The following is a 72089-nucleotide window of genomic DNA, read 5'->3' as shown; positions in this document are numbered from 1 at the left end:
ATCAACATCCTTTTTGTTATTGCCAACTATGTAAATATCCTCCTCATCCTCCTGGTGCAATTCCACAGAAGCATCCTCGATTTCTACGTCAGCATCTTGACTTGTGCTGCTCATCTCCACATTTGCAGAGGGCACACAAGTACTGTATTAGAAAGGTCAGGCTCACACATGGCAACCATGGACACACTTGGACTCTCCTTGGGTATCTGTGACTTTTCGGAGACAATTTTTTTTTTACCTCTTCTACAAGCAGAAGGGCTTAAATCATCACAACTAGAACCACCAGTCATAATTAAAGGCCAAGGCCTTATCCTTTCCTTGCCACTTCGTGTAGTGAATGGCATATTGCCACATTTTTGTTACTCTAAAGCTGACTTAGCTTTAGATTTTTTTTTCTTTAACAGGGTAAAAGTTGTTTTTTTTACATGACCTGACTTGGGAAAAGTGTTTCAGGTTTCCAGTGCTTGTTCTTCTCGCTTATAGATATTAAATACACAATACAAAGTTTTAACTAGATGGTATCATTGCCCGAAAATCCTTCATAAATTATTCCCCTCAGTGTCACCTCTTTGCTGGCAATGTCACCAGGAGCAAAGTACATTGATTCATATATGGTGGAATTGCTCTCTTATTGCCCTGCTTTGGTTGAAAATGATAGCCTTGGCTTCGGAAATAGTAGGATATTCAGTACCCCAGGGCCCTGATTTTTGGTTACTTTCTCATTCTAATATCCTGAGATTATTGTACAAAAAAATAAATTTTCAACCTTATTAACAATGCTGCTAGGGCATCACAGGTCCCCCCTTTAGTGTTGGTATGTGTTATGAATTCCAGTGACCACTGTAAGCCATCTAGAACTCGGCTATGAGGTTTTCCACCACTAACAACCGGCCATTGTTCCCTTAGAGATTTATTGCTCATTGGTAATTAGGCGGCCACCTGGACTTACTGCTTGGAGTAGTAGCAGCTTACAGGGGTGTCGGCTGGAATCCTGTGATGAGGGAAAGAGTTTTGAACAGGAAAAATCAAATGGTGTAGTTTAGAGAGGTGCAGCTTGTGTGCCGATGGTGCTGCCAATGTGCCGATGATGTGGCAAATGTGCCAATGGTGCAGCAAGAGCCAATGGTAGAAAGCTGATTATGAGTGCTGCTGCTTTGAGAGCCAATGTTGCAGCAAATGTGATAATGGTGCGGCTTATGCGTCGATGGTGCAGCAAAAGCTGTTGGTAGACAGTTATTAGTAGATGCTGTGGATTTGGGACCCGATGGTGCAGAAAATGTGCCAATGATGCGGCAAATGTGCCTATGGTGCGGCTTGTGTGCTGATGGTGCAGCTCGTGTGTACCAATGGTGCAGCAATAGCCAATGGTAGACAGTTAACAGTAGATGCTGTGGCTTTGGGAGGCGATGGTCAATCAATTGTGCCGATGGTGCGGCAATAGTTGATGGTAGACAGTTGGTAGTAGATGCTGTGGCTTTGAGAGTGGATGGAAGCATGGTTGTATTGAAGCAGCTAGGAAGCCATAGGAGAAACTGGAGAACCGGGGACAGCCCGAAGGCTGCTGGTGCCAATGGTGTGGCAAAAGCCAATGTTAGAGAGTAGGTATGTGCTGTGGCTTTGAGAGCCGATGGCAGCACGGTGGTATAGGTGCAGCTAGGAAGCCATAAGGAAGCTGTAGAGATAGAGACAGCATGGAAGCCACTATGGGAAAACCAGAATCTTCACCACGAAGAGGAAACAGGATGCTGACCATGCAGCTGAGCCGAGGGAACCCACAGATAAGCTATAGTCGGTGAGGCGGCAAAAGTACACTGTGTTGAAATAAGAATTCCATCCAATCATTCTATGCCATGGATAGCATGTCACTTCCTGAGGCATGCCAATCACCTAGCAACTGACGGTGCTGGAACAATAGCATCAGTAAGAGGTAAATTGCTACCAGAAAACAAGTTGTGACTGCAACTAGTAACGGTACCCCCCTCCCTTGACGCAGGGTTGAAGAACCCTTAGAACCTGGTTTGTCTGGGAATACTTGGAAAAAATATATCTTTAACCTGGGAGCATGCAGAGCAGTTTTAGGAACCCAGGAGCATTCCTGTGGAACATAGCCCTTCTAGTAGACCAAGAACTGCAGACGACCCCTGGAAATTCTAGAGTTCAAGATATTCTCCACTACAAACTCATGTTGACTGTGGATCACAACTGAAGCAGGCCTGGATGAGAACCTAGGTTTGAATTTGGCTGAACAGAAGACAGGCTTGAGCAAGGAACAGTGGAAGGTATTGTTGATACGGAGAGAGTTGGGTAATTGAAGTTTGAAGGCTACCTGGTTTACATGTGAAATTATATGAAATGGACCCAACTTCTGTGTAGGCTGGTAGAGTTTATTTTTTTTGGTGGAGAGCCAAACCAAGTCACCCTTCTTAAATCCACATCACCTCCAATGCTTGTCAGCAGAATTTTTGGAGCGGAGAAATATCTTCTGAAGGCTTTGATGAACTTACTCCAAATATGATGGAGCCAGGAAACAGAAGGTGAGGCTGGTGAACTGGAGTTTGCCCTCGGATGTTGCCATTTGAGACAAAAGAATGGAGATACCACAGATGCAGAATGGCATGAATTGTTAAAAGCAAACTCAGCAAGCGGTAGATGGGATACCCAGTCATTATGACACTTGGAGATGTAACAGCATAGATATTGTTAACCAGACACTGGTTAACGCGCTCAGTTTGTCCATTGGACTACGGATGGTAACCTGAAGAAAAGGCTAAGGTTAATCGGTAAACCGTCGCTCCGGGTCTTGTACCAAAGGGGGCGTGCTGTTGATGTTGAGTGACAGCACACCCCCTTTGGTGGGTGGGCTGGGGGCGTGGCTGCCCAGACGGAGGCGTTCCCATGGGAACGCCTACAGTCTGGGGCCGGCCCCACTGACATCGCAAGTGATGTCAGTGGGAGTGCTTTCGGCTCTGTTAGAGCCGAAAGCGCTCTTGGGCTTGCGGCAATGAGACCCTACCACAAGGGTCACATCGCAAGCCCGATGGTTGCGATGGTCTTGACCATCGCAACCATCATCATGGCCACTTGATATAGCTGTGGGTGGTCACACACAGCTATGCGAGTAGCCAGGAGGCCGTTCTGAAAAACGAGAGGGCCGGCCCTGATTCAGAGTGAGCGCTCTTTCAGAGAGTCCAGCTCTGAATCAGGCCCAGTGTTCCTTGATCTTACACAATATCCATAGGTAAGCCATGTAACCAAAAGATATGTTGGAGAAACAGTCCGGAGAGTTCTTTAGCAGAAGGGAGCTTTGGCAATGGTGTTAAGTGTGCCATTTTGCTAAAACGGTCCACCACCATCCAGATCATGGAACATCGAGCAGAAATTGGGAGGTACACAATAAAATCCATTGCGATGTGAGTCCAGGGTCTCCTAGGTATGGAGGAAGTCACAAGTAATATATATGTCTTTTAACTGCGCATATTGGACTGCAGCCAGTGATAGACTTGAAGGACTCCTTACAATTTCCTTAATACAGATATAAAAAAAAGATACAAACTCTCACTATGGCACTGTCCACAACAGGATTAGGCCAGGAAAAGTTCAGTTGTACCCCAAAATGTACAAAAGGTTCTCCTCTCTATTGGGATAACCTCTCTTTCCAACTGAGTTATTTTTATAACTCCCAAGAGAAGAGAAAAAGCAAAGGATAGTGTAATACTGTGGTGATTAATAAATCCAATTTTTGGTTCAAAAATGGGTCACTCACACTTTGGCAGATAGGTTGTGAAAGGTTTGACCTTTCATTGAAGTACAGCAAATGGAATCCTAATCAATCTTTTCCGTCACTTTTGAGTCCTCCACTATAGTTATCAGTTCCCATATATAAAGAAGAGTGATATTGTTACTTGTGTCAAACAATATTGCACTATAACGGAGTAGTGGTTTCCGGACACCAAACAACTCACCACCACACATCCAGAGGTATCAGATATGGCTAGTGGACATCAACATCATATCTGATACCTCTGGATCTGTGGTGGTGAGTTGTTTGGTGTCCGGAAACCACTACTCCATACCCCAGTGAAAGTCTTGGTGTCATACCTATATGTTTGCATCAACCTGGTAATGCTACATGCTGTTTATAATCCATTTTAATATGAGTGTGCATTCATAAACAAATGTATTGTTATTTGTGTCAAACAATATTGCACTATATCACTCTTCTTTATATATGGGAGCTGATAAGTATAGTGGTGGACTCAAAAGTGACGGAAAAGATTGATTAGGATTCCATTTGCTGTACTTCAATGAGATGTTGTGAAAGGTTTGACCTATCTGCCAAAGTGTGAGTGACCCATTTTTGAACCAAAAATTTGATTTATTAATCACCACAGTATTACACTATCCTTTGCTTTTTCTCTTCTCTTGGGAGGTCTAAAAAGAAATCCATTAGAAAGAGAGGTTATCCCAATAGATAGAAGAACCTTTTGTACAGTTTGGGGCACTACAGAACTTTTTCCTGGACTAATCCTTTTGTGGACTTTGTATCTATTTTTATATGGAAAGAGGAAGTAACAGACCTGAAGGAGCTGTTTGAGGTGTCTTATTCCAGGCACATGCCAGGACAAACTCATGCACATCCTTGGTCAACAAAGGCCACCAAACAGAGCGGGAGAGGAACTCTAAGGTCTTACTGATGCCTGGGTGACCAAAAGCTCAACAAGTGTGGAATCCAGTAGGACTAATCTCCTAAATTTTTCTGGAACAAATAGAAATCCAGAAGGCTTATCAGGAGGTGACTCTGATTGACAGGCCCGAATGAGATCAGTCAGATTTTGGGTGATGGCACAATGGAAGAAGGAGTCCAGAATAATGCTTTGTCTGCCCTAGAGACCTGTTGTATAGGTTCAAAGCTCCTAGATAGGGCATCAGCCTTGATGTTCTTTGAACCAGGACGGAAGGAGATGAGAAAGTTGAACCAGGTAAAAAACAATGCCCAACGTGCTTGCCTTGAGTTCAACCTTTTTGCAGACTGAATGTAAGACAGGTTCTTGTGGTCAGTGAGAATCGTGATCCAATATTTCACCCCTCTAACCAGTGTCTCCAGTCCTCGAATGCCCATTTAATTGACAACAACTACCGATTTCCCACATCGTAGTTGCGCTCCGCTGAGGTGAATTTGTGAGAGAAAAAGGCACATGGGTGCAATTTATTATTGGCAAGATCCTTATGAGATAGAATGGCTTCAGCTCCAACTTCCGAGGCATCTACTTCAAGGATGAATGGAAGATCCAGATCGGGATGCCAAAGTACTGGGGCCTGAGTAAGTGCGAGCATAAGAGCTGCGAAATCCATGATTGCTCTGGCTGACAAATTAAAGTTGTCCACACCTTTTTTGGTCAATTCAATAATGGGCGCAACGATGGTGGAAAAAGACCTGATGAATCTGCGGTAATAGATGGAGAAACCGAGAAAGTGCTGGATCACTTTGAGGGAAGATGGCTGGACCCACTTTTGAATAGCCCCCACTTTATTTGGAACCATGGAGAATCCTTGGAAAGTGATGACATAGCCAAGGAAAAAAATTTGAGTGACATCAAAATCACACTTCTCCAAATTAGCATAGAGGTGGTTTTTCCATAGTTTCTGTAGAACTAGGTGTACATGCTGATGATGTTGGTCCAGTGACTGGGAGAAAATTTAGTATGTCATCCAGATACATGACAACAAATATCCATAGGAATACCAAATGGACATCATTGATGAGATCCTGGAAGACCACTGGATCATTGGAGAAGCCAAACGGCATGACCAGGTACTTGTAATGTCCAGAATGAGTACTAAGGGCCATCTTCCACTCATTTCCACTTCTGATGCAGATGAGGTTGTATGCTCCTCACAGATCAATCTTTGAAAAGATGTGGGCCTGGCACAGCTGATCAAAAAGTGCAGAGATGAGAGGCAGTGGGTAGAGTTTTTAATGGTGATATTGTTTAAACCCCTATAATCAATATTGGGATGGAGAGATCTGTCCTTCTTCTCCCCAAAGAAGAAACCCGCTCCCACTGGTGACATAGAGGGATGGATAAATCCTTTGACCAAGGAGTCCTCAATGTAATCCATTATGGCTTTATTCTCTGGAACAGAAAGGGAATACAACCAGCCTTTGGGTAATTTGGCACCTGGTATTAAATTGATGGCACAGTCATAAGCCCAGTGCAGAGGGAGGACATCTGCCAGCTTCTTGGAAAAAACATTGTCAAAATCTTGGTCTTGGATGGGATGGCTGGAGGAACCTCGGCAACTGCAGGTTGAACTGTCAGGTGATAAGCAAGATGCACCAATCTGCACTGGCTCTTCTGTGTTTGAAGGCAGAACCCAACTGAGAGAACAGGGTGACCTGGTGGGAAGGTTCTGTTCTCATTTTCGTTCCCATAGACTCTGGTCAATGCTAATGGCCTGCTGCATGAGATCACCCAAGAACTCAGAAACAGAATGCTGAATGAGAATGTCCTTGATGGCCCCCGAAAGACCAAGATGGTATTGGCTGCATAGAGCTGGATCATTCCAACCCGAGTCAGTTGCCCATTTGCGGAATTCTGAGGAGTAATCATCCGTCGCCTTCTGACCCTGTTTGAGGGAACGTAATTTGGACTCAGCCAGACCAGTTCGGTCTAAGTAATCATACAATAGGCCCAAGGCCATAAAGAAGGCATCAACGGTCTGTAATTCAGCATGGGTTGAGGGCATACAAAATGTCCACATCTGTGGATCCCCCTAAAGGAGATAAATTACCAGTCCCACTCATTGCAACTGTGTCCCTGAAGAGACTGGACGAAGCCTAAATAAAGTTTGCAACTTTCGCGGAAGTTTAGAAACTGTTGACGATCCCCAGAAACCGATCCGGCAGCTTCATTTTTGATTCTTGGAGAGGAACTGGAAGAACAGGAGAATGGCTCTCTTTAACATACAATATAAGGAGAGCTCCTGGACCTTCTGAGTAAGAACCTGAATTTGAGCTGCAAGCACCTGGGCAGGGCTCTGCACCTGATCCATGTTAGCCGAAGCTATCAGTCTCTTTCTTTCACTTCTTTTTGGGCCAACTATAATGTTATGAATTCCAGTGACCACTCCCAGTAAGCCATCTAGAACTCAGGCTATGAGGTTTTCTGCCACTAACAACCACCCGTTGTTCCCTTAGAGATTAAGTGCTCACCAGTACTTAGGCAGCCACCTGGACTTACTGCTCAGAGTAGTAGGAAGTCGTATGGAAGCTGGAGATATCACAGAAGCCACTACGGGAAAACCAGAATCTTCACCATGAGGAGGAAACAGAATGCTGACCATGCAGCCGAGCCGAGGGAACCCACAGATACGCTATAGTCAGCGAGGCAGCAAAAGTCCAGTGTGTTGAAAAAGAATAACATCCAATCATGCTGTGCCATGGATAGCATGTCACTTCCAGAGGCATGCTGATCACCTAGCAACTGACGGCGCTGGAACAATAGCGTCAGTAAGAGATAAACTGCTAGCAGAAAACAAGTAGTGAACGCGACTTGTAACAGTATGGTGTCAATGCCTTGATTTTGACATGTCCATGGACGATTTTTTTCATGCAGCTCCTGAGTAGCACTCTGAGTTTATAGCACTGTAGTCTCTCTGGACTGAATTAAAATCTACTCCATTTTATAAGGCTCTACTTCTATGAGGGTGGCCTTTTAAACTCCCCCCTAGGATTGAACCCTTTGAATTCAATTTATTGTCTGGACATCTGCTTGTCTATGGATTTGACCATTCCCATCTCCCCCTCTAAATGTCTTTTTCTCTTTCTCATTTCCCTTTTTCTTTCTTCTTTCTTTTATATTTGAGAAACTCACAATTAGGGGGAAAAACTGTGAATGCTTCAGTAGTGGTGTTGGCAAATTTAGTATTCGTACACAATACCTCCTCATGTTTTTTTCTGTAAAATAATGCCGGAAAGACTAATTTTGGAAACTAAACACACTATGTAGCCTGGCTAAAATAATAGTTCAGCTTTGATGGCTGCTTGCACAACGAAAGGTTATAATTTTATGTTATTCCGGAAAACCTGCCAGTGTCATAAAATCTACACATAAAATTTATGGTAAAGCGCAACCTGTTTGAAGCAGATACAAACAGTATTATTTATAACAAATCATATGCAAGGTCCAAAGGTCAAACCACTATACTTACCTAAAGCAGTTAATTACTTCTTGATGGATGTTCAGTCCAATACGGCCATCCCCATGCCTTTCCATTACTCCCTCATCCTCATACAAGAGGTCCTGTCCATCCCAAGGCACATGTCTCCTTATTGCGATTGATACCAAACAGGACAACAATCTTAGCAACCATTTCTGGCACATAAATTAGTGCACCACCAGAGTGATCAAAACACCTGAAGCCAGATTTTAAATGCCCAAAGCCACGTTCAATGACCTGTCTGGTGGCGTATGTGTGGAGTTATACTCAGATTCTGCACTTGGTGTTGGTGATGCAAATGGGATAGGCACTATCTCCTGTGAACAAAAACAGAACACATTTGTTAGTAAGTAATGTATGGCCATATACTTCCTAAACACATTTTCAAATAGGAAAGAATTATAATTACCCAGAAACAGGGCCGGATTAAGGTTTGTGGGGGCCCCTATCAATAGAAGTTGAGTGTGTGTGTATATATATATATATATATATATTTATATATTCTATATATACACCAATCTTCCAAATTCCTGGCACTCGCTCATGATGAGATGTCTCATGCACTGGTGCTCTCCTAGGAGCAATACCAACTGGCGGCACTCAGCATCTTCATAGAAAAGTTATAATTTTATTTGTGACATTTTGGGTTTCCATCTGTTATCAAGGATATCTTCTCTATGAAGACAATGAGTGCTGCCAATTGGTACTCATATATATACACACACATATACGTACTACGTACATATATATATATATATATATATATACACACACACACACACATATACATGTATGTGTATGTAGAGTAAATATATATAATTAAACATGTATATATATATATATATATTTAAATATATAATGAAATATATAATATATATATATATATATATATATAGTAATACATATATATTTTTTATATATATATATATATATATATATATATACACACACACACAGTATATATGTATCATATATGATATATATCATAATGTATGAGGTAGCTGAGTATAGGGGGGGAGAGGGGGCTCACAGAGCTCACCGGTGGACGCTGGCAGCCTTGCTGTGCTCTGCATCTGCTGGCTGGCTGTGAAGTCGTGGATGCTGGAGGCGGGCCGCGGAGGAGCTGGAGGCGGAGTCGTCAGTGGCAATGATGGCTCCGGGCTCTGAAAAGGCTTACGGAAGGAGCTGCTGCGGCAGCTCCCTTGTCAGCCATTTTTTTTTCTGTTCAAGCTGCCCGATCGGATCTTAAACTTCCGATCGCGGCAGCGGAAGTCCGGGGAGGGGGGGTCAGTGATTGAAGGGCTGAGCGGCCGCCTTCCACTAAAGGCACCAGCCCAGCGGGAACTGACCTGGAGTCCTTGCGGCAGGCTGCTCAGTGTAAGAAAAAAAGTTCACTAAGAGGATGTGGAACAGTGTGTGGGGGCCCCCTATGTGTGGGGGCCCCAGGATGACCGCCCCTGACGCCCCCTTTATAATCCAGCCCTGCCCAGAAACCACGCATCTCCATTTAGAAAACACTGTCTCTCTGATGTTTGTACTATCCAACTGGCCCCTCCATACCAAATACTGCACTGCCTACATGACCCCCCCCCATTCCCACCACAACTGAACCATGTCCACACAAACTACTGCCATGTAAAGGAGTATATTACTGACATCTCCCACTATGAGAGAGAGAGAGAGAGAGAGAGAGAGAGAGAGAGAGAGAGAGAGAGAGAGAGAGAGAGAGAGAAAGAGAAAGAGAGAGAGAGTTTTATAATATTCTATTTTTTTTTTATACAAAAGGGTAATAAAGTATAACAGTTTTTGTCTACATTATAGTTGGCCACACCCCTTTCAGTGACTAGCCACACCCCTTTGTGGGCCTCTATTATTGCGTTGCCCCTTCATGCTCCAGTCTGCCACTGGCCCCACTTCAGTAGGAAGGAACTAGACATCATTGTGTTTCATGCCATGGAGAAGATACATCATGGCCCCAGAAATATGGGGGCAGGTATTAACGCCCAGTTCTGGCAAGGGATTGCTGATGCAGTCAACACTGAGGTGCCCATCGTCCATACTGCATATGAAGTGAAAAGACGGTAAGATATATTAAAATAAATTATTAATGTACAACATTGTGTTGATTGTTCATTTATGTTTAAAAAACACATGCTGTAGTGTATACCACATATAAATAAAAATACAAAAAAATGCAAGTCCTACAGCTAATCATTGCTGGAATGCAGTGTGTATTATGTGGTGAACATTACCAGTACAAATATGTGTACAAATGAACAGTAGCCATCATGGAACTTGGATGAAAACAAAAGGTTTTATTTTAAAAAGTGAGGAAATTGAAAACTAATTTGTTTGTCAGAAAACATTACTGTTTTTGCCTCAGCCTGCAATGAAGCATAGGTGAAAAAAATGACTAAATGACTGCATCAGTAATCTTTTGTTGCCCCCATATTCCTGGTTGCCAGTTTGGCAGCAAGGATGTTTAGTGTGAGGTTCTGATTTTGTTGTGGACCCGGGGTGGTGATAGGAGCAGACACAGAAGCAGATTTAAATGAAAAGGTGGATTTTTTAATAAGTGACTTAGAAGACATGGGAATGGCAAATGAAAAAGTCCAGGTATAGCACAAAAGTGCACTTGATAGCTGCAGTGAGGTAAATGGGAGAATGTCCAGATAGTGACAGGCAGTAACAGTCCAGTATGCAGGTATGGTGAGCTGTAACAGAATGCAGGCTTGGTGAGCTGTAACAGAATGCAGGCTGAGGTGCTGTGCTGTCTGCTGTGTCCACCTGGGCTGATGCTGTTGCTGATCCATCTGGCCTGGTGCTGTGCTGTCTGCTGCATCCATCTGGGCTTGTGCTGTGCTGTCTGCTGCATCCATCTGGGCTTGTGCTGTGCTGTCTGCTGTATCCATCTGGGCCCAAGTTCTGGACCTGAAAAAAAAAAATTTGTCTAATTTGTGTGTGTGTGTGTGTGTGTGTGTGCGCACGTCTTAGGCTTAGCTGCAGAAGATACAGCAAGTCAGCAATGCAAACTAGTGCTGCCTGACTCCAGTCGTCATCCATCTGTGCTCTGGGCCCAAGGTCTGGACGCGAACATTTAAAAAAAAAATGTGTATTTTTTTGTTTAATATTTGTCTGTGTGTGTGTGTGCACGTGTTAGGCTTAGCCACACAAGATACAGCAAGTCGGCAACGCAACCTAGTGCTGCCCAACTCCAGTCATCATCAATCTGTGCTCTGGGCCCAGGTTCTGGACGCGAAAAAAAAACCCAAAAAAGTGTATTATTTTGTCTAATATTTTTTAAATGTGTCTTTTTGTCTAATATTTTTCTCTGTGTGTGTGTGCATGTTAGGTTTAGCCGCACAAGATACGTCAAGTCGGCAACGCAACCTAGTGCTGCACGACTCCAGTCGTCATGAATCTGTGCTCTGGGCCCAAGTTCTGGACCTAAAATTTTTTTTAAAAAGTGTATTATTTTGTTTAAAGTGTGTGTGTGTGTGTGTGTGTGTGTGTGTGTGTGTGTGTGCGCATTAGGCTTAGCTCCACAAGATACAGCAAGTCGGCAATGCAACCTAGTGTTTCCAGACTCCAGTCGTCATCAATCAGTGCTCCGGGCCCAAGTTGTGGACCGGCAAAAAAAATAAAACATAGTGTATTTTTTTGTTACATTTTTCTGTGTGCACACGACTGCACGTATGTGAATTTTGTAACCGCACTTTGGCTACTCTATTGGTGCTTGTGACACTGCTTCAAGACCTCAGAAAATATGGTGGGCTGTCACATGACAAGAGAGCAAGTCCAAGAACCACATGTTGTAGCTGCTGCCAGCAGTGCAAGGCTGTCAACTTCCTCATCCTCTATGAAGGCCCATGCCCCAGGGTTTAAGTCTAAAGCTACTTTTACTGAAGTTAAGAAAACAATATTTAAAGGCAACTTGCCTTTAGATACACAAAAAATTGTCAATATGCCATTGACTACATGAAGTGGCGCGGAAAGGATAAGGCCTTGGCCTTTTTTTATGATGACTGCTGGTTCTGATTCTGATAGCCCTTCTGCTTGTAGTAGTAGTAGTGATGGTGGTACCATTAAAAAATTGAAAATTGTTAAGACGAGTAAGACAGCTCCGGAAAAACCAACTGTGTGCCCTGAGAAATCAAAATCACAAATCCCAGAAGAGACTGCAAGTGTGTCCGCAGTTGCCACGTGTGAGCCAGACATAAATACTAGTGTACTGGAGGATCCTCCAAGTTCCAACATTTGTGAGCCCTCTGTAAATGTGGAGAAGGGCAGTAAACATCTTGCAGATGTAGTCAGTGAGGATGCTTCTGTGGAATTGCACATGGAGGAGGAGGAGGATATTTTGGTAGTTGAAGGCGCTAAGGATGATAAGGATGTTGATGATGAAGATGTTGGTGATGAGGATGTTGATGATGAAGATGTTGGTGATGAGGATGTCCTTTGTGTAAGTAAGGCAACAGCTGTTGCCCATGGATTGAAAATGCCAAAGCCCATTGTTGTCATTCCGGGGCAAAAGTAAAAAAAATCCACTTCTCACGTATGGAATTATTTCCACCCCAATCCGGACAATAGTTGTCAAGCCATATATAACCAATGCCAAGCAAAAGTGAGTAGAGGGAGGGACTTAAACCACCTAGGAACCTCTTCCTTGTTTCATCACTTGGAGTGCATTCATCATATATCAAAGTGCATATTGCCAAGTTCCAAAACTAAAAACGTAACAATGGGAGGGCCCATGGATTATTCCATCTTCCACTTAAGAAGATCTTTTCTATCTATTTCCTGAAGTTTGGACTTTGCTTTTTCTTCATGTGGATTTTCCAATTCTCTATATATACTTTAAGATCTAAGAACACCAGACTCTCTTTACTTATATTAAAAATTAAGAAAATATTAAAATCATTCAAACTAAGATTTTGGCTAAAAGTTTTCAAAGTGTCTGGATCCTCTTTCCAGATAAAAAGCACATCATCAATAAATTGTCACCAGGACCCCAGGTTTGCCCCACTAGTCTATATGGTGTCTATGGTCATGACCTCCCAATACGCCATAAATAAATTGGCGTAGCTTGGAGCAAACCCATTGTGGTACCCTTTAGTTGCAAACAACGTGCCATTAAAATAAAAATTATTATTTTAAAGAATAAAAGAGATTGACTCCATGATAAAACTCTTTAGCTCCTCTGAATAATCACTTGTTTCCAAAAATAACTTTATTGCTTCCTCACATCTTTTCCAATCAATAATGGTGTACATAAAGGGCTTACATCCATATTAACTAAGGTGCAGTTTTCATCCCACTCTATGGTAGTGAGTTCCCTAAGGAAATCCCCTGTGTCCTTTAAAAAAGATTTTGTTCTGGAAACTAATGGTTGTAAAAATGAATCAATCATTGCTGATAGATTTGAAGTAATACTATTGGTCAGTTATAATTGGTCCACCAGGTGGCTTTTTATCATGTTTATGTATTTTAGTTGACACATTTATATTGGAAAAACCTCAATAAACCTAAAACTTAGATCCGCAGAACACATCTACAATATAAAAAAGGGACTGACAACACACCCTTTATCGGAACATTTCTCCATAAAACACTCCAAATGTGAGGGTGAAATAATTAGGATTCTTGGGAATCCAACAAATCAAGGAAAATTGGAAAAATATAAATATTGAAAAGAAATTGGCCCAAGGTGAGATGTGTTGGATTTTTAATCTAAATACTTTTAGTCCTAAAGGTCACAATGTAGAGTTTGAAGTAAAATGTTTTTTCAATTAATTTTTGTATGCATTGCTGTATTTTAAAATAGCATTCATCGCTCTTTTACCAATGTTCTCCTTTTTATGGATTTTATTAAATTTATTGCCCATTTTATAATATGTATTTTTTTCTCTCATTTATATGTTCTACAAATATTTATGACCTTCAATAAGAGTCCCCTCCTCTATCTTAGGGTAAGGCTCTGCAGGAATATGAAGTATGGCAGTAGATTATTTAATAGAGGAGGTGGACAAATTGAAGTTATGGATGTAAACAAATATGTCCTGAGTCAAGATGGCCATGCCTCACTTCACAATTGGATCAGGTCAGGTGACCGGAAACCCTCTGTCTAATCCACGAGGCATTCATTTTAGCAAGCAGGATGACTGGAAGGGAAGAGCCTAATGACAGGAGGATTGCGGAGGTCAATCTCTAGCATTATAAATGGGAGTCTATTTAGCCATGGACCGGAAGTGACAAGTGGAATGCAAGTCACTTTCTGTATTGGATAACCAGATGAAGGCCATCTGAACACATCTGGGATAGGGGTATTTAAACTCCAGGAGTTTAGTGGCATGCTATCCACTCCTGATGAAGGTGTTATGCGGACTACATGCTGGGACCTGGTTCTCTGAAAAGGATATCCTGAACTGGGTTCCCTATACACCTATTGCAGTGGTGCCATGCTACGTGCCCGGGACCCACTTGCTTGATGAAGCTAACCCACTGCAATCCCCAACAAGGGTGAGAATCTTTTTAAAAGAAACTGTATGGAATTATCTTCATATGACACTGACATGTATGGTCTGTGATTGATGTTTTTACATATGAGTATCTTTGTTATGTGTGAAATTAAACATCAGTAGAAACTGTCACACTTGTAAGGTATATTATTACTTCTCATATACCTTGTTGTAGATATAAACATCTTCTAGTTCCAAGCACCGGGTATTGAATACATCACCCTTTATCACTATGTAGGTTTCACAGACATTTAAGGTTACAAGACTTCTTTTCTAAACAGAGTGGGATCTCTAAACTAAAACTCCCTTTAAAGTGCAAAGCACTTTTGATCCATCTTCATCAAATGCATCAATTGAAACATTCATGCACCTGATAAAGGCTGACATTTTCTCACATATGAATAAAGTTAGAATACATCACCATAATTTAAATACGGCTGAAATGTCAACAGTGAAATCACTATGAGATAACACCAGTATTTTGATCCACCTTGCCGATAAAGGTGGGGGCATCGTGATACTAAACAGAACAGATTATGTAGAAGAATTGATGCGGGAACTGTCAGATGGGAGCTGCTATAAAAAAATTAATGTATGATCCAACTGACAACTATAAAAGGGATATTGATTCCACCATACAAATTGGTCTATTCAACAATTGGATTGATGATTACACTGTAAAATTTCTCACACAAGAATTTCAGAAAATACCCCTTTTATATGTATTGCTTGAAGTTCACAAATCATTGACCCGCCCTTAGAGAGATAGTTCTGTTATATATATATACACATACATACACACACACATATGTACTGTATGAATGAAGTGTGTATGCATGTGTATATATAAGATGTGTGTGTGTGTGTATATATATATATATATATATATATATATATATTTATATTAGGTAGGAAAGAGGGATGAACAAACAGAGGTGCACAGTAGGAAAAGGGGAGGAGCAGAGGGATACGGGAGGAAAGGGGGACATACAAAGGTAGACGGGAGGAAAGGGGGAAAACAAAAATTAAAATAATCACCTACACAATAGCTAGGGACTCTGCAAGTAAATAAAATATATTATATATATATATATATATATATATACATACACACACACACACACACACACACACACACATACATATACATACATACATACACACACATATTTACACATACACACACACACACACATTGAAATATATATATATATATATATATTTCAAAGTGACCAATGTGTGTGTGTGTGTGTGTGTGTATATATATATATATATACAGAGGGTGGAAGGGTGCAGTGTTTAGGTGCTTATTGAGGGTCCACACACGGTTTTCAAGTAAATAAACAATGCTTTTACTTCCAGCTTGTGAATTCGGGATACAGAAAATAACAAAACACAGTCCTGGTGGCCTTCCCTGTATCACACAGATATAGGCCCTGGCTTTCCCAGCCCGCAGCTTTACTGCTTCAATGTCCCATGGCCAGAGAGTTTTGTGGTCCCCCCTTGCCTCCTGCAAGGTCCGGACACCGGCCTCCTGGCCCCCCAATGGCTTGCTCAGCTTCACTGGGCTCTCTGGCTTACTGCTTCAATGTTCCACGGTCAGAGAGTTTTGTGGTCCCCCCTTGCCTCCTGCAAGGTCCGGACACCGGCCTCCTGGCCCCCAATGGTTCGCTCAGCTTCACTGGGCTCTCTGGCTGTTACAGTCCCAACTAGACTGTCTCTCCCGGCCTGACTGCTTGGCCTTCTCACTTGCTCACACCTGAGCTCTCTCCACCTGACAGGTGTATCACCACTCAGTATTTCAACCCTGTGTGGGAAGATCTCTCCAAGCCTACACAGAATCTGCTGCTCACCAACGCCATCTCTGGTGATACTGCCACATATCCCCCTCCCCAGCTTGAAGCCCCTGGGTTCAGCGACATGGGACGAGGCATTCTCATGACAATGTCCCTTTTTACTTTCCTCATGAGGGAACTTCACCACATCTATGGTCATACATACTCATGATCTCTGGGGGTCTCTTCCTCCAGGTTCCAGAGTTTATCTTCCTCCTCACTTTTTTCCTTACATTATGGTACCATTTGTACTTATTGCTTTCTTGACGCAGTACTTGAGGCTCCGCCCCGGGTACCATGTCAGGCAGCGAGAACTTGATATTAATTTTCCCGAAGTGACATACTTCCTCTTCACTCTTGTCAACTTCAGCAGAACCCCGCAAGTTCTTTTTCTCATCTTCTGGTTCATACAAAGAACGGCCTTTCCTTTGTTTCTTTTTAACCAAACATAGGTTTCTCTTGCTTACACCTCTTGAAAGCACACATTTTGTCCAACTTCTCTTTGTCACATCTTTAACCTTCAGCCTGGAAGCCCTGTATTGGCTACTGTCATACTTCACTAACAGCTTCTCTTCTGATTTTCCCACTTCCATGTGGAACTTTATCTGAGCCCTAGACAGCGGCTCTCCCAGCTGGGCAATTTTCACCATGGCGCTTTCCAACTTGCTCTCAGATTGCAGTAGTTTGCGCTCCACAACCTCATGTTCAGCAAGTATCAACTTTTGTACAATTATGTCAGACTCTGCAACTTTTAATTCATATGGCAATTCCATTTCTTTGGTATTCCTCTCCACTTGGAGTCTTTGTAACTGGTCCTGTGTACTTAGCAGACACTTCTCAAGGTTCTCACATGTACTTGCAACTCCCAAACACTGCCATGGGCAAGGTTAATCTCTCTCTCCAAAGATTCATTTTGCTTTGCAGCTTTATGCAGAATTTCCTCCTGGAATACATTTCTTTCTATCAGACATTCTGAAACTGCTTTAGCTGCAAGTAAATGAGAATGGAGAGTTTGTACTTGCTCCTTACAGCTGACTTCAAGACGGACCTGCTCCATCTCTTTACTTTCATAGTCAGTTTCCCACTGAGCGAGAGTTTGCAGCATCTGGAGATACTTCTCTTTTAATTCACAAAACTTTTCCGCCAGAGAAGTTTTCTCCAATTCACAATCTTTAAGCATTACTTGAGTGGATACAATTATAGAGTCTGTTTCTTTTAACACCAGAGCCAGATCCGCCACTTTCACTTGTGCGTGCTCTGCATCACTGTGATATCTCTGGACCCCTTCCTTCAATGCTTCTACTTCCTGCTGAAGTACCACAAACCTTTGCTGCACCTCGACAATATTTTGCTCCAATACATCATTCTTTGCTTGGAGCACATCATTCTCATACTTTATAATACATTGGAACATTTTCGCGCCCTCAAGGCATTCAGACATCACTGCCAATTTGAGGTCTGTCTCTTTAAGAACTTCACGTTTTTTTTTTCTTCCTGTTTAAATGCCATTTTCAAAGCGGAAAATTCACTCCGTAATTTCTTTACCGTTTGTTCATTTCTCTCGTCAGCTAATTGCTCCGTTAAGTCATCAACCTTCCCAGCAAAATACGCATTACCTTCATTCAAAGCATTACGCATTCTGTCAAACTCTTCCAGGCGGATATAGCCCTCATTGGACGGACCTTGCACCATACACTGACCACACACACCGACATCTTTATTCTGCTTTGAAAATGTCTCTTTCAACGGAGTAACACTGTTTACCCCATCAATTGGAAAGGATTCACCACAGAGGACTTTAAACAACTCTAAATCCCTTCCATGTAATCGTCTTTCTTCACAATTAGACTGTAGACTCCAGTCCTGGATTTGCAAATCTCCAGCCTTAAACTGGGCCTTTGTAGCAGGCTTTCTGCCTTTAAAATTTATTTTGTTATTTCCCATGATTATTGGCCCAAAATACACAGGAACAACTGGTTTTTATTTTCACTGTATCACACTTTTGTCTTCACAAGTACTTTTAACACAGCAAAACTATTTTTCTTCATGTGGAACCACAATTTACCGGCATGTCAAGCACTGTCTGTTTAACAGCCTTTCAATAGGAGCCTCTGTTCCCTCAGTACCACACCTTGACTTAACGAGCTTGAGGATTCAACAGAACTTTAAACCACACAATTTCTTTTTAACCCTTCCAATGCTGAGGGAAAGTGCACATTTGCAGACAATTCTCTTAAACAGTTCAACTTGCGTTGTTTCCACTCACCACCATGATGAGCCACGCAGGTGCAGTGGGCCTCCTTATGTCCAGTTACTTGCTATAGTCCACTTTTGCACAGATCTTTGTTGAGTAGACCAGTTGCATAGAATCTTTTTGCGTAGAATCTCTTATGCCCGCATTCTCCAAAATATTGTGATGACTTGGGGTATTTAGCTCGGCAGAGGGTGGATGGGTGCAGTGTTTAGGTGCTTATTGAGGGTCCACACACGGTTTTCAAGTAAATAAACAATGCTTTTACTTCCAGCTTGTGAATACGGGATACAGAAAATAACAAAACACAGTCCTGGTGGCCTTCCCTGTATCACACAGATATAGGCCCTGGCTTTCCCAGCCCGCAGCTTTACTGCTTCAATGTCCCATGGCCAGAGAATTTTGTGGTCCCCCCCATGCCTCCTGGCCCCCAATGGCTCACTCAGCTTCACTGGGCTCTCTGACTGTTACAGTCCCAACTAGACTGTCTCTCCCGGCCTGACTGCTCAGCCTTCTAACTTGCTCACACCTGAGCGCTCTCCACCTGACAGGTGTATCACCATTCAGTATTTCAACCCTGTGTGGGAGGATCTCTCCAATCCTACACAGAATCTGCTGCTCACCAACGCCATCTCTGGAGATACTACCACAATATATATATATATATATATATATATACATATATATATATATATATATATATAGATAGATAGATAGATAGATATACACACATATGCATATACTGTATGTACAGTCAGGTGCATAAATATTGGGACATTGACAGAATTTTCATATTTTGGCCTCTAGTCACCACCACAATGACTTTGAAATGAAACAAACTAGATGTGCTTTATCTGCCGACTTTCAGATTTAATTTGAGGGTAATTACATCCAAATCAGGTGAACGGTGAAGGAATTACAACGGTTTCTATATGTGCCTCCCACTTTTAAGGGGCCAAAAGTAATGGGACTATCAACTCGAATGCTATTTCATGGACAGGTGTGGGCTAATCCCTCGTTATTTCATTATCAATTAAGCAGGTAAAAGGTCTGGAGTTGATTCTAGGTGTGACATTTGCATTTGGAATCAGTTGCTGTCAACTCTCAATATGAGATCCAAAGAGCTGTCATTATCAGTGAAGCAAGCCATCATTAGGCTGAAAAATCAAAACAAACCCATCAGAGAGATAGCAAAAACATTAGGTGTGGCCAAATCAACTGTTTGGAACATTCTTAAAAAGAAAGAACACACCGGAGAGCTCAGCAACACCAAAAGACCCAGAAGACCACGGAAAACAACTGTGGTGGATGACAGAAGAATTATTTCCCTGGTGAAGAAAAACTCCTTCACAACAGTTGGCCAAGTCAAGAACACTCTCCAGGAGGTAGGTGTATATGTGTCAAAGTCAACAATCAAGAGAAGACTTCACAAGAGTGAATATAGAGGGTTCACCACAAGTTGTAAACCATTGGTGAGCCTCAAAAACAGGAAGACCACATTAGAGTTTGCCAAACAACATCTAAAAAAGCCATTATAGTTCTGGAACAACATCCTACAGGTGAGACAAAGATCAACTTGTACCAGAGTGATGGGAAGAGAAGAGTATGGAGAAGGAAAGGAACTGCTCATGATCCAAAACATACCACCTCATCAGTGAAGCATGATGGTGGTAGTGTCATGGCGTGGGAATGTATGGCTGCCAATGGAACTGGTTCCCTTGTATTTATTGATGATGTGACTGCTGACAAAAGCAGCAGAATGAATTCTGAAGTGTTTCGGGCAATATTATATGCTCATATTCAGTCAAATGCTTCAGAACTCATTGGACGGCGCTTCACAGTGCAGATGGACAATGACCCAAAGCATACTGCAAAAGCAACCAAAGAGTTATTTAAGGCTAAAAAGTGGAATGTTATGCAATGGCCAAGTCAATCCCCTGTCCTGAATCCGATTGATAATGCATTTCACTTGATGAAGACAAAACTGAAGGGAAAATGCCCCAAGAACAAGCAGGAACTGAAGACATTTGCAGTAGAGGCCTGGCAAAGCATCGCCAGGGATGAAACCCAGCGTCTGGTGATGTCTATGCGTTCCAGACTTCAGGCTGTAATTGCCTGCAAAGGTTTTGCAACAAAGTATTAAAAAGTGAAAGTTAGATTTAGGATTGTTTAGTTTGTCCCATTACTTTTGGCCCCTTAAAAAGTGGGAGGCACATATAGAAATCGTTGTAATTCCTACACCGTTCACCTGATTTGGATGTAATTACCCTCAAATTAAATCTGAAAGTCAGCAGTTAAAGCACATCTTGTTTGTTTCATTTCAAAGCCATTGTGGTGGTGAATAGAGGCCAAAATATGAAAATTCTGTCAATGTCCCAATATTTATGCACCTGACTGTATATATATATATATATATATATATATATACACACATAGTTACATAAATACAGGTAGAGAGAGTATTTTTTAACAGTAAGAAATTTTTTTTTATATCAGTTTAACTTACTCAGACTGCCATCTCATGTCATAGGAGCAGAAGTCCAGTCCGACTCATTGACCTCAGCCGGAGTGAGAGGTGCTGCAATGGAGGGGATTCGCAGCACTCACTGTAACTGCGTGGTCTAGGGGGGGGTTGATTAGAATCAGCTGACCAGATCAGCACATGCTGCGAAGGGGGGCCTATCTACTCTGCGGAGGGGGGGAAGGGGCAATGCAGGCTGCGGGGAGAGAGTTTGGAGTGTGGGCTGACTTCAACACAGGGGATAGGGGGCAGAGGAGAACTTACTGTGACAGCAGCAGCCTCACACTGCACATCACAGTGTTGATCGGAGGGGACGCGCGCAGTGTTGTTTCTGGTTCACCGGGCTCCCAGCTGAAAGACTGTAACTCTGCCTCCGACCATGCTGCTGCCTTTGTGATGTGATCTCTCATCGGCCAATGCACAGAGCAGCAGGTTATCTCCTGGGCAGGATACATGGGGGCCCAGGTGGGGTGTGGGGCCCGGCTACAGTTCCCTTAAGACCCGATGGGCCCTAGGCGGGTGCCTAGGTTGCACAATGGTAAATCCAGCTCTGCATGCACAAGTCACCGGGAAAATGGCAACCATGCCATTTTTCCAGTGATTAAAGTCAGCAGAACCGGCCAACACAGGACTCCGGAGAAGTACTGTATGTATACTAGTTATATGGGTGTAGGGTGTAAGGTGTACCCATTATAGATATGCCAATGCTGCTGGGTCTGAACCTGGAGCTAAAGTGTTTGCATAAGCAATCACTTTATTTTTTATAAATATGAGCCCGTGTCCCTATGTGTGTTTGTTACTACCTGATACAATATGAAATGTTATCCTAGTGTTCTCTGTTTTTATCCCTTTGTTTATGCGCAGGTTGATTTTATTTTTTTTACAGGCAGCAGACTAGACATATATCATTTTGATACTGGAAGTACTGTATATGGAACATGGATGTATTCACTTTTATTTACATACAAAATTGGTTTCAAACTCACATACAGTAGAGAGTGTTACTCTATTGTGTTTGTTAATTTTATATTGGTGTGGTAGTTGGTGACTATATACTGTATCTCAAGGGTTTTGGTTTTATTTTTGGTTTTGGTTCTGAATTTAAAAAAAATATATATATATAAAAAAAATTAAAAACATCTAAAATCATGTAATTTTTTCAATCCGAAATTCAATTCCGATCTGCTGGAAAATCAGAACCATGACTCGGATTTATCCAGATCTCCACAGGAGATTAGAATCGCAACTCGGATCTGTCCAGATTCACAAAATTTGGGTGGATTCGGATTTCTGGAGAGCCCAACTGTATATCTCTAATATACTGTATAGGTGCATTTAGCTGCAGTGTGTTATTGGAGTGCCCTATCCTAAGTATCCTATTTTCCATTCATTGGCATTCACAATGTTTCATTGTTGAAAAATTTCCATAACCGGAAGTTACGTGACTGAGTAGGACACTGTATCACCAACACAGATAAACTGAAATGTATGTTTTATTAAGTGCGTGGTTCTTTTCTAATAATTTATATTTATTAAAAATATTGGAGTATATTAACTAATCAGTGGCATTTTAAGGCTGCTGATTGCCAATGATTTTGCCTGCAGGAATTAAAATGACAATAACATTAAATGCAGAGTTTTCCATGACCACTTTGGTGATCTAGGCAAGATTTTAACCGGTGTGCTTTAAATTGCAGTCAGTTGCGTGAAGATGGGTTGCTGTGTCTGCTGGGAACCCTTGGGAGCACTGGGTGAAATGCTAAACCAGATGAGTATTGAATTTAATATTTTTGTTTTAAATTCATACATATATATATATATATATATATATATATATTATAGTTCATCCACAGGGCATATCAGTTATCATTTTCTTCTCAATGCCACAACTGGGAAAAGAAAGATTTTTTTCTTAATCAGTTAAAATTAACCAAGTAGTGTAAAGTTCAAGTATGCAAATCATACAGTAAACTACAGTAGATAAGACCCAATTGGTGGATAATACCTGCCCTAATTTGTGTAAGAAAAAGGTGAGGCAGATTACGATATCATCTGGTGACACATGTTCCTGCATATATATATATATATGCTGTATATGTACATATATATATATATATATATATATCATCTGAAAACTAAATAGGTCATCATGTGGCTCACAATAGGAATTATGAAGCAGATACTATGTCTCCTTATTGGATTTCTCCTTTTAGCAGGTATCAGTTTATATATTTTTTGGTCTGAGAATTGATGACACTGTGTATTATATTTAAATATTGAAACAAGGACATATTTGATTTTTTTCTGTACTTAAATTGTTACAATTGTTATTCACTGTAAAAGAATGCTGGTTTATGTCATCATGTTACACATTTGTAATCTTTGTGTTTATTGCAGATTCAATCATGGCATTCTTTACAGCATATTTAATAAGAATTACCTTTCCACCCTAATCCCATGAATAACCTGAATAGCATTAATGCATATTTGCAGACATTTTTTAATAATTTGCAGGGTCACTTACGCTCGAGAGCTGCATATGAGCGCATCACATGCAATACTGACTTTGGAGCACCACAATTACCATTGTCACATACAGTAAAGGAAAGTTTTGGTATTTTAAATATTGTTCTTTAATAATGTCTGCAGAATAGTAAGAAGAATTATAAATAACATTCAGAAAAAGAAGATTTTAGGGATAAATCTTTAACCCAAGCACTTGGCTTCAATAACATACTAATAAGTCTGTATGCCCTGCACATACATGTTGGAAATAATAGATTGCAAATACAGAACAGAATAAGAGGCCAAGAATCTTTATACTGTATATAAATATGCAAACATGTAGATGCAGCACCAATCAATTTAGTTCATATGGACAACTGGAACTGCACCTGATTGCGCCCCCCTGTGGAGGGGCGCTGAAAATACTTTTTTGTAAGGAACCATAGTGATGCCTTCTTACATTAGGCCACACCCCTCTCTCTATAGTCCTGGATGATCCAAAGACAGTTTCCCACACACAGGAAAGGTTCAGGGTTTTACTTACACTTTTGGAAAGACTAGCTGGCCCTCATCCAAGCCTATATTGTACCTACTTTAGATGTGTCCTCTTACATCCTTGCCGATCGCGCTACAAACGAGTGCACGCATCGCACCATGTGGTTACCCTCAGTAGCGTATGCTATGATTTGCTATGGCATGCACTGCAATCGCACCATGCAATCCTATTATGTCACTGGTGCAAACATAGTGCGTGTATCTGCTTGCGGGCACACACCTCACTCCATATGTGGCGCAATTTGCCAATTACGCAGCAAAGATGTAGCAGGACACATCTGTATTAACCTCCACCACAAGCTAACCCTGCTTACTAGTGAATCAAATCCACAACTTAATCTTAACCCAAACCCTATTATCAAAATAAGACCCTGACTTTGATTTTAACCAAAATAAGTGTAACACACTGTAGTCTGGGACCCCATTACAAGGACTAGTGGTGTCAATTTATGTCCATGAATATCTCCGCTGGCTGCCTACAGCATCCCCAATGTGTAATTGTGGCTTGCGATTTCCTCCCGGCGGTTTCCGCCATTGTGAACTATAAGCACCACCATCTTGGTCTGTCGCATGACTCGCTCTGCCTACCAGTTTCCAGCAACTCCAGTCACATGCTCGGACCAGCCTATCAGTGCCTAGGTCACCCTTTTTAAAAAAGGAAGTGCTGGCAGCACATTGTCAGTACAACTTCTCTCTCAGAGGATCAGTACCCTGGCTCCTGGTTCTGCTTTGCATCACGTTCTGTTTCAGTATTTGCTTCACATAATTCAGCTCCAGCCTGTTGCAGATACCTGACCCAATATTGCTTCACATCTTTCTGCTTAAGTCTATTCCAGTTACCTGCTCCAGTATTGCAGGTTTTAGAAGTTGAGATGTTGCCCATAGCAGTCAATCAGATTAGATATTATCTTCCAGAAGGTGCTAGATAAATCTGACTGGTTGCTATGGGCTACATCTCCATGTCTTAAAACTCACACATTAGTAAATATACCCATAGCGTCGGGACAATAAGCAATTAAAAACAACGGATTGTCTTTTGAAAATTAGTAGAATAAATTGATCTTGGTGGTTACAGAACCAGGTTGTTGGATTATTAGCAGCACTGCAGCCCACGTGTCAATAATGTAAAGACTTGCAGCAGAGAACTGTACAAAGTCATATACAATATTCTATGATTTCCATGGGCACAAATTCATGAAGCATGAACCACTATTTGTTAGATTTCTGATATAGCACTGCAAGCCATGTCAAACTTTAATACCACTTTTACACTTGCAGCAATAATCCGGGTTATTGCATGTGATGCGCAGCAACCCAGCTTAAATAAACCAGGTTTAGCGACCCTGCATTTTAAACCTGGTCACGAGAAGGTTTGAACGTGTGTTCAATCCAGCTCGTGATGCAGTGTGAACAGATAACACGGGGCACTGCATAGTGCCGGGTCATGCCACCTGTCTGTAAGGAATGGGAAATTCCCAGGTTGATCCCTCTCAGGCATAAGCAGGGTTTTTCAGTGTTTTTCAGTTTTGTCACTTTGCTGGCCCACAATAATGAAAATAAGCTATAAATATAATAAAAGGCAATATATTTGTCACTCCACAACAATTTTTACTTTATTAATTTTTTTTCAAAGTTCAAATACTGTGTTTAGGGTAACTTCCTTATTTGCTCCATATGAAAATATATATATATACCCACAGGCAATGTTCTCCTATGCACACTGTGGACCTCATTCAGAGCCGGTCGCACAGAGCGTGCGGTCGGTCTGAATGAGGGGAGGACGTCTTGAATTTTCAAGACGTCCTCCTTTGCGGTGGTAAGGCTGTGGGTTAACACCCACAGCCTTATGACCGCCTAAGGTGATGGTCGCGATGGTCAAGACCATCGCGACCATCGTGGCTTACGACGAGACCCTAGGGTAGGGTCTCCCTTGTCGTAAGCCCCGGAGAGCTTTCGGCCCTGTCTGAGCCGGAAGCTCTCCACTGACATCACTAGTGATGTCAGTGGGGCCGCCCCCAAATGGTAGGCGTTCCCATGGGAACACCCCCATTTGGGCTGCCACCCCCCCAGCCCGCCTTTCAATCAACATCGACAGGTAGCCCCCTTTGGATCGAGACCCGCTACGACCGGCGCTGTCGGTCATAGCGGGTCTCACGCATGCGAATGACGTGCGCATGCTCTGTGGGGGGCCATCGACCCGGTCCGAGCGCATCGACGCTAACGACCGGGTCTGAATGACCCCCTGTGTCCACTGGCACTGTTCTGTGGCTTCGCATGCTCTCCAGCTGCCGCTGATGATGTCATCAGCATGTATCAGGCATCACTGGCCGGCCTATCAGAAGCTCATATGGGCGAGCCAGGAGTAAAATCCTGGGTCATACCATTCAGACATAACCCAGGTAGTCTACCTGGGACTTTCATCCTGGGAAAAGCCCTGCTCAATAGCAGGTTGGTGCGTTTCAGACATAAGAGAGACTCGGATAGTTTGGCTGAGCCCCGGCAAAAACCTGGGAATCTCGCTATATCTGATAGAGGTATTACTGTGTGGAGGTCCCATTCACTTTTTTTTATTTTCTCTTATCAAATATTTATATTGTCATATACGTTAAAGCACAATTCCACCCAAATCTAACAAAAATGTTTAAGAGTGAGTGATACTCTAATGGGGTGGAAGGGGGAGGTCTTAATACCGACATCCGAATCCTGACATCAAAATACCGATGCCTATCTTAATCCCAACACTGGAATGCCAAAGGAGGCCGGACAGAACAAGGTAAGTCTGGGCCTTAGCGTTAGTTGCGGGGGCGGGGGGGTTAGCTTTAGGTAGCGTAGCAGGGTTAGGGTTAGGCACCCCTAGAGAGGATGTTTAGGGTTAGCCACCCCCGGGGGGAGATTAGGGTCAGGCACCCCCCGGGAGGGTTAGGTTTAGGGTAAGGTGAGGGGGAATTAAGCTTAGGCACCCATGGGAGGAGGTTAGGGTTAGTCACTAGGGGGAGGTTAGGGTTAGACACCACTAAGGGAGGGTTAGGGTTAGGGGGGGAAAGGGGTAGGGATAGAGTTTGTATCTGCCCTGTCAGGATCTTCTCCCTTTGAGCTGCCGGCGTCGGCATATGAACTGTCAACTATTCAGCCACCGGGACTACATACCCATTCCGTTTCATACCCATTCCGTTGGAAGGAATGCACTCCTGCGCTGCCTCCTATCCAGTATCCTGCAAAGTAAGCTGGCTTCGTGGTTACCAAGACCTGCTAGAGCTCAGTCAGACAGGTTATACCTCTGACATAGGTCACTGTGCATACGCGGCATCATCGCATGTTTTTCCTCCCTGGAGCCCCATGAGGACTGACGTACCCAGGAGACACCAGCCGCAGAGCCACACTGAACACTAAAGGCATACTGTATCACTACCATTATAGTTGGGGGTGATAGTGCTACTATATACTGTCATGCCTGGCACACTGCAATGTGCACTACAAAGCCGAGCAACATCCTAAGCTCCAGCTGCTTATATACATATATATGTGTCTTATGTTACTTGTTTTTACCAGGCCTAGTTCACTTGGTTTCAGCAGTATGTTTTCTCTCATAGAGAAACTATAGACTCTCATTTCCCCAGGTAGTGTTTCCCCAATGATCAGCCTGACAGCTGTAAATCACACATACACAGCTGAAAGCCCTAGTTAGCCTCCTGTGAGGCAAAAAGCCCAAAAACCCAAACTGGGCCTAATGAATGGAGCCCACCCTCTCTCTCCATTCATAAACTCCAGAAACCCTTCTCTAGCTTTGTCAAAAAGCCCATAAAGCTGTTACCAACACAGACATTTTCCAGGGGTTTGTAGAACACATAGATTAGGAATCTAGGAGAAACCCTCCAGCACTATATCAGTGACTTTGTCACTATATATATATATATATATATATATATATATCCACAGGTGTGCGCCACTCTCGGCATAAATAAGTAATCACCACCAAACAGAAGATTAACTTCAACGTTTCAATCTTTTTAGATTTTCATCTGGAAGTACAAATTATAAAACAACCAGCTTACCTTATATCCCTTTCAACAGCATGTGCAATGGCGTCCCGCCGGAGACCGGGGTCAGGCGGCCACGCCTATGATGACATCACCGCGTATCGAATCGATGCGACGCCAATATGCATACAATCACCATAGCAACATATGAAGTATAATCGTCAGCAATGAAAGAGGATACAAAGAATAAATAATGTAAACAAACCCATACATAAATTACATGATATACAGAGGTCACCTACTGAATCTCATTGTACACAGGTTGCAAGACAAGTCATAGGGAGAGGAAATGATCAGTTAAAAGGCTGTCATAAATGCACCAGCAAAAAGTATAAAAGCATAATATACAACCTATAATACTAATGAGATGAAAACATACAATTTCAATAAAAACATGTAAGTGGCATGACCTAATTTAAACCTTTATGGGAGATCACATCCAGGTAATGTATCCAGAATGCCTCACATTCTAATAATAATTTACTTCTTTCACCGCCTCACACAGTCAATCAGACGGTATCTGAGGCTAGCCAAGTTGTGACCCGCCTTAATAAAATGACAGGCTATGCTTGTCCTGCTATTAATGGCAGCACGTATGGACGATCTGTGTACTCCCATCCTTTCCTTAAATGTTCTAGTGGTCTTACCAATATAGGTAAGGCTACAGGGGCATATGATCTGATAGACCACAAATTAAGATTCACAAGTGAAATGATGTCTAATTTGCAATTTTTTGCCTGAGTGAGGAGGAAAAATATGTCACTTGTAAGTAAGTATCTGCAGGTGATGCAGGCACATTTAAAACAACCAGGTTTCTTTATCAGAAAATTTTTAGATGGTACTGTTTTACCACATCCAGAAATGTCAGCCTTAACCAATAGGTCCCTTATACCCCTTTTCCACCAAAAACCTGGATCCGACCTGGGTTTTCGGACATTGTTTCAACCTAGGTCAGACCCCAATTACAGTGCACCTTCGATCTTGGTTATTCACAGGTCAGCCCCATTCACACTGAACCCGAGTCTGTAATGCTAAACTTGTGAGGTCATAAAAAGTGGGAAGTGACTGCTCCACAATACCAATCAGCTCATTTTAGGCATGACCCAGGTCGAATAACCCGGGTCATGCCGTTTACACAGCACCATTACCTGGGTCCATCCTGGGTTTGACCCTGGCAGCTACCTGGGTTGGATTTCTGGGTCTCTTGACTCGGGTTGTTTTTCAGGGACACTTTTCCACTAGTAGACCCAGTAATAACCCAGGTTATTACAGCGGTGGAAAATGGGTATAAGATTACTAGACCTTGAAAAACAAGGCATCAAAGGACAGTCAGATAGACCCAGATCACTATCAGTTTATATTAATTTCCAATGTTTTTTAGAGATCTCATTATATTGCATTACTCATGGAAATTTCTAAGAGGTTATAACCTGTTTTTTTTGGATAAAAGATCTTTCTGATCCAACAATAGTACTTAATTTTAGAGATGTCAAATATGTGCGGTCATACCCTCTTAACTCAAAACGATCAAACAAAATATGAATTTACTCCTCAGCTATGGATACAATGTTATTGATACATCTAACATCTTATCCTTATCATCTGAGAGTACGGGATACCAAATTTCATACCCCTAGGATGACACATTTTTGCATGGAGAAAAGTGTTGCAGTCTGTGTCTTTATTATAGAACGTAGTATTAATTATAGATTCCTGTAAACTAATTTTAACATACAGGGATTCAATTTCTTTCTTGTTCATTTTCTATGTAAATTTTACTAGGCACATTGGGCTCTATTTATCAACATTATTTTTACTAAAATAATGTGAAAAAGGGTGTTTTCACACCCTTTTCACATTATTTTAGTATCACCTATAGTTATTACAGGGCAATTGGAGTAGAATACGTAAAATTCTACTCCAACCCCTAAGTATCACTTATTTTTAGTAAGCAGATCGCATTTCCCATAACTGTAATGTGTCTCGGGGGGGTCCGTGATCGCGGGGACGGGGCTTAGTGCTGGGGGGCGGGGCTTAACGCTGGGGGGGGTAGCAGCGGCGATCGGTCGGCGCATGCGCGGGCACTTGATCACGGTATTTTTTGTGAAAATACCGTGATAAGGCTCCGAAGGGGATTTGCAGGGACAGAGCTTTATCGCAAGCTCTGTCCCTGTAAGGGATTTGTAGTAAATCCCTGTGAAAATTAGCGACAGCTCTACCATAATGCAATCTGGAACTGTCACCATCCATAGAATGGTGTAGGATTATTTTAATGACAGTGTACAAATAGACATGTTAGAAAGTCGGGACAATAGACATGCTTTCAGTATAGCCGGGAACCTTGTCAGCGATTGGCGATTGGCGTAGGACACAACTTCCTCAAATTGTTGAAAATATGATGTTCATCAAAATGACTATAAATTCCATGAGTAAAACCTTCACCGTCAATTACGTCAAAGTACAGAGACTTCTGTAATGGTGGATTCCAGAGGGGTTGAATTAATATTGTGTGAAGATGATGTAAACACTTACAGTATGAGTGTGAAGATGAGGATGATAATGACATTTTGCCACTGTAGAGATCATTGACAGCACTGATAGCTTTGCTGTCTTAAACCCATTAACAAAGCCCATCATTGCCAACACTGTTAGTTGCCCATTGGTAGCTTGTTTTGTTGGAGCCCAATAAATCCAATTGCTTCAGCCAGAAAAGTGTCAGTCCCTGTCACTGAAGTTTGTTAAACTGTGCATATACTTTTTAATATACAACATAAGTGTGGATGGGAGGGCCCAAGGACAGATCCATCTTGCACCTTTTTTTTACATTATGCGCTGTTTGGGGTTTTGGTATCGGTCTTGCATAGATGACAAACATGTTTATAGTTTTATAATCTGCCATCCTGTCTGCCACTGTTGTGTGTCAATGTTCCATAGATGTCCTATGTTCTTTTAAACTATGGTGCGTTTGTCTGCTGCTATATCACTTAATTTAGCCAGCAACTCGCTGCATCCTTTGGACTAAATTGTTGAAAAGATATTGGTAAGTAGGGTGGTGGTCTAGCACAACTTCTGTAGATGCGTGGACTTCAGAGAAAAGTGTGCTGCTGCCCTGGAGGATGTCTGACCTCATCCAATATGAAACAATATGATAATAGCCAGATGCTGCGCACAACCTTTATACTATAATGACATATGTTGATAAGTGTCAATGAACACAGAGAGGATGTAAAAAGAAACGTTTTTACTTTATACTGGAAAATATGGTGGCAAAATACAAATGTTAAAATTCTCAGTAGTGAATTTCAGTTTGCACAATGTGTTAGTCACACATGTGGGGGATTACTGATGTCCTAGCATGGATATCTTAAACACTTCTGAAAATAATGAATTGCTTAACATTAACACTTCTGAAAAAAATGCATGCAAGTATAGACGTGGATGAGTAAAAAATTGGAATGAAAATTAAAACTTAAGAGAACAAAAATGACATGTGCCGTTGTTGCACCTGTATCACACCACTGAGTCTGTAATCCACTGTATATGAAAAAAAGTCTGTATCTGAGGAGACCTAGCGGTGTGCCGCTAGTCTCAGTACTAAGTACCTTTGAATAAGTACTTGGGAGATGGTTCTTCTTACAATCCGGGGATGGCTAGCTGGGGCCGGCAGCGGGGATCACTCTGTGCTGCTGTGCACTGTGTCGCACAATCACGGACACTGCCCCTGCAACCAGGGTCAGGACCGGGATCGCGCTCGAGTGTGCCGACGAGCAGAAGGAGAGGTACCAACGGTCTTGGCTCTAAAGAGCTGGGGGCTGTGGATGCTAGCCCTTGGCAGAGGGCTTATCCTTGAACTGTCCTATACTCCTGGGACACCATCTCTCCACATCCTTAGCATTGATTAGTGCTTATTGCTCAAGGGAGTACTCTGCCCCTATTCCATTGCATTTATCTATACTTATTGTATAGTTGTTTAAGTAATGGTTTTCTCTATACTACCCATACTGTTCATACTTGTTGTTTTGGGGACTACAACTTCAACAACTCCAGTGATAATTATGTTCTTTATCATATATATGAATAAGATACTTGCAATTATTCTTCATTGTTATATACTGTACATCATAAATCTGTAAATGTTTTCAGTGTTAGTTATGCTCCAACACATTATATTAATTTAGCAGACTCACAATTTCCTTCTGTCAGTTGTACAGTGCTATATTACAATGTGCGCCTGTTGTTAGCGTGTTTCACTTTTAGGGCCATGATCTTAGCCAACATTTTTATTTTTACATTGTATTGTTATACAATCTCATTCTAAATACCTATAATTAATTACTGCTTGCAAAAGAATGTTATTTAGAGATACTGCCATTGTGAATCTACTACTTCTGTCATTACTGTTCTATCATTGAGAGCTGCTATCAGATATTCTCATTATAGATTGCTCTTTCATATGTTATCATCCAGTGATTGATCCATTGTTCAGTTAAACTTTTTCCACAACAATATGGTACCATTGTTTTTGTATGTTTTCTGGTCTGTGGATAGATCGATCTCTAAAGCTATTTGCAGGCCTTTGTTACACTTCCTATTCATAAAATGCCAAGTGGCACATAACTTTTTCTAGTAGGTGCCAGTGAGTTATCACAAGTCATTTCTAGAAAGTTGGGCCAACCATTGGTGGACTTTGCCAGGATCTATTCCCAAAATAAAGAACAGAAATTGTGTGAAGATACAACATTTAAGATTTACCACCTATGAGGTGCATTAAAGAATAGAACAGCGCAATGGCAAAGTAACTAAACCTGGATGAGTTATTTAAGGCCAATTCTTGTACACTTTAAGGTCATCAATTTGATGCTTAAATATGTATTTTCCAATAAACTGTATATCAGGTTATAGACTTCCTCCATATTCTGTAGCATATACTGTATTTGTATTTGTGATAGTACTTTATACAAACTAGAACAGATTATAGCCATGCATAGGCAACTGCAGGGGGGGGTTCTGTCTGCCTGGAAACCCCACTCCCCAGCACACACCATGACCACAATAGAAATAGTAATATAATAGAATGTTACTAGTGCTGCATGTTCTTCTCAGTATCAAAAATGAAATGATTAGCACAACCTGTGGATCTTTTAAAATGTGTCAGCCAGCAACATATACACCTGTGCACCAACTAGAAGATGTGGAAAACATGCACTGTTAGGGGTGCACTGCTATAGACCATCAATAGGCTTAATTATTAATACTGTATAATAATACACTATCCAGTACATAAGGTGGAGACCATATATGTCCAGGGCAGTGCTAGGTTCTTCTGCTGCTCCCCCAGATTCCGGGACTTGCTCCAATGCTCTGGAATGGAGCCCACATCTGAAAAAAAAAACATTCCGCTCAGACAGGATGGCCCTACTGCCGCATCTAATGGCTTACTGTGATCTCTGGTCCTGTATAAGCTGGAATTATGCAACACAATACACTTTGTATGTAACATATTAAGGGCTCTGTTTATTAACATTATTTTTACTAAAATAAAGTGAAAAAGGGTGTTTTCACACCCTTTTCACATTATTTTAGTATCACCTATAGTTATTACAGGGCAATTGGAGTAGAATTCGTAAAATTCTACTCCAACCCCTAAGTATCACTTAATTTTAGTAAAGCAGATCGCATTTCCCATAACTGTAATGGGAAATGTGATCCAACCATAGTTACTAAAAATAAATGTGAAAAAAATATCGGGGAAAGCCCTGTGATAATAACACCACCTGGAGGTGGCGTTATCCAGGGTCTCCCCCGGTTACCGGCCTCCTGCCCTGCTCTAACAGAGAGGGCAGAGCCGGGAGTCGGTCCCAGTAATCAGCTGTGTGGTCTATAAAGAAAAAAAAAAATAGTAAAAATAAAAATTACTTACCTGACTCCAGGGACCGGTGATCGGGCCTCCGGTGATGACTCCCCTCCGGTCAGCTGGTCTCCCATTATGCACTGCAGCCCGGTCATCAGGTGATTGGGCCCCAGTGCAGTATGGGAGATCACCTGACCGGAGGAATGGAGAACATCACCGGAGGCCTGGAGCATGCAGGTAAGTGTAAGTAAGGGAGAGGGGGGTCGCCGAGGGGGGGTCCGCGATCGTGGGGGCGGGCTTAGCACCAGGGGGCGGGGCTTAGTGCCAGAGGGGGGGTAGCAGCTGCGACCGGTAGGCGCATGCGCGGGCACTTAATCACGGTATTTTTTGCGAAAATACCGTGATAAGGCTCCGAAGAGGATTTGCAGGGACAGAGCTTTATCGCAAGCTCTGTCCCTGCAAGGGATTTGTAGTAAATCCCTGTGATATTGCCTGAATTCGCAATTCGAATTCAGTTGTTAATATCACACTACAATCTGCATTACAAATGCGGATTGTAGTAAATAGAGCCCTAAAGCTGATTAAGTGCTAATTATGCCCTCTTCAGGCCACACTCACTCTAAAATCCAGCATTTGGAAACCACCCTCTAGAAATCCTTTGTTTGCCACTACCATGCCAAAGGAGACTCTCACTAAGGCTAAACATTTCCACATCATCCTTGTGTTCAGATACATAAACCTAAGATGTTTTTCATAATTTCCTAGAATTTTGCTGCTTCATATAACCCAAATGTAAGCACTCATATTGGAATAGGACTTATCTTTATCAGATGTCATGTTTTTGGGTAAAAAAATAATAATTAAATAAAGCTGGTACAACAGAGCCGGCCCTAGCCAATTTGGTGCCCTAGGCAAGATTTTGGTGGTTGGTGCATCTATATATATATATATATATATATATATATGTATATATATATATATATATATATATATATATGTATATATATAAATATACACACACATGCAAACGGTCGAAGGCACTCCGGTCTTAATAAGTTAAGTTACATCACACTGATGCTGTAATGCAACATTTCAGTGCTTTGTTGCACTCTTGTCAAGCAAAATGCTGTGCTATATGAGCGTTGGATGAGCCAAGACATCACATGTAGGAGACAAGGTGAAAGTCAATGACATACTCCACTAGTCTTCAGCAATCACTAATGGCGGGCTCCAGAGCATTTTTACAGAAACGGGAGGATGCCAGTCTGACAGAACCATATATATATTAGGGGTGTGCACCGGCCACTTTTTGTGTTTTGGGTTTGGATCTGGATCTTTCTTCGTGTTTTGGATCTGGATTGGTTTTGCCAAAACCACCCTTCCGTGTTTTGGGTTCTGGGTTTTGTGTTTTGGATCTGTATTTTTTTTTAAAAAAAGCATAAAAACAGCTAAAATCACAGAATTTGTGGGTTTTTCTGCTCCTATGCTATTATTAACCTCAATAACCTTAATTTCCACTCATTTCCAGTCTATTCTGAACACCTCACACCTCACAATAGTGTTTTTATGTCCAAAAGGTTGCACCGAGGTAGCTGGATGACTATGCTAAGCGACATGAGTGGGCGGCACAAACACATGGTCCATCTAGGAGTGACACTGCAGTGGCAGACAGGATGGCAGTTTGAAAAACTAGGCCCCAAACAGTACATAATTCAAAGAAAAAAAAGAGGTGCAAGATGGAATTGTCCTTGGGCCCTCCCACCCACCCTTATGTTGTATAAACAGAACATGCACACTTTAACAAACCAATCATTTCAGCGCCAGGGTCTGCTACACGACTGTGGCTGAAATGATTGGTACTTTTGGGCCCCCACAAAACAAGCTGGCAATTAATCTGTCCCTGCACAAACTGGCTCTATGGAGGCAAGATGTCATCCTCATCCTCCTCATCCACCGATTCCTCACCCTCTTCAGTGTTGTGTACATCCTCACCCTCACAGAGTATTAATTTGTCCCCGCTGGAATCCACAACCACAGTTCCCTCTGTACGTTCTGGAGGCTGGTCTCCCTGGAAGAGTTGATAATTCATTTTATGAACATCATCTTCTCCACATTTTGTGGAAGCAACCTCCTACGCCTTTCGCTGACAAGGTTCCCGGCTGCACTAAACACTCTTTCGGAGTACACACTGGAGGGGGGGCAACTCAGGTAAAATAGAGCCAGTTTGTACAGGGACCTCCAAATTGCCTCTTTTTCCTGCCAGTACAGGTACGGACTGTCTGACATGCCTACATGGATGCTGTAACCGATGTAATCCTTTAGCAGACAGATGCATTCTTGTCGCTGCTGCTTTGAGGATGCAGGTGCGGCTACAGCCCACACAATTCACAAAGACAGAAAAAAAGAAGATTTTTTTATTTTATGTGGAGCGCACTTTGAGGGTTACACCACCCTTTAACAGACAGACGCACGCTTGTCGCTGCTGCTTTGAGGATGCAGGTGCAGCTACTGCGCATACATTTCACACACAAACACAGAAAAAAAGAAGATTATTTTATTTTGTTGGAGCGCACTTTGGGGGTAACACCACCCTTTAACAGACAGACGCACACTTGTCGCTGCTGCTTTGAGGATGCAGGTGCGGCTACAGCCCACACAATTCACAAAGACAGAAAAAAAAAGAAGAATTTTTTTATTTTTTGTGAAGAGCACTTTGAGGGTTACACCACCCTTTAACAGACAGACGCACGCTTGTCGCTGCTGCTTTGAGGATGCAGGTGCGGCTACTGTGCATACATATCTCACACAAACAGAAAAAAAGAAGATTATTTTATTTTGTTGGAGCACACTTTGGGGGTAACACCACCCTTTAACAGACAGACGCACGCTTGTCGCTGCTGCTTTGAGGACAGTATCATATGCAGTGACAGTAGACTTGTCAGAAATTGTTGACACGTCCTTCAGTCTGGACCAGATGTCCAAACCGGCCCTTGACTTATGACACAGGCGCATGCTTGGCGCTGCTACTGTGTTGATGCACGTGCGGCTACATCGCACACAAGTTATAAACACAGAATTTTTTTTTTTTTTTTTTAAATTTTTGGAGCACTTTGGGGGTAACACCACCATTTAACAGACATATGGGACACAGGTGCATGCTTGGAGATGCTCCTTTCTTGATGCACTTGCAGCTACAGTGCACACAATTCACAAAGACAGAAAAAAAATAATTTTTTATTGTTTGTGGAGCACACTTTGCGGGTTACACCACCCTTTAACAGACAGACGCACGCTTGTCGCTGCTGCTTTGAGGATGCAGGTGCGGCTACAGCCCACACAATTCTCAAAGACAGAAAAAAAAAGAATAATTTTTTTATTGTTTGTGGAGCGCACTTTGAGGGTTACACCACCCTTTAACAGACAGACGCACGCTTGTCGCTGCTGCTTTGACAATGCAGGTGCGGCTACAGCCCACACAATTCACAAAGACAGAAAAAAAAAGAAGAATTTTTTTATTGTTTGTGGAGTGCACTTTGAGGGTTACACCACCCTTTAACAGACAGACGCACGCTTGTCGCTGCTGCTTTAAGGATGCAGGTGCGGCTACAGCCCACACATTTCACAAAGACAGAAAAAAAAAGAAGAATTTTTTTATTGTTTGTGGAGCGCACTTTGAGGGTTACACCACCTTTTAACAGACAGACGCACGCTTGTCGCTGCTGCTTTGAGGATGCAGGTGGAATCTAGATGGGATTTGCAACCTGGGACACACTACCTCCATCAATTGTCTAAATCCCACTGCAATAATGGCGGATACCGGACGCATGTCTAACACCAACATAGCAGCCAAGGCCTCAGTTATACATTTTGCTTCAGGATGACTGCTGTCGTACTTCATCCTCCTCGCTAAGGACTGTTGGAGGGTCAATTGTTTAGTAAAAGTAGTGGTGTTCCTACTTCCTCTCTGGGATGATGAACAACTCCCAGCAGCAGCAACAGCACTAGGAGGAAGTGGTTCTTGATCTTTCCCTATTTTATTTTTATCGGAAAAAGTTTGGTCCTCCATTTATGTTATATTGATATATACGTGCGGCTAAGGCGCACACAAACATAGAAAATAATTTTTTATTTTTGTTGGAGACTAGTGCACTTTGTGGGTTACACCACCCTTTAAGAAATGAGCCAGCCGGCCCTTTACTTATGGGACACAGGCGCACGCTTGGCGCTGCTCCTTTGTTGATGCACGTGCAGCCATAGTGCACACAATTCACAAACACAGAAAATATTTTTTTATTTTGTTTGGAGTGTACTTTGGGGGTTACAGCACCCTTTAACGGACAAGCCAGCTGGCCTTTTACTTATGGGACACAGGCGCACGCTTGGCGCTTCTCCTTTTTTGATGCACGTGCAGCCATATTGCACACAATTCACAAACACAGAAAATATTTTTTTATTTTGTTTGGAGTGTACTTTGGGGGTTACAGCACCCTTTAACGGACAAGCCAGCCAGCCTTTTACTTATGGGACACAGGCGCACGCTTGGCGCTACTCCTTTGCTGATGCACGTGCAGCCACAGTGCACTCAATTCACAAACACAGAAAATATTTTTTTATTTTGTTTGGAGAGTACTTTCGGGGTTACAGCACCCTTTAACAGACAAGCCAGCTGGCCTTTTACTTATGGGACACAGGCGCACGCTTGGCGCTGCTCCTTTGTTGATGCACGTGCAGACACAGTGCACACAATTCACAAACACAGAAAATATTTTTTTATTTTGTTTGGAGTGTACTTTGGGGGTTACAGCACCCTTTAGCGGACAAGCCAGCCGGCCCTTTACTAATGGGACACAGGCGCATGCTTGGCGCTGCTCCCTTTTTGATGCACGTGCAGCCACAGTGCACACAATTCACAAACACAGAAAATATTTTTTTATTTTGTCTGGAGTGCACTTTGGGGTTTATAGCACCCTTTAATGGTCAAGCCAGCCGGCCCTTTACTTATGACACAGGCGCACGCTTGGCGCTACTTTGTTGATGCACGTGCGGCTACTGCGCACACAATTCACAAACACAGAAAAAATATTTATTTTTTTTGCACTTGGGGGGAGCACCCCTGATGGATAGAGCACCCCCTGGACAACACTACAGCACCCCTTTAGGACTGGGACATTACACAGGACTTTGGAGTGGACACAGCCCCTATGGACAACTGACTGCAGAACACAGTCCAGCCAGCCCCTATGGACTTTGGAGGAGTGGACACAGCCCCTATGGACAACAGCAGCACAGCACAACACAGCCAGCCCCTATGGACTTTAGAGGAGTGGACACAGCCCCTATGGACAACAGCAGCACAGCGCAACACAGCCAGCCCCTATGGACTTTGGAGGAGTGGACACAGCCCCTATGGACAACAGCAGCACAGCACATCACAGCCAGCCCCTATGGACTTTGGAGGAGTAGACACTGCCCCTATGGACAACAGCAGCACAGCACAACACTATACTGCACTACACTACACTACACAGCCAGCCCTAACTCTCACCCTCCCTCTTCACTGTCCACAGCTGAGTGAGAAAATGGGGCCAACGCGGGTACCTTATATAGAATCCAAAACCCGCGAGACCCGGAAGGCGGGATGATGACGTTTTGCCTCGATTTCAGATCCGAGTCAGGCGGGAAAAGTCGAGCCTGACTCGGATCGGCCTCTGATCGGGGGGGCTCGGGGGGGTTTGGATTTCAGAAATCCGAACCCGCTCACCCCTAATATATATATATATATATATATATATATACATATATATATATATATATATACATACACACACATATATAATATATACACATACATATACACATATATACATATATCCATTCCATATATATATATATACATATATACACATATATATGTGTATATCTTTATACACACACAGACTCTTTGCCCTCATTGGCCAGTGGGTGCCTGTCCCTCTCCCAGCTAGAGTTACATTACATATGTCCCTCACTCACCTGCCTGCCATTAATGTGCATGTGCAGCCAAGCTAATGCCGCCTGGTCCGATGATGGGTGGTTAGAAGGGAGGTGGAGGCAGAGCCGTGAGTTGTTATGGGTCTGCTCCGCAAAGGCTCACGGGAGGAGTGGCCGTGTTTGGGCATGTACAGCATGCCCTCCCGTGGCCATCTTGTCTCCAAAGCTTCGTAGTCAGATGAGCTTCTGGGCAGAAGCTCATTCTGACCTAGCCGGGCGGCCGCTCATCACAGTCTCAGTCACGTGACCGGCCAATTGCTGCGCTACCAGATCGGAGCTGAGCTCCGATTGCGGCAGCAGGGGGTGTGGTTAGGCAGAGGTAGGCGGGGATGGAGGGGGCTGCGTCAGAGAGCCTTGGAATGCCTCTAGGCATTTGCTCTGTGGTACAATATCACCCCAACTTGAATCAGAACAATATTTTGTGCACAGCGTATAGTGTGTATGCCTAGGCTGTCATTCCTGGCCGTCGTTCATTGAATCATCCTATCTGCTGTGTTGCATGTCAGATCGGACGAATTAGTTAAATGCAGCATGTAATGAAAACACTGTACTGAGAAAAGGTTCTTTATAGATCAAAGCTTTATTGTGACACTTAGGAGCCTAGTGATATAGGAATATATTACAACTCGCTATTGTCATAGATAAACAAAATTCAAAAAACAAAAATAATTTTCACTATTTTAGACAACAATGGTTAAAAGAATAATTTAAAATACAACTAATTTAAAAATAATTGAAAAACACAGTATCACAGGTTTAAAATCAGGCTTAAAAAAATAATTGCAGATAAGTACAGATAACCTGCAGGAATACACATTCTCCATCACTCAACTGAATTCCCTTCTATTGCTCTCCTTGCTAGAATGCTCTCCATCTCCAAGCTGGTTGCTACCTCTTTGCAAACATTTACAGCAGTCATTTTGATATGCTGCTGTAGATGTAGTCAGTGACAACATAGATGCATTACTTGCCAGCCACCCACCAACTAAAAATAGTGGAGTTGTGAGACATTTATTCTGACCTCTCATTTTAAAATGACTGGCAGAAAATGATACTAGCACTCCTTTTTTAGAGTGCTCATCTGTGCTAATGTTGGTTCCTTGCACCTCATTGATAGTACATGGTGGTCATCATAAACACTATGTACTGCTTCCTTATTGGAAGAGAAAATCTTCTGACATCACAGCTGGGAGTAGTCCTGCTATGCTGTAACATTCTTCTTTTTACCAGTATATTTCAGTGGCAGAGAAAAGGCAATACCATCTATTTGACATGCAGGGATCTGAAGCAGATTGACAACAAGGCAATCCATGTAGTAGGCAGAGGGGTGAGGCTGCAAACAAGGAAATATGGTAAACATGCAGAGGTCTGTGGTGGAAGATGTGACAATCCAATTAACATGATGAGGAGTGTGACTGTAGACAAGGAAATCTGGTTGACCTGCAGAGGTCTATGGTTGAAGATGAGGCAAGTCGTTTAACATGCATAGGTGTGTAGCTGTAGACAAGGAAATCCTGTTAACCTGCTGAGGTCTGTGGCTGAAGATTAGGTAATTAACTTAACATGTAGAAGTGTGTGGCTATAGACAAGGAAATCAGGTTAACATGGAAAGGTCTGTGGTTGAGGATGAGGAAATCCAGTTAACATACAGAGGTCTATAGCAGGCTGTGTAGACTGTTGGAAATGATGTGTGTGCAGGTGCTGATATTGCAGAGTTACTGTATATAGACACACACCAATGGATGGCTCAAACTATGTACAGATCAGTTACTTGACCAGTGGTGTTGTTTTACTGATAGATAACAGGTACAGCCATACTCACTGTTACATGTGCATTACATGTACACTGGTGATGGAGCAAAGCTTGAGCAGAATGGGGTCCTATACAGCTGGCATACCGATCGAAGGTAAGCCGGGCAGCTGGTGCGGACAGCCGTGGGGGGAGGGTTAGGTTAGGGGCTCCCGGGGGGGACTTAGGGTTAGGCACTACCCCGGGAGGGTTAGTTATGGTTAGGCTAGGGGAAGGAGGGTTAGGGTTAGGCACCCCCGGGGGGAGGTTAGGGTTTGGCACCCCCCCGAGAAACTTAGGAGTTTCTCAGGGCCGGACGCTATTTGCGGATGGTCGTTCCAAAAAAGGGGCCGGCTATTTAACTTGAGCGCTCGCTCTTTGCGGTTTGTTGACGCCTCTATGTCTGAGCGAGCAAACGAAAAATGCGCCCGTATTTTGTAAAGACGCCCCTTTGCCGTTCGCACCACACATCATCTCCGGTATTTATTAGATTAATCGGGAACATCGAAAGGAATCTGAACTGCTCGCAGTGCTTGTGGTAGGTTTTTCCTACCGCAATCACACGAGCAGTTCAGGCTAATAGACAACCACGTGACGTGGTCGATGACGCGCCTTTACTAATTATGCACTCCCATTAAACGCCTTTTTGACCGTTTGGCACGCCTGCGTCCGGATCTCCACTCCCCCGTTTTCAAGCACCTTTCCCTGTTACCACCCACAAACGGTACATTCTGTCAATCAAATTAGCAGCCCCTCGCTGTTTTGAGAGCGCACGATTTCCGACCGCAATGACTGGTTTGCGCATGCGCACTATGACCCATATGCATGCGCAGTTGTGCAAACATCGCTCAGAGCGAACGAACGCCCGCTTACAAGCGGCTCTGAATCAGGCCCTTAGTGTCCAGCGGTATTCCATACCGATCCTGGATGTAGCTCCTGTATTTATTCTTATTAGGAGTGTGCACCAGTCACTATTCGTGTTTTGTGTTTTGGTTTTGGATCTGGTTCTTTCTTCATGTTTTGGATCTGGATTGGTTTTGCCAAAACCACCCCTCGATGTTTTGGTTAGAGATGTGCACCGACCCTCGTGTTTTGGTTTTGGATCTGGATCTCCCCTGGTTTTGGATCTGAATCTGGTTTTGGATTTTCTTTTTCTTGGTGTTTTGTTTTTGTGTTTTGGATTTGGATCTGGATATTTTTCTTAAAAAAAAAAAAAAATGCTAAAATCACATAAGATGTGCATTTTTTGTTCCTACAGTATTAATAACCTCAATAACATTTATTTCCACTCTTTTCCAGTCAATTTTGGTTACCTCACAGCTCACAATATTGATTTTTTTCATCTAGTTAAAGGGCCAAAAGGTTGCATCCTGCGTGCTGGCTCAAAACTGAGCAATATAATTATTAATAGAGTTGAGGACTGTGCAAAGATGAGGAGTGGGATACCCATAGAAGACAAGGAAGTTGACGGCCTTGCATTATCATGATGACAAGGAAGTTGACGGCCTTGCATTATCATGATGACTGCTGGCGGCAGCTACAAAATGTGGTTCTTGGTCTTGCTCTCCTGTCATGTGACAGCCCTCCATATTTTCTGTGGTCTTGAAGCAGTGTCACAAGCAGCAATAGTGTAGCCAAGGTGCTGTCACAAAATTCACACACGTCCTGTCGTGCGCATACAGAAAAACAATATAAAATAAACACTACTTTTTTTTTTCGCGTCCAGAACTTGGGCCCAGAGCACAGATTGGTGATGACTGGAGTTGGGCAGCACTAGGTTACACTGCCGACTTGCTAGATCTTGTGCGGCTAAGCCTAACACGCACAGAAAATTATTAGAAAAAAAGTAAATTGATTTTTATTTTTTTTCAGCTCCAGAATTTGGGCCCAGAGCACGGATTGTGACTGGAGTCAGGCAGCACTAGGTTGCAACTTGCGTTGCTGGCTGTATCTTGTGCGGTACTGCGGTTAAGCCTAACATGCATGCACGCACACACATACACAGAAAAATATAAATTACACTTTTATTGATTTTTGTTTTTTAGCACGACTGGAGTTGGGCAGCACTAGGTTGCAACTTGCGTTGCTGGCTGGATCTTGTGCGGTACTGCTGTTAAGCCTAACACGCAAGCACACACACACACAGAAAAATATAAAAGACACTTTGATTGATTATTTTTTTGACTATATATTTTTTTTACTTTTTTTTATTTTTTTGAGTCCAGAACTTGGGCCCGGATGGACACAGCACCAGCCCAGATGAATCTGCAGTTCTGCACCAGCCCAAATGGACACAGCAGACAGCAAAGGACCAGCCCAGAAAGGATCAGCACCACCAGCCCAGGACACAGCAGACAGCACAGACAGCCCAGATGGATCAGCAACTGCCCAGATGGACACAGCAGACAACACAGTGACAGCACCAGCCCAGCCAGAATGGATGAGCACCAGCCCAGGACACAGCAGACAGCACCAGCACCTCTCCCAGCCCTACACTACCCACCCACCCTGTTCAGTCTCCATAGCCGGAGTCCCTTATATACTACATTGATCATAGAGACGATAGCTCGCGAACCACGAGATTTCAGACTCTATAGTTTTGCCTCGGTTTGAGATCCAAGTCAGGCGGGAAAAATCGAGCCTGCTTGGATCTGCTAAATTTGGGTGGGCTCTGATCTCTGAAATTCGAACTCGCTCATCTCTAGTTTTGTGTTCTGGGTTTTGTGTTTTGGATCTGTATTTTTTTGGCCAAAAACATAAAAACAGCTAAAATCACAGAATTTGGGTTTTTGTTTGTTCCTACGCTATTATTAACCTCAATAACATTAATTTCCACTAATTTCCAGTCTATTCTGAACACATCACACCTCTCAATATTGTTTTTAAGCAAAAAGGTTGCTCCGAGGTAGCTGGATGACTATGCTAAGCGACACAAGTGGGTGGCACAAACACATGGCCCATCTAGGAGTGGCACTGCAGTGGCAGACAGGATGGCAGTTTGAAAAACTAGGCAATACTTGGCGCTGCTACTTTGTTGATGCACGTGCAGCTAACGCGCACACAAACACAGAAAAAGAAAAAAAAGAAAATGTTTTAAATGTTTTGGGCACTTTGGGGGTTACACCTCTCTTCAACAGACCAGTCAGCCCTTGACTTATGACACAGGCGCACGCTTGTTGCTGCTACTTTGTTGATGCATGTGCGGCTAATGCGCACAAAAACACAGAAAAATAAATACTTTTTAAATGTTTTCATTTTTTGGGACACTTTGGGGGTTACACCACCCTTCAACAGATCAGTCAGCCCTTGACTTATGACACAGGCGCACGCTTGGTGCTGTTACTTTGCCGATGCACATGTAGCTAACGCGCACACTACACAGAAAAAAAATATTTTTTTTGCACTTGGGGGAGCACCCCTGATTGACAGAGCACGCCCTTGACAACACTACAGCAGCCTTTTAGGACTACAGTGACACAGGAGCCACTGAAGCCTCCCCCTCTTCTGTCTGCACACAGCTCCTATGGACAACACAGCCTTTATGGGACAATAGCACTGCACAACACAGCCCAGCCAGCCACTATGGACTTTGGACACAGCCCCTATGGACAACAGCAGCACCCGATAGCAACCCCCACCCTCCATCTATGGACAACACAGCCTTTATGGGACAACAGAACATGAACAACACAGCCCAGCTGGGCCCTATGGACTTTGGACACAGCCCCTATGGACAACAGCAGCACCAGCACAGTAACCCCCACCCTCCCTCCCTCTTCACTGTCCACAGCCAGAGTGAAAAATGGCTCCAACATGGGGACCTTTTATAGAATCCAAAACCGGCGAGAATCCAACAGCGGGATGATGACGCTTTGCCTCGATTTCAGATCCGAGCAAGGCAGGAAAACCCGAGCCTGACTCGGTTCCCGGCAAGGATCGGGGGGGGGTGGGGTTGGTCGGATTTCTAAGATCTGAACCAGCTCATGCCTAATTCTTATAGACCTGACTGTGCAGCGTCTGTACTTTAACCAGCTTCATTGCTGCTCTACTGCACTGGGAACACTGTGTTGTCCTCACTCTGTGTCTTTAGGAGGTCTGCACTACACATGTGCCTTAAAATGAGTCTGCATGCTGCTCTGGGCATCACTAATAGCTTGTATGTCTGGGTATGTGGGTGCCTGGACCCATAACATGTTGGGAATGATATTTGTGCAGTTGTTGATATATTCCAGAGTTATATAGGCACACACCAGTGTATGAGTCAAACTAGGAACAGTCCAGTTGCTTAAGCTGTGGTGATGGAACAAAGCTTGAGTGTAATTGGGTCTTATAAAGCTCACCAAGAGGGTGAGTGTATGCTGCTTGCAGGTAGTGGTGAAGGATGCTGGAACAGCTTTATGAAGGTATACACTGGGGTCTCTCACATGGAACTAAGCAGGAGACTTTGGTCTCCCACCATGTCACGCACACCGTACTAAGGAGGCTGCAGTAGCACATTAGGTTGAAGTACAGACCTCCCTGTAGACTCTGGGTCCTACTGCCCAGCATGTAAGCACAGTGAGGAGAGCACTGCTTCCTTAGAAAGAGAAGGTCACAACAAATGCACAGGAGCTGAAGACAATTGATAAAGGTAGATCAGACTATTACCAGCACTGAGGAATCAGTGAGATCAGGCTAGAAAATGCTTGTCTGAATTACAGGTCTCACTCCCATGACTCACATGATCAGCTGCACACACCGAGTGTTCCAAAATGGGGCTATGCAGTTAGAGCACGCCACACAGAGACCAAAGATCTGAGCAGCTAGGAATGCGACAGCCGCTACGACGCTGTACTGAGGCTTGCACCTAGTGTATCCACACTGCAGCTCCAGGGCTCAGTGCATAACCGGGTCATTACCAGCCAGATCACATCATTTGTGGATTGTTTGTAAACTAGGTAATCCAGATTAAACCCTTATTATTGGGACTGTCTGGCATACACTATTGTTCCTTATATAAGGATAAATACTTTACAAGAACTACCGGCAAACTCTAATATGAATCCTGCATTTATAATTTACACATATTCAACTAATTTGATTGCACTTTGACTGGACACAGTTTAGTACTACTAAGGACAGAAGAAACACTGTGGACTTTATTGACAGCACTATGGGCCTCATTCAGACCCACTCGCAAGCGGCTGTCCGCTCGCAAGTGGGTCGATGGTGTGCACTGCGCATGCGCACGATGGAGGGAGCTCCATCGTGCGCATGCGCCACACGCGACGAGCGAAGGACTTTCCTTCGCTCGTTGTGTCTGATCAAAGGGGGCGTGCTGTCGATGTTGATTGACAGCACGCCCCCTTTGGTGGGCGTGCCGGGGGCGTACCTCCCAGACGGAGGCGTTCCCAAGGGAACGCCTACCATCTGAAGCCGGCCCCACTGACATCACTAGTGATGTCAGTGGGAGTGATTTTGGCTCTGATAGAGCCAAAATCACTCCAGGGCTTGTGGTCGAAAACCCCGACCACAGGCTTCTGGTCACACTGGCGATGGTCGCGATGGTCAAGACCATCGCGACCATCATCCTGCACGCTCGTATGAGCTGTGGGTGGTGACCCACAGCTATACGAGCGTCCAGGAGGACGCTCCATTTTTATGGAGGACGGCCCTCATTCAGAGCGAGCGCTCTGCTCAGAGCATCCGGCTCTGAATGAGGGCCTATATTGCCTAATGTTTTAACAGATCATTTTTTACTAATGTATCTAATTCTAAAATTGTTTCATATACAGTGAATTTGATTATAGTATTAACTGAGTATTACATTGTTTGATATTCTATTTCTAAGGGGTAAATTTACTAAGAATCGTTTTGGCCCCGATTTGTCCCGTTTTTCAACTTGGATAGGATTGATCAAAAAAACGCCGTTTTTTTTCACTTTAAAATCGGGAATTTACCATGCTCCCGGTATTGACAGGATCATTTTGTTTGATGGTGTATTTGATCAATCTTGTCTGTGCTGAAGCCCCAATTTGCCTGCCCGACTTTCTCTCCTGAACAAGAAGCCTGCACATATCAATGTGCAGGCTGCTTGTTTTTTATTTTATATTTTAAGGGTTAATTTATTTGAAAAGAATTATGTAGGGTCACCCCCCAAAAGCCTAACCAGCCCCGGACTGGTCAGCCAGTCCTGGTTCTGAAAATTATGGGGAACGAAACGAGTAGGGTTCCTCCGTAATTTAGGAACCAACACCTGGCTGCAGGGCCTGTGCTGGTTTTAAATATAGGGGGGGGGAAACTGCATAGGGGTCCCCCTATACTTAAAACCAGTACCGGACCCAAACCACCAGGGTGTAATGCCACTGCCAGGAGACCCTATTACCGGGTCTCCATGGCCAAAGCATTCTCACCCCAAGCTGGTCAGGCTAAGTCGGGGATCTCAGGGGAGGTGGGAACACCCCCAAAATAGGGGTCCCACCTCACCCGGCACACCAGGCTTGACCTGAAGCCCGTGGTCTCTTCCCCGTATACCTGGAGCAGTTGGTATGGGGGTAATAAAGTGTTAAATAGTATTAAACTATTGTATTTTACAGTGTAAATACAGGTGCCAGCATGCCTGCCCTTTGGCACTTGTGGAACTACAAGTGCCAGCAGGAGGCTAGCACCCATACCCCCACTGTATAATAAATAGTTAAAAAAGACACAACATGCACACCGTAGATAGTATAAATTTATTACACACCTACCTCAATCACACATACTTACCTGCTGCCAGATGTTCACGTCCACTTGTCCCATGTAGAATCCGTTTGGATGTACCTGTAAAAAAGATCCTATACTCACCTCCATCCTCGCGCTGGTCTCCGTAGCATCCAGGAGTCTTGGCAAAATAACAACCTTAAAATCCCGAAGCCATACGGATAAGTATTGCTATGTATGTTGTCACACACAGCAATACTTTGCGAATGACCGCTGACGGGCCACCTCGGAAAATCCCACAGGCCACCAGCTAATCAGAGGCCGCTTTACATGTAGCGGCCGCTCATTGGCTGATTACACGTGGGTCCCAGCCAATGAGCGGCCGCTACATGAAAAATACACGTCTTTGAAATACATTGGCTGATTTTGAATTTAGTTTACCAGCGTAGTATCCCTCGTATTAGTGTTTATGGTTGGGGCGGTCAGCAATACCCCTTTTTGTAAATGCAGCAGGTACTCCTTCTATCATAGGTGTGGCTCAGGAACTCTGGAATTCTTGTTATTTACCTGGACATGTAACAGCTGTTGGTTATGAAAACACCCTGCAGTCATGAAAGAGTTAAAGAAAAATGTCACCAAAAACGAAAATTTACCTTTTAAATAGAACTAATTGAAAACAATACACTAAGGAATTCTAGTTATCTTTATGCTGCATTCCCAGATTTGCAACTCACCCTGAAGGTCCCAATTCTTTCCAATATTCCTTCTTGCATGGTTCAAGCACACAGCGGTGTTGAAATGGGAACTTTACAGGAAAGGGCATCAACAATAATATTCTGTGTTTGCCTTCGTACCACATCAAAGTAGACATGTGTCATTGTATTAGCCTTTTAAGTAATATACAGTCAGGTGCATAAATATTGGGACATTGACAGAATTTTCATATTTTGGCCTCTATTCACCACCACAATGGCTTTGAAATGAAACAAACAAGATGTGCTTTAACTGCAGACTTTCAGATTTAATTTGAGGGCAATTACATCCAAATCAGGTGAACGGTGTAGGAACTACAACGGTTTCTATATGTGCCTCTCACTTTTTAAGGGGCCAAAAGTAATGGGACAAACTAAACAATCCTAAATCTAACTTTCACTTTTTAATACTTTGTTGCAAATCCTTTGCAGGCAATTACAGCCTGAAGTCTGGAACGCATAGACATCACCAGACGCTGGGTTTCATCCATGGTGATGCTCTGCCAGGCCTCTACTGCAAATGTCTTCAGTTCCTGCTTGTTCTTGGGGCATTTTCCCTTCAGTTTTGTCTTCATCAAGTGAAATGCATGCTCAATCAGATTTAGGTCAGGGGATTGACTTGGCCATTGCAAAACATTCCACTTTTTAGCCTTAAAAAACTCTTTGGTTGCTTTTGCAGTATGCGTCACGTCATTGTCCATCTGCACTGTGAAGCGCCGTCCAATGAGTTCTGAAGCATTTGACTGAATATGAGCATATAATATTGCCCGAAACACTTCAGAATTCATTCTGCTGCTTTTGTCAGCAGTCACATCATCAATAAATACAAGGGAACCAGTTCCATTGGCAGCCATACATGCCCACGTCATGACACTACCACCACCATGCTTCACTGATGAGGTGGTATGTTTTGGATCATGATCAGTTCACTTTGGTACAAGTTGATCTTTGTCTCATCTGTCCATAGGATGTTGTTCCAGAACTGTAATGGCTTATTTAGATATTGTTTGGCAAACTCTAATCTGGTCTTCCTGTTTTTGTGGCTCACCAATGGTTTACATCTTGTGGTGAACCCTCTGTATTCACTCTTGTGAAGTCTTCTCTTGATTGCTGACTTTGACACATATACACCTACCTCCTGGAGAGTGTTCTTGATTTGGCCAACTGTTGTGAAGGGGTTTTTCTTCACCAGGGAAATAATTCTTCTGTCATCCACCACAGTTGTTTTCCGTGGTCTTCCGGGTCTTTTGGTGTTGCTGAGCTCTGCGGTGCGTTCCTTCTTTTTAAGAATGTTCCAAACAGTTGATTTGGCCACACCTAATACCTAATGTTTTTGCTATCTCTCTGATCAGTTTGTTTTGATTTTTCAGCCTAATGGTGGCTTGCTTCACTGATAGTGACAGCTCTTTGGATCTCATATTGAGAGTCGACAGCAACTGATTCCAAATGCTAATGTCCCACCTAGAATCAACTCCAGACCTTTCACCTGCTTAATTGATAATGAAATAACGAGGGAATAGCCCACACCTGTCCATGAAATAGCTTTTGAGTTGATAGTCCCATTACTTTTGGCCCCTTAAAAAGTGGGCGGCACATATAGAAACCGTTGTAATTCCTACACCTTTCACCTGATTTGGATGTAATTACCCTCAAATTAAATCTGAAAGCCTGCAGTTAAAGCACATCTTGTTTGTTTCATTTGAAAGCCATTGTGGTGGAGAATAGAGGCCAAAATATGAAAATTCTGTCAATGTCCCAATATTTATGCACCTGACTGTAACTATCAGTGCTAAATGCAATTTATCATATAGCTGTAATAACTTTGCCGATAAGACAGACATTACATAATAAAATATCTAAAAACATCTTAAAATATAATAAGTTATATTGAATGATACTGGCAACTTAAGGTATAAGTAAATGGAACATATGGAGGGAAACGGGTACTGTAGGATTTGGATGCAAAGTGAAACTGACCCTCAGAAATGTATTACAGCAAATTGAATGGAAGCCATTGTTCTATAAAGTTACGTCCTTTTGTTTTTGTGATAGACACATTTCACTTGAGACTTGTGGGTGGCCAGGACGCATGTGCTGGTCGTTTGGAGATCTACTATAACAATGCCTGGGGAACAGTATGTGATGATAGCTGGGACATTAATGATGCACATGTTGTATGCAGACAGCTAGACTGTGGATCTGCTACTGAAGCTCTACATAATGCATATTTTGGGCAAGGTGTCGGGAGAATAATACTTGATAATGTAAAATGTACTGGAAGCCGTAGCTCCGGGTCTCGTACCAAAGGGGGCATGCTGTCAGGTGAGTGACAGCACGCCCCTTTGGTGGGCGTGCCAGGGGCGTGGCTGCCCCTCCTCCCAAAAGCATAACCAGCATCGGGCTCTGTAAACTGGTCCAGTTTTAAACTTGCACAAAACTAGTGTGCAGGTCGTGGTTGCGGAAATACAGAGGACAAAATGAGTAGGGGTCCTCCATATTATCCACAACCGGGCTCTAACTAGCAGGGGTGTAAAGCCATAAGAGGGGGACACACTTGAAGGGGTCCCTATGCCAAAGCATTCACAACCCACACTAATCAGCCCAGGCCAGGGGCTCAGCTCTCTCAGCCAATCAATGGTCCGCAAATAGATTTCTATGGAAAAGACAATGACTTCGGATGTGTTCGCAGCGCTTGAGGTTGACTATACCTGGCCGCAAGCACTGCTATCACTTCAGTGTGAAATACAACCAGGTGACATGTACAATGACGCTGCTTGTTAATTATGCACGCCTGTGAAACAGCGTTGTAACACACAGGCACGCCTGCGTTCGTACCACCACTCCCCTGTTTCTACTGGCCTGCCCCTGTTACCACCCACAAACGGCCTCTCCTGTCACTCACTCAACTGGGCTGTCTATGCTGTACGAGCGAGCGCTTCCCGATCTTTCACAGTGGTTCACTCACGCGCATTGCGATGCATACACATGTGAAGAATGCAAATATCGGCCAGCTACGAGCGATCGCATCCTAGCGAGCAGGTCTGAATCAGGTCCTAAGTCCGGTGGGCTCGGGTATTTAATTTGTTTATTTTTTAAGGTGGAATGCTACTTAGAGAAGTTTACTTACCGGCGCCATGACATAAAGGTAAGTATAACTGTGTGCATGATTATGTATCACTTGGGCCCATTATCAATTAGCTGCGAAAAGTCAGATTCCGCGAAAAAGTATTGCCGATTGCGACTTTTCGCCAGATGGAAACTTATCTCCATATTGCATTGTGTATGCAAAAATGCAACGCACTGTAATAGGCGAAAAAGATTTACCTCTGAATAGGTGGCGAAACATAGAGTGCAAAATCACTATTTTGGGGTGTAAAGGTGGGGAAACCACTCAGCACCCTTGGGACAGCCCCCCAAAGGATAACTGCATAAAAAAAAGCTAAAAAAAAAGTGAGGAACACCCCAAAAAAAGCAATTTGGAAATGGGGCGATAAAGTGCAAAGTGAGAGTAAAAACTGGTGTTTTTTTGATGGCAGGTGCTTGCTTCTGGTGCATTTTTAACGTTTTTTAAAACTTTACTTTAACGACTTTAAACCATGCTTGCAAACATTTTCAAGTACCCGAAATTTGACAGGACTACTTATTTTCACCCCAAAAAACTGCTTAATGCTATTCTTCACCACTTGTGCAAAAACGCTAATTAGGAGAAATTAACACACCTTAAGTACCCCAAATAGTTTATTAGGACTAATCGGTTGCGTGCACATTGATCCCCAATGTTAGTGCATCTTTTAGGGGGTGTGAGGCTGATTTCCCCAATTCTGACAGCACTTTTAGCCTGTTTTGAATTCGCCGGGTTGCGTTTTCATGTCCTTTGCAATTGAATATGGCAAATCACGGGGAAGCACACGATAAGTTTCTGCAGCTAATATACGCGATGTAGGTGAAAAGTCCGGCATGTGAAAAATTGTCGCGGGTGCAAAACTAATTGAATACAGGCCTTGGTGTGTATGCATTGTCTTTATTTTAATATTTATTTTACAAGAGGACTACAGGTCCTTGCTACTGCTGGAAAATGTGGTTCTCCAAAAGCCAGTGGGGCAGGCTTGCTGGGACCTGTAGTCCTCCGGTAAAGAACAATATTATTTGTAATTTTGATATAAATCAACTCCACATCCACTGCCCAGGGGTGTGGAGCACACGCGCATGCAGGGGGGCTTTCTGAGTACCTAGAAATCCCCCTGACTGCTGCTCCATCGCCGCGCAGCTGAACTTTTTTTTCTTGTAAAGAGAGTCTCCTCACTGTCCTGTCGAAACTCAGGCAACTGTGCCTGCTGTTATACTGTGCTGGCTGTAGGGGGAGCTGCAGCGGCAGTATGATGCCCTCACAGGCAGTTCACATGAGAGCACCAGCATTGTGAGAGGCTGAGAGTTGCTGCCGGCGTTCTCTCCTGGAGCCGCACCGCAGGTCTCTTTATCACATGTGGGGGTGCAGGGTGCTGGCGAGTGGGCAGCAGTGCCGGCAGGGTGGGAGGTGTTCTTTAAGAAATGATGCCAGAGCTGTATTTATTTGTGTTTTGAAGTGAGAGGTTTTGTGTGTGTGTCTGTGTAGTCTGTGTCAATGTTTGTGTCAGTGTGTGTGTGTCTGTGTAGTCTTTGTCGGTGTGTCTGTGCCAGTGAGCGTGTCTATGTTTCCAATGGAGGACTCAATGTCGCATTCTTATTTCTTTGTTGGGCTAAAAAGCTCCACATGGGATTTTCTCTATAAGTGAACTAAACCAAACTTTATTCAATTCATCCTGAGCACTGGACTATGGGACTACGCAACAGTAATATATATATTTATATATATATATATACATATATATATATATATATACATATATATATATAGATATATATATATATATACACATACACACAGTGTATATATATTCAGTCAGATACAGGCAGTACTCCTCGGGTACTCAATAATCCAAGCTCGTTAATCCGTTACTGTGCAACATTTCAGATGCATTTTCCTTCATTAAGGCATTGACCAAATATGTAATAAATGCATCTGAAGTTTTGCTCAGTAATGTATTAGCAGTCTTGGACTATTGAGTACCCGAGGAGTGGTGCCTGTAAGCGTTTCGATTTTTTTGTCATTGGTTTGGAAACCCCCTTTTCAAAACCCTGTGTTTGTCACTGTGGAGGATAGCCCCAGGCTATCAGCTGAGCCTGTCTGCTTGGGGGGGACCTTTTTATAGAGGGGTCCCCACTTCCTGAGGAATCTTTGGCCTGGGCTGACTAGTGTAGGGTTGTGAATGCTTTGGAAGGGGGACCCCATCAAATGTCTTCCCCAGCTGAGGCATTACACCCTTGATAGTTAGAGCGCTGTTTTTTGCTTGTTATGGATAATACGGGGTACCTCTACTCATTTTGTCACCAATATTTCCACAACTAGGACCGGCTCACAAAGCACAGTGCTGGTTATACTTTGGGGGAAGGTGTACATCATTTTTTTCTATTTTTTTAACACTTTCATTTAATTTTATCACACACACAAGCCTGCACGAATCTCAATGATCTGTGCAGGCTTCTGCTAAACATACTATAATTGCACCTTGCAATAAAACTTGCATTACAAATTGTTAGTTTTCCCCATAGTGATAGTAGCATAATACTTGCAATAACTCGCATTCAGATAAACTCGCACCTTCCAACTTGCAGGCTATTACATACTGCGAGTTTTGGAACAAACCCGCATCATACTCGTAGCGAGACGATGAGAGTCCAAACTTGCACAACAATTGGACCTCATTACATTTCTCCTAAACTCTCTATTCTCATGACTCATTATAAAGATGTGGCTTTACAGAGTTAATAGTAAGTGCACAAGCTGCATTAACCTATGTGTATACAATATAATAATGTAATGAAATGTCATGTACTGTATATAAGACATTTATTCCATATAAAATGTAATTAAATACAAGCACCTCCATATCCATTGTTTACCCCTTTTAAAATCCTACAGTAGTAGTCATCTTTCCTGCACAAGTATAAATGGAATAATAAAAAAACACTTAAGCAAAATGTCGAATGCAATTTGATCTATAATATAGTCAGAATGGTAATGTGCATGTGCAGAATGGGTCCTGCGTGATTGCTCGCAGTTTTCTCTTATATGGGGGTTGGAGACCAGCAGGGCCGTAGAGAGCGCCACTAGGCCCAGGTAAAGAGGGGGCATGGCCTAATTGTGGGAGGCGTGGCTACGCCCCGTTGAGAAGAAAAAAAACACTTTTGCAGCGGTGCTGCACGCTGGGGAGGGGGCTCTGTGAGTCCCTCAGCCCGGTGCAAAGCCGAGGGGCGCTATCAGTGTGATCGCTCCCCCCCTCAGTCATAGGAGATTGCTTGCAGCTGCTGCTTAGCCGCCGGGGCCCGCTGGAAGCCTGGGCATGGTAAATTGTACCCGCTTCCCCATCCTCTCTGTGCCCCTGGAGACCAGGACCATTTTAAAAAATGGGGGTGTGTTTTCCCTGTTTTGCTGTAATGCAAATCCCAAGGTCTGCGTCGTGGTAGGCAGACTTCCTGGACCCAGCTGACCAGTTTCGATGGCCAGTCTGAGCAAGCTTTGACTTATGCAGGCTGGCTGGGGACTGCAACCATTGCGACTAATGGTGATTTGATGCTGCATCTTTGGACACAGCACATGGATTGCAGATGTATGCAGGGGGCATCTATTTCCTAAAGACAGTGCCTGCGGCATTTGCATTTCAGTTATATGGTATTGCACAGTCTCTTCCCTGCAGCTGTGCACAGGGCCGTAGCTAGGAGTATGCGGCTGCACAGAGCGCAGACCTCTGTGGGTGGCACCATCGACATCCCAAGGCCCCTGCTTCTGACTGCAGGGTGCCTGTAACGGCGCCCTGGAGCCAGCATCACTTCAGCAGTGCTGCCTGTAGCGTCCCGTGGACGCTACAGGCAGGCGCCCTGCCATAGTTACAGCTGCCCGGCACATCTTGAAGATGATCCGGGTACAGCTTGAGCATCAATTACTGGCGGCCCAGTCCCCTTGTGCACGACGTCATGATGTCACACGCAAAAAGGGGCGGTGCTGGCACAGGGCGCTCAGAGAGCTAGCTACGGCTCTGGCTGTGCGATACCATTCACGTCAGAAACAGGCCCTTAATTCCAAATTGTTAAAACTGGCATGCTGTATGAAAACATGAAGAATTGTCACTTTCATCTCTATCTTTCTGAGCTATATGTAACCATGAAATGCTTTGTATACGGGTTGTGCAGAGAAATTTGGTTTTGAAAAAGCATGTGATTAGCTACCTCACATTTCTATATGAATAGATCAGCAAATGTGTGTTCATATTGATAGAATGTGTGACATTGCAGACCCACAGAATCTGGAAATCTAGAGTTAGTGGCGCTTCCTCTAAGTAAGAATTGTCAGTTAATGAGATTTATTCCTAAAATTACTTTATACAATTCTTCAGGTGACAGGATTAGTTAACTTTGATAAATATCAGAAACAAAGTTTCATCTTCCCAGGAAACCTGCATATCCATGAAACAACCATGATAATGGGTAATATTAAATATTATGTTTGATTAGACATGACTAGAATGCCAAGGCTCAAACCAGGATACATACAGTACCTGAAGAGTTCTCAGAATATAACAGCACCAACTAAACAACTTATAATAGCGATTCTGCAAGATAGTGACATTCAGAATTCTAGTTATACATGATATATTTGTTTTTGCACAGACTCCAAGGGCCAAATGTAATAGGTAGTCTGTTTTAGTAACAGTACAAACTCGCACTTTTAAAAAGTGCGAGTTTGTACTGAAACTCGCAAATTCAATAGCCTGCGAACTTTTCAGCTCGAGGCTACTGCATTTGCGAGTTTAGGCGAGTTTAGGACTATGTAAACTGACAACTTTTAATGCGAGTAGCATTAAAAGGTGTGAGTTTTAGAGAAGCCATCACAGATCAGTGAGATCCGTGATGGCTTCTGTGTGTGTTTTAAAAAAAAAAACGTGCACCCCCTCCCCAAAAGCATAACCAGCCCCGGGCTTTATAAAGCCTGTTCTGGTTCTAAAAATACAGGGGCCAAAATGCATAGGGGGTCCCTGTATATTAAGAACCAGCACAGGGCTTTGTTGAGCTGGTCCTGGTTCTGGAAAATCAGGGGACAAAACAAGTAGGGGTCCCCTGAAAATTGCAGAACCAGCACCGAACTCTTTCTAGCGGGGGGTTACCACCCACAGCTATAGCGAGCGTCCATGATGATGGTCGCAATGGTCAAGACCATCGCGACCATCGGGCTTGCGACGAGACCCTGCGGTAGGGTCTCGGTGACCGCAAGCCCTGGAGTGATTTTGGCTCTATCAGAGCCAAAATCACTCCCACTGACATCACTAGTGATGTCAGTGGGGCCGGACCCAGACGGTAGGCGTTCCCATGGGAACGCTTCCGTCTGGCAGCCACGCCCCCGTCACGCCCACCCAAGGAGGCGTGCTGTCAGTCACCATCGACAGCACGCCCCCTTTGGTGCGAGACCCGGAGCGACAGCTTGGCTGTCGCTCTCCGGGTCTCGTGCATGCGCACGACGGAGCTCCCTCCGTCGTGCGCATGCGCATTAGGGCACCATCGACCCGCTTGCAAGCGTCCTACGCTCGCGAGCGGGTCTGAACTAGGCCCAGTATCCATTCGTGCAAATACACATGCAATGTATCAAATACGTTTTTGTAGGATTGCAATCAAGTATATACAGAAAGTCCAATGATGTAGGGCAATATCAATCTATATTATCAATCTGCACTTCTCTATTAATAATCAGGTCTAATTCCGCATATCATTTGTTCTAATTAAACGTAAATTTAACATAATTAGAGAAAATCCAAAACACCATCAAAGGGATTGTAAGGTATAAACAGATCCGAGATGCTGCACTGCAAAAAAAGAGGGGAATCCAATACATGTTCTAGTCATATTCAAGTTGAAACATTCTAGGCAGTATTAGATAAATAGTATCAAAATGTCAAAAACATACATGCAGTATCTCAGATAGATTTGTAACATTTGGCAAAAAAATGTATTGAGATCGCCGTGGTATCAGAAAACAGTGTCCCAATTTAACAAAGTTCACCATAAGGACTCCTAATAAACGAGCATAGCTGGTAAGTGATGTCACACATAGATTATGTCCACAAAAGACCAAGGGAAGGTCTATATACATTCCCTGCTGTTTCTAAACATGCTGCTCTATATAGATTACTATGAGCAATTAAAACCCCTGTCGTTTCTAACTGTACTGCTATTCAAGGAATACATGGGGATATGTATCAAAAAATGTGAAAAGATCCTGTTTCTTTTTGCCAGACATCGTGTATTTATCGCAATCTTTTAGCTTCTTTTATCGTCGTATTTATCATGTATTGTCGCAAAAAATGGAAAAGTGATAAACCCCCTGTATTGTGATAATTTTTGCATTTTAGTTTTCGAATGAGATAATGGGAAAACAACTGCATAAATGATTTTTTCATGTTCCGATAAAAAAACAACAACTGCGCATGCTCTGTTTCAGTTTTGGACATGCGCAGTGAACGGTAGATGGTGTTCTGCGTGAGTGACGAGCAGAATTCTAGTGGTTCATCAAAATAAAGGAATCCCTTGATATTAGATTTCCCCTCCCCTTTAGTTTCTCCTGATTTTCCCTAAAAAAACTTCTACATTTCTTCTATGAGTCATTATATATATATATATATATATATATATATATAATGACCCATAGAAGAATACTGATAAAATAAACTCCATTCTTCTATAGGACAGGCATGTGCAGTACTTTTTAGATTGTTTGATCCTTATTTGTGGACCCATTTATCTGACAATAATAGCAAATGGTAATTTTAATGCTAAAAAAGAGAATGTTATGATTAATATATTTTTTTTTAAATTGAAAATTTATATATAGATGAGATGTCATCCATATAGATATGATAAATGCCGGCATGATCACTGTCGACATGCTAAGCATGTTGACATGCTGCATGTTTACATTTTAACTGTGTCAACATTCTCATGTTGACCTTGTGCATGTCAACATGATAACTGTCGACATAGCATACCTCACCACACCCGGTCACAGGAATGGAGGACCCCTCTATATTGAATAGCAGCCCCATGCTGGTCAGCACAGGTTACTACATGGAGCTACAAATAAAACACTACTACTAGTCCAATGATTCAAAGCTTGGGGCAATTTCTGACTCCCTGAGCTATAGAGGCCATGATAATTAGCAAGTTTGAGAACCCCGGAGAGGCAAATTTCTGGCAACATTGCACTGTAAATCTAAACATCCCAGTGCACACCAGGCCCATAACTGCATTTGCGCCGTGGAGTGGCCATGTTGCTTTTTGCAAATGACCTTGGTATGTCAGTAACATCCATGTTGACCTGTGTAGTTGTGGCAATTATGACCATCTATTGTAATAGTGGTTTTTTTTATATACAAGCTTTAGGTTCAAACCCCAAAATGTTAAACTACAAATTGTATTTTTTTTTTATTAATAACTGGTGTATTCTGCTTGCCTCCTGTTTTTTTTATTGTTTTTACATCTTGATTTTATTTGCTGTGACTACGGTTTTAAATTATCAACTTTACATAGTACACCATATTCCTTGTGGGATTTTAATATAAATGATGTACTTTCTTCTTATTGTTACATTTATATATTCACAGTTCACTTTTCACTTTTCCTTTTGCAAGTACGGCCCCAATGGTGTGTCATTCTCCTTCCTCAATATTTGTTCATGTCCACACCTCATTTCCATCTTAGTGACAGTATTTTTTTTCTCTCACTACTTTTTCTTTTTCAGCCATAACCATTCAGTTCTGTGAGTTTATTAGAAAGCTGATGGAAAACATTACATACTCTTTTGTAAAGAGTGTTGAAACAAAATGTTCTGTACTGTTCCAGTCTGGTAGTATTAGCACACCAGAGCTCTGGAAGCAGTCATGTAATTGCTCCCAACAGCTTCTAGGTCTCCACTTTAACTAATGAGCAAGCCACAGAGTGTGGCCTAGGATATCAGTATCATGGAAGTTTAAAACTTTCCTTCCTCTTTCAATCTCTCATGCCCTGACTGTAGTATTATATGGTCTGTGGAGGCATGGTATGACACATGGAGAGCATGGTGACACAGTGGTTAGCATAGCCAACTGACCATGCTGGGGCCATGGTTTCAATTCCAATCATGGCACTGAGGAGGTTGTATGTTCTCCCTGTGTTTGAGTGTATATGCTATGGGTGTTCTATTCAAGGCTGTAACTAGAGGTTGGCCAGAATGGCATCTGCCAGGGGCATTCGTTGAAGCGGGGCACTATCTTGGCCATAGGAAAATCTACAGGAGTCCACCTGGCAATCAACAGGACTCATCTCAGAGAAGTCACAATGCCAGGCCAGCTGTTCTCTGCACAATATTATACATTTTGCAGGTGGTGCTCCCATTTGATGGCCCACCAATCCCTCCTCCTTCGCCGGCCTGCATGGCAATAATGAGACATCACTTGCAAAAAGATCAGCAAGTCAGTAAAACAAAATAATAATATGGGGTGCAGTGTGGCATATAATGTGAATTGGGGACACAGTGTGTAATAATGTGAAATGGAGAATACAGATTGTGGCATACAATGTGAATTACGGCATGCACAGTGTGGCATATAATGTGAATTGGGGAATATGTAGTGTGGCATATAATGTGAATTGGGGGAATACACAGTGTGGCATATACTGTGAATTGGGGGAAAACGCAGTGTGGCATATACTGTGAATTGGGGGAATACGCAGTGTGGCATATAATGTGAATTGGGGGAAAACGCAGTGCGGCATATAATGTGAATTGGGGAATACGTAGTGTGGCATATAATGTGAATTGCTGGAATACGCAGTGTGGCATATAATGTGAATTGGGGGAATACGCAGTTTGGCATATAATGTGAATTGGGGAAATATGCAGTGTGGCATATAATGAATTGGGGGAATACGCAGTGTGGCATATAATGTGAATTGGGGGAATACGCAGTGTGGCATATAATGTGAATTGGGGGAATATGCAGTGTGGCATATAATGCGAAATGGGGGAAAATGCAGTGTGGCATATAATGTGAATTGGGGGAATACGCAGTGTGGCATATAATGTGAATTGGGGGAATACGCAGTGTGGCATATGATGTGAATTGGGGGAATACGCAGTGTGGCATATAATGTGAATTGGGGGAATACGCAGTGTGGCATATAATGCGAAATGGGGGAAAATGCAGTGTGGCATATAATGTGAATTGGCAGCATGCACAGTGTTGCATATAATATGAACTGGCAGCATGCATAGTGTAATCACACTATATATTTCAGTCTCAGCTGGTGGCAGGAGTGTTGAAAGCATCTAAAACTAATTTTACAATATCAGTCGTTACATTTTCTGTGGGACCCACAGGCCTTGAGGCATTAAGCTCAAATTTCCATCACACTTTGGCAATAATATTTATAGGACCGATCCACTTAGCCATGAGTTGGACGAAAATGGCTTAACGTGGCTAAAAAACTCATGGCCCTGACAATTTTGCTATTCATTTAGAGAAACTGTGTTTAGTTAAAACTGGTCTCAATGGGAGTTTAAAGGGATTTTAGTGTGCAGCCCCTGAGAATGTAAAATATATAGTAAAATATTTTAAGGTAAAAATGTCAGAACTCAGGGTAGAAACGCTGGTGCACCCCTCTCAATGCATAATCATGCACTTAGAGGCATTTAGTTATCATACTTTGACCTATAAAAATATGCCATTTGTCGATGAGCTCAGTAGGTATCTCTGAAGGGGACTAAGGACAGAGCACTGTAATTTGAATACTGAAATGTACAACACTTCCTCTTACTGCCACCACCTGTGATAATGAAAGGCGCCACAGGTCCTCTCACTCTTCTATAATAATAATGAAGGCTCAGCGACACAATTCCCACTGAGTTAGTAGGTTGTCTCCTGCTTTTAGCAATTATTAATAGTTTATAGTGCAACCTATATCACAATTGCACAGGCTCGGCAGCACAATTTCCACTCAGTTAATAAGTCGCCCCTTGCTTCTAGCAATTATTAACAGTTTGCAGCATAGCCCAAGTGGTCCAAAGGTTTCCTCACAGACTGGGTTCTGGAGCATATATGACTTATACTAATAAAGAATATATTTACAAAAACTGTACAATGCTTAGTTAGATGTTACAAAGAAAATAGTTACATATATGGGTTGCCATTTCAAATAAAAAAGGAAAAACTTGCTGATTAATATGCAGAAAATCTGGCCAGAAGGAATGGTAAGAAATGTAGGTTACAAATTTAGCACAGACATTGATCTCTCATTCTGATCCCAGAACTAAGAACTGCAATACCTTTTATCCCCTGTGCTCCCACCCTTGGGGGTTACATAACTCAGACCTGTCGACTGGTTGATTTAGTTAGTTAGATCTGTCCAGACCACCCAGGTCCCTTTTAACTTAAATATCAATAATGGTGCATAACATCCTTTGGGTAAGGACTACCTAAGATATGAGGTGTTTACCTAATGACTGTAAATATGATGCATTGTGATGTGGTATTGGGGAGATACTTCATATCTTAGAAACAATACTTATGGTTGGCACATCGCACTCCACCTGCGAATTGACCATATATAATTTTATGGAAATTTGGACAATCCTAGTGATTATGGAAATATTAATTTTACGTCATAAACCACATGAAAATAATGAGACTCTGATCTCTGCTTATGCCTGAAAACCTTTTCGAGCAGACAGCTCTTGTTTATCCCCCGCAGTTTTTGCAGACAGGACTGCATACTTCTTCATTTATATGCATGCATACAAAAAAGGGTTAGTTTCCACATGTCCTGTTAGGTTAATTAGCATCTTCCTCCAGGCAGTCTTAGCATAATTAAACGTACATTTAGAATGACAATCTGCTCAGGATCTCCTGAGGACTTAACATGCTAAGGAAAAGCTTGACCTTGTCTCTTAAATGACTCACCATTGATAGTGTGATAAGACTTAAGAAAGGGCCTTCCTATGCCTTTACACTTACAAATCAGTTATCTTATCATCAGGTCAATCACTTTGCCAGGGGGGCCCAGACTTCTAGTCACAGTACTGGTTTTGCCTAACTCCTACACATCCAAAAACATACTCATACTGTAGGTTAATTTGCAGTCGACAAAAATTTACCTGACTATATGTATTTCAGGTGCCATAAAATTTAGACTGTTAACTCCAATGGGGCAGGGACTGATGTCAATGATTAAATATTCTCTATGCAGTGCAGCATTATATAGTGGCACTATATAAATAAAGGGTAATAAATACCTAGGGGCTTGGGAAGTTTAAAAGTACAAATATGAAAAGGAGAAACAATCATAAAGCTCTAAATTTGCTCACATTGCTATGACTGACATGTAGCCTATCCTGTACCAGGACACACAAACTCTAAAGACTCTTTGTAATCCTACTCCAGAGGTTCCCAAATGCGGTCCTCAAGGATCCCCAACAGTTCAGATTTTAGAGATATCCATGGTTGAGCTCAAGTGGCTTAATTAGTACCTCACTCAATTTGATTTAACTGCCTGTGCTCAACCATGGATATCTCTAAAACCTGAACTGTTGGGGAGCCTTGAGGACTGCGTTTGGGTACCTCTGTCCTACTCTATGATAGCACTAAATGTATTTTCTTTCTTATTGGATAGCACGTGTCCAGTTTTTCTATGATCACTGGCGTAGATATGATTTATTGGACCCTTTAATACAGTACAGTCTGAGCACACTAATTTGTATAAGTATATATTACTAAACTTATCTTGACTTAATTCATTTAAGCAGTAATACTTTAAGCAGCAATGAAGGTAAATTCATTACTTAAAGAAAACATGCAGCAAAATATGTTTTAAAAAATTCTATTTCTCTATATCTACACAGCTAAGTTCTAAACAGTTGAACTTAATAATGTGTATGTAAATATTTTAAATTACACTTGTCAACATGTTGCTGATACAACCTGACTTTTGTTCTTTGTTATTACTTTTCAGAGACCACTACAGTGATAGCACAAGGTAAACAATTGATTGTGTTTGTAAATTGAAGAAAACAATTTTAAATATTTATATATATATACTGTTATATGCAAAGAGTTTGATACATCTGAGCAAATTGCATGTTTTATTGAATCATTGAGTGAAAAGAGAAACCACAATTTGCACTTTTACTATTTGTGAACTTAACAGATTGAAACAAAAACAGTGAATGTGGAATGTGCAATTATTTGGTCACCTTGTCAGTGAGTACTTAGTAACATCTTCTTTCACAGAAATCACGACTTCCAAATAAGTCTTTCTGCTTGCAAATAGTTTTTCTAGACTTTATCCCCCAATCTTCCGTACAGAACTTCTCTAGCTCAAAATTATTCTTAGGTCTTCTTACATGAGAGTTCCGTACAGATTTGCTATAATGTTAAAGTCTTGGAACTATTAACCCTTCCACCCCCCCCAACAAAAAAAATGCAGGAATATAACTAACATCCCATACTCTACTCGCATCAGCAAGGAAAGAACCATGGCCACTATTTACTAACAGTGATCCTCTTTCTTCTCTTAAACATACAGTATTAGAACAGCAGGTACAAAAGCAAATCCCAGCATGAATGCTTCTTCTGTAACTTCCCGTGCACCACTTCCTTGCTCTTAGTCTAGGAGTGTCACCTCCAACCAGCAAAATCAGTCTATGGTTGTCCATGCGTACTATGTGGGAATCTAATATTTCCAACTAGGACACCGTAATTATACAGCAGCCTCTGCCACAAGTTCTCACACATTTGAAGATGAGTAGAAATTATGATAATTTATACATAAAAATTGTGATGCTACTTTGGATGTTGTTAATGTGCATTAGGAAGAGGGGGATAATTGTGGATCTCAAAATTATGAAGATAATGATGATGAATGTGTTGGACATGAACGATAATAAGGATGATGTTGAACTTGTCAAGGTACTGTAGTTTTTTGTAATTTTGAAGTTCAGGAAGCATTGTTCCTTCCAGGATGAGATTGCTGTCAGACAAAAAGTGACATGTGGGAGAGGTCTGTGAATGATTTAAGAAATATCAATATATTGGTGGTAGCTAAGCCCAAAGGAACTAATAAACTAAAGCGGGAAGATAAAGTTGTGGTAAAGAGGAGGTGCTAGTAGATACAGAGAAGGAATAGTTGGACAAGTAGGACGCAAACCAGGAGAAAGCAGATTATTTAAGCCCAATAGAGTAGATGGTTTGGAGGAGATGAAGGTAATTAATGGCGTCAAATGCTTCTCTGCGGTCAGAGAGTATAAAAATAGAGAGAGGGCCTTTTGATTTGGCGATGAGAAGGTCATCAGTGAACCTGGTGAGAGCAGTTTCAGTAAAATGAAATGACTGAAAGCCAGATTGTAGGAAGAAGTGGGAGGAGAGGATAGAGGTCAGGTGATTGTAAACTACCCATTGAAGGAGCTTGAGGCCAGATAAAACATAGAGACCATTGGTGGGGTGGCGCGGAATGGTAGTATGAGCATTTTGTTAGTTTTATTGATTAATTGCCCTGGGGCCACCATAAACTTTAATCTGGTCCTGCATTTACAAAATATGCCAGAGAAATACTTAAGGGTAAATTTACTAAAGTGAGAGTTTTTAGAAGTGAGTTTTAGAAGAGATGTTGCCCACAGCAGCCAATCAGATTATACTTAACATTTAACTAGCACCTTCTAGAAGATAATAGCTAGAATCTAATTGGTTGCTATGGGCAACATCTCTACCAAAACTCACTTCTACCACCATAGTGCAATACAGACAGTTTCATAAGAAAATGAGAATGATAAGAAGTTTCTATAATGCTTTACATTTGCTCTCTAATACATTTCTGGACCTTTCAAATGTACTGTATATAGCAGTGTTGGCTAACCTTGACACTCCAGCTGTTATGGAACTACATAACCCAGCATGCACTGCTACAGTTTTGCTATTAGGGCATGCTAAAACTGTGGCAGGGCATGCTGGGATATATAGTTCCACAACAGCTGGACTGTCAAGGTTAGCCAACACTGGTATATAGCAACATTTATTAGTTGTGTTGTACTGTAAGGGTTTATATTTTTACTTTAAATTAAGTTGAAATTATATTTTTGCAAATTGTATTGTATCAATTTATTGATGAATCATTAATTCCATAAGACAAAATCATACATTTGTCTTAATGTAAAGTCCATGTGTTGCTATGGACAAGTGTATCTGTATCTGGCATAATAAAAAACAGTCTACACTCTATTTTACTTGAGTGAATAAGACAATTATACAATTTAAGTAAAATCCTATTTAAACTAATTTTTGATATGCTGTCATTTTATCCATAGCATTTTAATTATTATATATTTTGTTCTTTTCACAGCAACAATAGACCAAACAGGAACAGTTGCAGGTATTATTATTTTTATCATTTTTTTTTAACTTTTGCTTTAGAAAGTGAATGCAAAAGTACAGTGTTGAAAACAATTGCTGCATTTAAGCAATACACGGTTATATTTATTAAGCAACTAGCTAAAGTTGATTTAATTCACAGGAACTTGTTTTTCAGTTGCCAAAAACATGCACAGGTGGAAGAATAAATGAGGCATTATACAATAAGATCAAAGACGTTTTAATATTATACAACAATCTTTATTATATTTGTATCTGTATCCAATATTTCACTGGAGAGATTATATATAATTTTTAACATGAACAATAAAAGTTAATTTTTAATCAATATTCTAGTAAGTGCGCCAACAAAGAGGACATTTCTATTTCCTTTTTTCTATCCTGTAAGATTATTATTGTCCTTGGCAACACGCCCCAGGACTTTATAAATATTTAGATTTACAATTTCTTATAATTGGGGTTGTAACCTATATACCTTTACAACTAATTATTTACTGGTGCAGAAGTCTGTCCCGATTTCCCTTTTCCCTATTAGAACATAAAAATAATTAGCAGCTTAGCAGCTCTTCCAACACACCAATGAGGAAAGTTCTGGGTGGCAACAGAAATCATGGGCCCGGTACACCCATTTTTTAGGGGACCCCCATCCCAGGGTTCCTTGCAGGTACAGGCCAGTTGCTTGAGATTTTGCTTTACATATATGTGGTATTTCTGCGGAGTCTCTGAGCCTCAGTGTCCTCCATGCCCCCACAGCATCCCTCCATTCCCTCAGTGTCCCTCCATGCCCCAAACTTACATTCTTGGATGTCTCTTCCTTGGGTCAGCGCCACTCCTCAGTTCGCCATGCGCCTGATCCTCTCTTGCCTCTCAGTGCTAGTTGGACTCAGCCAGCTTCTTCTTGATTCTCGACGTATTTAACCTAAGCAGCATGGAGGCTGCAATTAGCTCCTTTGCATAAGCATAATATATGTAAATTGTTTTAATTTTTTTACACTTACACATAACCTCCCCGCCCCACACTATGCTTCCATATCCCACTGTGCTCCCCCATTCCACATCTAATTCTATGCTCTCTAAAATATAATCCCAAAATGTGTTCTAACATTTCACACTGTGCCCTCCCATCCCCCATCCCACACTGTGCTTTCCCATCCCATGCTGTGCCCTCCCATCTCCCACTGTGCTCCCTCATCCCCCAATACTGTGCTCTCCCATCCCCCATCTCACACTGTGCTTTCCCATCCCATGCTGTGCCCTCCCATCTCCCACTGTGCTCCCTCATCCCCCAATACTGTGCTCTCCCATCCCCCATCTCACACTGTGCTCTCCCATCCCTCTCTCTTCCCTCCCATCCCCCATCTCAGACTGTGCTCTCCCATAACACTGTGCCCTCCCATCCCACACTGTGCATTGCCATCTCCGATCTCACACTGTGCCCCCCATACCACACTGTGCTCTTCGATCCCTATCTGACACTGTGCTATCCCATCCCCCACTCCACACTGCTTCCCAACCCTATCCCACATGTTGTGTTTCCCCCTACCTCCCCCATGCCGCCCTTACCTGCTGGAGGCTGAAACTTCCAGCCTGTGACATAAAGGCAACTTCTGAGTCCAGACTGACTGCTGCTGCTTGGCAGGACTGGAGAGGCAGAGCACTGAAGTCAGGGAGGGGCTGCTTAATGACTGCTTTTATCTCTCAGTGAGCTGAGGAGACATAAGGCAGCAGCCCCGCCCCCACCACAGTGCTGAGCTTCTCCAAGCCCCGGCGACCAGCCAGCAGTGAGTGACGCAGACTGGCCGGCCCTGCATACCTCCCAACATGACCCTCTCAGAGAGGGACACAATGCTCTGGTCCTGGGCTTCCCTTGTAATTTATGACGTGGTGGCTCCAGAGGTGGGGCTGCAGCACAGTCCAAAATTCAAATAGGGGAGTCACAGCAACTGCCAATGAGTCCCAGCCAGCGATGTTTGGCAGCATGTGAAATGACAGTTGGTGTGGCTCCCCTATTTGAATTTTGAACTGTGCTGCAGCCCCGCCTCTTACCAGGGAAGTCCAGGACCAGAGCGTTGTGTCCCTCCTGGAGAGGGTCATGTTGGGAGGTATGTATGAGTATATATAACGTGCGGCCAGCTGCAGGTATTTCTAGAGACTGGGTGGCAGATGGCACCCTGTCCCGTCCCATTCCCACCCCCCCTCGTCCAACCCGCAACTGAACTTGCTGCTGCAGTGATCAGCATGGGCCCCATACATGTCTGCACCCTGCTGATAACTGCAGCAGCAGTGCAGGCAGCGGTACACTCTGGGGGCCCCCTAGAAACATAGTGCCCGATACAGTTGTACCCCTGGACCACCTCTGTTGCCAGGCCTGTCCAAGACCCATTGCTACCCCTCTGTGAAGTTTTCATCAAAATCCATCCAGTAGAAGGCTCAAAACAGGTTCCCTGGGTCAATGTTCTGCAAAGCATACACCAACGGGAGGTCAGACCAGGACCTTAACATCCCTAAAACCTGGCCAGGATCCAACTGGACCACATCGCATTAGTTTCATCCCAGTCGGTGCAGGGGTTCCTGAATGCATAACCGGACAGACAAACAAATAGACCAATGAATTTTATATATAAAATTAAAAAAGATTAGTACTAATATAATTTCTACTTCTAATAAAAAATATAAAGCAAGAATTTATTCAACAATGATTTACTATAAAGCACATATTGTATGTAGAAAGGGCTCTATTTATCACAATCCGCATCTATGATGCAGATGAGTTGTGATAATGGGCCTGATTCATTACGGATCGCTGTTGCGATTGTAGCTGTGATTACACACATAGGGCCTCATTCAGAGCCACTCGCAAGCGGCTCGATGTTTATTGATTTTTGCACCTTGTTCGGCATGCGCAAGCCCCGAAGAGCGACTGAGCTTTAGTCACTGCAGGGCTCGCTACAAGACGGGGCGGCTGTCAATGGTGAGTGACAGCTCGCCCTGTTTTGTAGGCTGGTAGGGAGGGTGGTTGGGCAAATGCAGGCGTTCCCATAGGAATGCCTGGCATTTGAGGGCGGACCTACTGACATCACTAGTGATGTCAGTAGTGGACTTCCTGCTCTATTAGAGCAGGAAATCCACTTGGGCTTGCGGGAGCTGAGACCCCACCACAAGGTCTCGTCGCAAGTCCAATGGTCGCGATATCCGCAACGTACTCCAGGCTGCTCGCACAAGCTGTGGGTGGTCACCGACAGCAGCGAGCGGCTCTGAATCAGGCCCATAGTCCCACTGCAAAAATATGCTAATGAATGCTATCGCAATGCCGTTGCAGCCTAAAATAAGAACGCCCACTTCACCTTACACACCTAAAATAAGAACGCTCACTTCACCTTACACATCCGTAATACTTAGCAAGTCTGCAAAACCATCTGTAACATGGAGTACAATCACAGCCTCATGCACACTTGAACAAGGTCTGACCTTACTCAGAAATTGCTAACCTCATCACACGCTGTGAAAGGCCAGGCTGCGTATGCACTCCCCTATAATGGCGTTCAAATGCATCGGCATGCCTGCGTTTTGCCGACCAGCCCCCCTTCACCACCCCCAAATGCTCACTCAATCACCCGTCAATCACTCTGAGATGGGTCTATGTAGTCACTGTGATCGCAGTCCAATCGCAGTGAGACCATCACGCACTGCGATTCATAAGCATGCGCAGAACGCCACAATAGGCCATCTGCGTGCGTAATCACTGTTGCGATTGGTAATGAATCAGGCCCAATATCACCCAAATTTGCATCACAAGGATGCATCAAATATTGCACGCAGGGGCAGAGCTTCCTCTTCGCACACTTTTCAGGGTATTTTTCAAATAAAATACTCTGACAGTGTGACCATGCATGAGCCGCCGGCTACCCCTCCACAACCCCCCCATGACCACCCCCTCTCACCCCCATTTCGCGTGATCCCCCACACTGAGCTTGCACTTACCTGCCCAGAGACCAGTGCTCCTATGATGTCCCCTGGGACTCTGGTCAGTTGGTCTCCAGGCTCCTGCAGTGTGACCCTGGTCACTTATTCTATGCTGAAAACTGAGATGCTGGCATAGAGCAGCTGACGGGGTCACAGTGCAAAGCCCAGAGACCAGCTGACCAGAGTCTCAGAGGACCTCGCCAGAGCACCAATCACTTGGGAGTTTTTTAACTTTTTTTTTTTTTAAAGCGATCAGCCTGTGGTCTATTTAAACACACAAAGCTGATCACAGGGGTTGGTTCCCAGCTCTGCTCTGCTTGTTAGAACAGAGCAGGAGTCGGGGAAATGAGGCAAAGCCTACATAACTCTATTTGAAGATGGCATTATAATCACAGGGCTTTCCCCTGTGTTTTTTGCAATTAATTTTTAGTAAATCTGAGCATATCACATTTGCCATTACATTACATTAAAGGTATGGTAAACTCGTTTTGCTTACTAAAAAAAGGGGTAAATTTACCTCTTAGCCTATATGTGAGCACTCAGGTGTCGCCCTGTTATACCTACTCTGCCACAAGTTGAGATGCAGCTGAGATGCGTATGACTCTGAACAACCCATAGTTGCCCCAAGTTGCGTATGCTTACTTAAGCATCATGTGTAGTGTGAAAAATCACAAAACCCATTCACAAAACAGACTTGTGTGCAACTATGAATCAGACACTGAATGAGCAACTGACATCTTGTCTATTGCCGGCCATACATGGCGCGATAGGTACAATGCAACGCAATGGTGAATCCGATGTCCGACATATCGGGCGGTCCCAACACATGCTGCAATCGGGTTGCCGACCACCCGTTATGCAGACTTCCCCCTCCTCCTCCTGCATAGTGCTGCATGGGATCGCACATCGCATCTCCTGATCAACTGAACCTGCAGTAAGATCAGAGGGTGCGATGTACGACTCCACGGGTGCGCGCTCAGTCCGACATCGGGCCCATACACGGTGCGATATAGCAGCCAAATCGTACCAATCAGTCGGATTGGC

This window comes from Taudactylus pleione, unplaced genomic scaffold, assembly GCF_031769625.1.
Source record: "Taudactylus pleione unplaced genomic scaffold, aTauple2 ptg000125l, whole genome shotgun sequence".
Lineage (NCBI taxonomy): Eukaryota > Metazoa > Chordata > Amphibia > Anura > Myobatrachidae > Taudactylus > Taudactylus pleione.
The sequence above is the reverse complement of the archived record's forward strand: the minus strand, read 5'-3'. Positions refer to the sequence as shown.